Below are 72,089 nucleotides of genomic sequence, written 5' to 3'. Positions count from 1 at the left end.
TCGTTACTGTACTTAAGTAGAAATTTGGGGTATCTATACTTTACTTGAGTAATTATTTTTCAGCCGACTTTTTACTTCTACTCCTTACATTTTCACGCAAGTATCTGTACTTTCTACTCCTTACATTTAAAAAAAATAGCTTCGTTACTGCTATTTCATTCCGGATTGTTGTTGTTCAGAGAGAGAGAAAGAAAAAAAACCTATCCAGATAAATCGCGCCATCAGGATTGAGTGAATTTGATTGTGGTTGGATGAGAAGTATAAACATATACCATTCCGACACCCTATTGGTCCATACGCGATCCATCACACCTGCACATGACACAAATCACATCACACTGCATAGACAGTTTTGGGTTCGTTTATCAAAAAATTTATTTCTTAAAAGTAGGTTGGAACCAGTAGTATCAGATCGCCTCAGAGTCAGTCCGCTTAAATTTCAAATGAAACCGGCGTCAGTCCGGTCTCCTCCCGTCTTTCAGCGCGCTCTTCAATCCGCGGACCGCGGTGGAGCAGCGCGAGCTCAAACAGAGACAGAGGACACAAGGTGTGTGTTTACCGATAGATTGTTAGAATATCTGTATCTGTGAAGTTCTTTGTCATAAATACAGTTTACAAAAGGTCACGATCAGTCGGTTTCTCATCTAGTGTAAAGTTTTCGCTTGTCACCGCTAATCACGAAACAGCTGTTTCCTTACACTTATTTAAATATACTTCATTTAATCATACGTACATACACTGCTGTGCAAAAGTCTTAGGCAGTATTTTCACTTAAAAGAATGGTGTTCGGCCAGTTATTTATATATTTTGCTGTAGAGTGTCAGTATAAAATATCAGTTTACATTTCCAAACATTCATTTTGCCATCGTCAAACTGCTTGTGCATTCAAAATCGCACTAGATTATTATTAAAATTAATGGCAAACTACTGTCCTACTGACACATTGCAGCAAAAGATATAAATAACTGGCTTAAAACCCTTTTTTGGGGTGAAAACACTATTCTTTCTTTTCCATAAGACTTTTGCACAGTACTGTATTTTAAAAACGAGATTGTTGCTACTTTATAAAGAATGAGCATACAGTCATTCACAGAACTGATTTAACACAGTGACAGACAGCACTCATCTTAACTAAATATCAGAGTGAGTGAAAGAGATACAGTAGAAACATTATGTGTACTTTTGTATTAAATAATGACCCAGATTGTGAAATACATTTATTAGCCTTAGATTAAGGGAAGCACAACTTGGGAAGTGAGAGCATCCAAGGTGAAAGCTATGGATTTATTTTAAATATTTGTAATGTTCTTTAATGTTATCCATAGTTTTTTTTGTAGTTCTTGTTTTTTTTTTAAGTATCGGTTCAAGCACGTTGAGGCGCCAGTACCATTTTAAAAGTATCGAAAAGGCACTGGACCCTACTTAAAAGTTATTATTTATTTCTCACTACTGGCTCATTTGCCAAATGGGTGCTTTCTCTTCGTCCTCCACAAATTAAGCTACTGTAGGTAGTTGGGTAGTGAGACGTTTTAATAAATTATCGTTTGCGATTAATGACGCAAATGACAATGTTGTGATATCTAGGCTATAGAGCATCACAGTCCCACCCACAGCTGGTGCCGGAACTAAAAATTCAATGCAATTTCTGCATTGACATTTGGGGTATAAGCCATTAAAACGTAACCATACATGGTAGACTTAAAACCAGCTACGGCTGTACTCAGCGACAGTATATGCTCATATAAACGTAAAAAGATCATGGGGCACTAACCTTGTTTTGATCTAAATGCCTTTTATTCGCGATGTCTTGGTTACTTACTTCATTACCCACAATCCTGAACAATTCCACAATCCCACAGTGATGCATCTGATTGGTGGAGCTCGTATAACCGTCTGGTTAAACCCCTCGAAGGTCCGTGAAGACTGAAGATCATTAATAAAAAAATAAAATAAAATAAAAACCTGTATTGCGTTTTTGCACGGTAGACTTATCAGTGCAATCATGATCTCCTTGGCTGCCATTGAGAGTTTTGCAGGGAGGTTGGTAACTTTAGTTAGCATTATCGTCCACTTTAGCTAGGCTACTGTAGCCTCCATATGAAATGAGTCATATCAAGCATTTTATAATGCCACTGTCAAAACAATATTTAACCTAGACATACCTTTTTGTGCATTTACTGAACATTTGTGTAATGGCAACGACATGTGTTGACAACTGAGCAGTGATTGCAGTCAGATACAAAGCACTGCACCATTGCTGACGTTATCGTTAACCACTTTCACACACGCACACAATATAAAATACACAATGATAAAATAAAAATCAATACACAATACATATATAAAACACTATTTATTTACACGATTAATACTGAAAGAACTGCTATTACTGCACATTCACTATATAAAATAAAATTCACTGGAGGAAAAAGTTCGCGCGAGCGGCCGTCATCAGATTTGGATGTCGCTCAAAAGGCTCGTTGCCTCGTTCGCAGTTGTGGCTTCAGTCGAATTCAATGGGGCGCGGTGGTTTATGGGATGAGTAGTTCCTGCGCTCGAAATGAAAATATGTACACAGTCTTGTACCTTTGACTTTTTTTTGGATTTTGTCTTAATTTTTTCACTTGAAATTATATGTTATATGCAGCCGTGGCTGGTTATCCTCACACATGCTCTAAAACTCTTCAGATACGGATTTTTCCAAAAGTGAATGGGAGAAATGAATGGGAAATTTACTTCCGGCACCAGAGCTCTCTCAAGCTGTGGGTGGGACTGTGAAGCTCTATATCAACTTTGTAACTCGTTACCCTCCGAACACTGGACATAGCAGACGTATGTACCGAATACAAGAAGCTATCAATCAAGAAGGTATCAGGATTATGAGTTATTTTTAATTTTTAGTTTTTGAATAATCACTTAGATTAATCATTCATTTTGACAGCACTATAATGTTTATTGTAAATAGTCAACCACACAAGAGTAATTGTTTCTTAGCCTGCAGCAATGTTCTTGTCCATTCCCCTCACAGATTTCTGCAGCTAAGCTTGGATGTACATTTACATTCCATTCAAGGTTATTGATGACATGCCTCTGAAGTTTGACTTTTTGCACCATAACAATACTTATTGGCAACTAGTCATCATATCTCTAGCTCTTTAATGTATTTGCATTGTACTAAAATGAGTTCATTTTCAATGGGCATATATGTGGCTGAAACAGGTAGCCTAGTGCATCCCAAATATTTCATATTCATATTTAATATAACATTATAGTCATTATGGCCTTTAGAAAAAAGTTTTTTTGAGGAGGTGGGGTAGTGCACAATAGGCCCTTGTGGCACGGCCCAAGCTTTTGTTCTTAATGGCATTTTTTTCCATAAATTACTTTTACTTTTATACTTTAAGTAGTTTTTTAAACCAGTACTTTTACACTTTTACTTGAGTAAAAAGCTTGAGTTGATACTTCAACTTCTACAAAAGTCTTTTTAAACCCTAATATCTATACTTCTACTTGAGTAATGAATGCCAATACTTTTGACACCACTGCCTTTGTGTGGGCAGTTTTCAGGAGTGGAATCTGGGTTGTTCATACCATATAGAGTTGACATTTAGTCTCAGGAGATGTTAAAGGTTACAGGTACTCTGCAATACCAGAAAAACAGGATAGACATGAAATTCTGAACTGAGCCAGTGTGTTGGATATTTGTGCTCTAATACCTGAGAGCACAGGGCCAGCAGACCCATGGATGATGTGCTTCATAAGAAAAATAGTGTCTATTACAAACCAAAATATAAACAGCAGTCATAACCAACAAACATCTACAGCCTTTGGCTGGAATGTCATTTCCAACAATGATTACAGGAAATGATTCTCTTAACAACATATCCGTGTGCAAAAGTTAAAGTACACGGATAATAGGGGGGACCAACAATGCTACAGACGGATCAAATAGACAACTTTTTATAAAAACTGCAATAAAAAACTATAGATGCACATTCTGAGCCTAAAGATACTTGGTTCTCAGGTGAGTTCTGCATATGTGAACTTCATCATTACTGATGATGTCTGCAATTGGGTCACAGCTCTCCTCACCTGAGGTCCGATCTCATGCATATGCATAAGACCCATTTTCCCATAGTCAAGAGCGGGCTGGGACTCTGCCATGATCACTAGCGTTTACTGCTCCACTATTCACCTTCTTTGAGGGTCAACAGATTCAACTTCAGTCACATCGAACAGTTTTTTTGACTTCAAAATAATATCCAATGGCTAATTTGGACATTAATTGTTTCTTATGGGGATGTAAGGTAAGTTCAACATTTACAGGGGTAAGTCTCTGCTGCCTGAATCCAGGGCTAGTCACTGAGAAAAACCAAGGCTATGTGGTAATTGAATTGCTGCCTGAATCCACATCTCTCTTAACAAAAAGGAATCAATTCAAATGTTGTTTTGTAAGTCCGTTTTGTCCACTGCAAGCACTGTATGTGCATGCATTTAAAATATGGAAATTTACTGAAATGGTGAAAATTGTTTACAATATTACATCACCATTCCACTACAGCAAGTAGAAGCTGTTAAGATGAAATAAAAGAGAGAATAAAATAATGTAAACTTTAGAAATGGACCATTACATTTCTATAATATTAAAAATATTATAATATTGCGTGTAAATAAAAAGAAATGTAATTGCCAATGTTGGCGATTCTATTACCAAGGTGTGCATAGACAGTTGACACGAAAACTGAGCAAACCTGAATGGGTGAATAATATTATTTTCATATTTCTGAATTAAATATTAATTTTTAACATGACCGAACATGTGAGAGATGCATTTCCTAGCATCGCATCCTAGGATCACATAGCTCACCACTTCACTGTGAATAAAACCTAACACTTCTTATCACTGTAAATGTATTTTAACAGACCCTATGCATTGCTGGTTGCTGTTTTGGGTGTTTGCCAAGCCGTTGCTATGCAGTTGCTAAGCTGTGCTGAGTAGTTTTTAGTGTCACTGTTTAGTTGCTTGGTTGTTCTGGAGTTTTTTTATTTGGTTGCCACAAGTGTCTGTGATATTCTGATAAGCAAGCAATTCTAGGAGACTTTCTGTCATCTGTTTCTCTCGCCCAGCATGTCTGAGCAATTAGAAGACTAATACAGTCATCTTATCAACAGGCCACAAGATTTATGGCATAGTTCATACATGTTCAGGACGAGATGTGAGCCAAAATGAAGACAAACAGTACTTGTGATTGTTGCCTTGCCAAGCAGCAGTAATCATGTCCTGCAACATCCTGTTACAGACACACTGCATTGAAGACAGGCTCAAGTTTTATTTCCACGTTCAAAATTGCTTCTTTCGCTTTGACTTGAGCTTATTAGCATCTATTGAGAGGAGGTTTCCATAACAACACCGAGACCCTCTTTTCAAAGAAAGTCATTAATTTCTCCAGCAGAGTATGGATCCTTTGTCTCGTAAAACATTCTATCTGCAGCCACTAACAAGGATAATGCTGGCAGTCTCTGTGTTCCTTTCATTCTTGCTTTCCTGGCAGCAGTTTAAATGAAACGCATAAAAGCATTCTTTATATTTAAGGCCTTGTTTTATTTCAAGTCGTATCAGCCTTTTACACAGCTCTGTCTCTCACTGGCCAGCATCTCTTTACAAACTCCCAAAAATAATGAAACGGATGGATTTTGCGATGAAAGAACTCTCTAACCTTGTAAGATGACAAAAATACTGCACTTATTATTGCCTGAGTTCACTGCTCCCTAATGTTAGTTTCTCACTCTGGCAAAACAGCAGTTCAAAAATCAACATTCAGCCCTGGGAGGCTGCCAAGTTTAACACTGTCAATATGCAGTTAATTCTCTGTTCCTGGAGTCTGTGTGGCCATTTTACCTCAACGGTCCAATTACTCCATCCAGGCATGGACATGCAGGGGGGACGGTCCTTATCGGCAGAACCTGTGGAGGCACCGAGCAGTGGCGTAATGAGACACACTCAATACCTCATGACTGAGCAATGCTCTCTGTGTCATTTTTGCTCTACCTGACTGGACTAATGCTCGGACATATACCTACTGGTGCATAGGCTGAGGGACTGATGGGAAAATAAGATGTTGTGAGATTGTATTGGTGTAAGATTTGACTGAGCACAATGAAACTGGTATTTACTGACTGGGCATCAGCCATTAGGCTCAGCTAGTCATGCTTAAGCTTGAGTTCTTCGTTTAGCTCTGTAGTTCACATATATGATCAAACAATGGTAAATATCACAGATATTTAATCAGCGCTAGGCACACATAGCAGAGTCCATGCATAGCGGAGATGGGAATCCATACCTCGCAGATGCTGAGAGAAAGAAGATCACAAGGAAAGCAATATTGATTTTTTGCAGGCTGTGAGACTCCCACAGGTCGCTCCATTTCCGCACTTCATCTTCCATCTCCAGCCTGATGTAATCACATATGCTCATCAACAGACCTCTGACTCCTCGACTGAAACGAAGAGAGGAAATCAACCTCAACCACTGACCTTGCAAAACGTATCATCATACTGTATAGAGAGATGCAGTGTCTTGAAATTTTCCTGAACCTAGGTAGAGTATTTATGTGAGAAATCATGTTTATGCATGCAGATGATGAGTCTACAGTTTATATAGTACATAAAAGAGCCTTTGTAGATTGCAAAAAGGCACATTTGATTTTACAATCTTTTTATCATAAGTTAATATTCTCTAAATGTTTAGGGTCTTGGAACTGGTTAAGCTGAGGGATGAGAATAAGCTGTTTTCATATTAAGAAAGTGAGGTTCAGAAGTACAATGCAGTGATTCTTAAAACGCTTCTGCAGCGATGAATATTCCGTGGCAGCACCATGGCAAAATAAATCAGATTTGACCTGAGGAGAGAATGTGAGTTCTTATTAACTCTGATGCACTAAAATACAGTGAACCGCAAAATAATTCAAGGAAATGTTTTTATACAGAGCTAAACTCACAGAGTGCATGCAACCACAACAAAATCCAATGCAAGTGTAGACCAATTCACATGAATCATGTTGTTTTATTTAATCACACGTATATCTTACACATTTCAATAAATAGTTCAAAAAGACGAGCTACCAGTTTCAATCAGTTTGAAGAACCCTTCAGTGAACTGCTTCATTACTGAATTATTATAGTGAACTTAAAGATTTCAGTGAGGGTAGCATTGAAAGGAAGTGTAATTTCTATCTGACTTTTCATATTAGAACAAACATTGTTGAGGTGGTTGATCATTTTAAATATCTTGGCACATATGTAGATAATAAATTGAGTTTTGTGGATAACACTAATAATAATTTGAAAAAATGCATGCAACTTCTATTCCTAATACAGAGAATCAGTGGGTTTGGAGTAAGTCAAAACATATTGGAGATTGCCTACAAATCGTTGGTGGAGAGTGTGCTGACCTATCATTTAGCGTCATGGTATGGGCATCTAAATTGTAAGCAGAAAGATAATCTGGCAAGAGTCACTTATACAGCTAGTCAAGTCATTGGGAGACCACAGAGTCAGTTGGGTGAGGTTTACACCTTAAGATGTGTATCTTCTGTGATCGGATTTATTAATCAAAAAGGTATATGATTCAGTATAATGGTATTTATGTGTTTTGTAGTATGTGTTTGTAACTGCTTTTTTGCTGGTGTGGTCAAAGACAAATTTCAATCATGGTTGACAATAAAGATGTATTGTATTGTATTGTATTATAATGTTATATCCCAAGTGTATAGGCTAATAAATTAATATAGGCTATATGCCAAAATGGTAAAATATTAAGTAAATTACACTTCAGACACAAAGTGACCAGTTGTCTTTGATCCACCAGCAAAAATGGTTGAGAGATAATTCATGTGAGACATTCATATAAACTATGAACTTTTTAGTTCCTGAGTGAATCAAATTCCTTAACGTACTCTTTTTTTTTTGTCCTACTATATAGTAGGTAAGTACGCATATTAGAACGCAAAGTAAGTATATGTTCGTCTGAATCTCGCGAATTAGTTAGAATTAGAGAATTAGTGCACTCGCATACTAATTGTTGCCTATTCTATTATGAATACTGAAGATTCGAATGCAGCCTGTCAGCTGTTTAGTTCCTGAATTAATAAACTTTTTGAACGAATTGGTTGAGTAAAAGATTTCAGTGATTCATTTACGAAGGCAGTTACTTGTCAACCATCTAATTACGTAATCATGTAACCTGCAAAAAGAGAAAAAAAACACAAAGAAAAGCGAAGTATCATGAAATAATACCAACACTGTGTCTGTTAGATCAGTTATGTATTTTTAAGATGAAAAAACTTAATATATATAGTTAAGAAAGTAGATGAAGTACACATATAAACAGAAGGCTTACACTTCTAAAAGCATTCCCGTTATGTCCATTTGAAAGATTGTCCATATCATCTGTGACACCGTTCATAGTAGCATATGTGAGTCACTGATGCCCACTTGCTCTCAAACTCGATGAAGAAAATGTCATAGTATCAAGGTAGTAGGATACTAATAAAATGTCAAAAAAAGACACACGCTCAAGGCTTTCTTCTATTCTCTTTTTGATCCTGTTGAATCTCTCATCTCAGAGATATGTCCTGAGAGTGCTTTTACTAAAGTAGCATTAAATATTATTGCCCATTAGTGACAATGAGTCTTATCAGACACACAGCACTTGTGTATGTGTGTATTGGAGAATGACTGTATTTGCATGCATGGAAGTAAAATTCTGCGTAGGTGTGTCTGTGGGCACACAAGTATGTTGTAGTGTTTTTGGCACTCTGTTCTCATCATTTTGAGCCCCGGGGTCCACTTCACTCAAGAGCAGGATTCCACAAAAACAACCTTGCTTAAGAGCAAAGTACATCTTGCATAAAAACATGGACCTCCAAATAAAGACACTTGAGAACAGCAAAACATTACAACACATTATGCACACATTATAATAAATTAAACAGGACCAGAAAAATCTACATTTACATTTTAGATGGTTATATTATTTCAAGCTGTTATACACTGAATTTTCTGTACACTCCAGTGAGCAGAGCTCAAGAACCTTTGCAGTGAGTTAGTGAAGTAAACTCGATTTTAAACTCGATACAGAATTTGATTAAAAAAAATTCTTTACAGTAAACTCGATTTTTTTCGAAAATACTTTTTTCTACATTTAAAAAAAAAAATTGAATTTCAGCAGCTATTACTTCATTCTTCAGTGTATGCTGACTTGCTGGTCAAGAAACATTTCTTATTATTATCAATGTTAGTGTTGCCTAATACATGTTGTGAAATACTGAGGATTATTTTTAAAGGCCAGACTATGTACAAAAGAACAGCATTTATTCAAAATATATATTATACCTTTTTTTAAACTGTAGGTCCTATTTCAACGATCTAAGTGTAAAGTGTAAAGCGCACCGGCGCAGGTGCACTCAGGGCGTGTCCAAATCCACAAATAAACTTGAATTGAATTTTGCTATTTTACTGATGGAAAAACGGTTGGCACGCCCAGCCGCAAGGTCTAAACTGGTTGTCCCTATTCTCTTATTGAGTAATTGGTGTTTTTGGGCGTAACGTGCAATAAACCAATCAGAGTCTCATCTTCCATTCCCTTTTAAAAAGCAGTTGAGATCGTGGCATGACGGATTTGCTATTTACTCAGCGTAATTTGGCAAGCGCAAAGACAGAACGCGTCTCAGAGATGAAACGGAGCTGTTCGTGTGCGAGCAAATAGATAGCCTAATTCTGATACCTGCGATGACTATCCATTATATCATGTAGGCATATATATATATATATATATATATATATATATATATATATATATATATATATATATATATATATATATATATATATATATATGTATATATATATATGTATATATATATATGTATATATATATGTATGTATATATATATATATATATATATATATATATATATGTATATATATATATATGTATATATATATGTATATATATATATATATATATATATATATATATATATATATATATATATATTAGCCTACAAAAAATGTATGCATTGCAATTCTTAAATTTTTTATATTTTGCATGTTTGTGTGCTGCTGTACGTCCCTCTGTTTAATAAGCAGCGTGTGCCTTGCATCGCATTGCGCCTGGTGTATGATAGGGCCCTATACCTTTTATTTATTTTCCCTTTATTATGTCACCTTCTTATGTGATAAATGAAATAGAAGACGATTACAAACACAGAACAAAGACCTTGATGTTTTGGAGACTTAATAGGAAGAGACAGAAATTGTAGAGCAGAAACTGTCCCTTCCAACCAGTGTTCACACAAACAGTCTCCAGGCTTATGTTGTTTGCAGTAATCAAAGGAGAGCGAGTTCATGGCAGCCCAGATAACAGGTTCTAAACATCCTTCTCATCTGATACTCCGATAGAAACAAGCTCAGAGCCCGCTGGCTACATTTCATCTCTCACACAAGAGCCATCATCGAATAAGATATGCTGTGTCCAGTCATGCAAAATGCATAGTGAGTGCACCATAATACTCTCTGTTCTCCTGCGCCGCCGAGTCAGCCTGAAGAGCTTTGAACCCTGAATGAAGACTGACTGAATTAATACTGAAATCTTAAAGCCAAATGGGTCCAAGAAGCATATGGATATGAACTCTGTTTATGGCTGCGGATGAAGAGGTGGGATGGTCTTAAACCATATGGAGCCACTGAGGAGTTTTATGATATTTGAGCACCCATAACTTTTGATTTGAATACAGTTTTTCCTCACTTTCCATTAAAGATGAACAGTTGTGTGTGTGTGTGTGTGTGTGTGTGTGCGTGTGTCTACTTTCTCCTATAACAAAGAGGTTGGTAAGGGGGAAACATATAAAATATATACACATATAGTTGATGTGTGTGTGTGTGTGTGTGGTACACATTATATATATATATATATATATATATATATATATATATATATATATATATATATATATATATACACACACACACACACACACACACACACACACACACACACACACACACACATTGACTTTATTTTTTTTCTGAATTAGGCTATATGTGGGGGGAGGGCTGTATATATACACATATGATAATATAATATCTGCAATATATAATAATATTAAAATATACTGTTTGAAAAAAGTATAATATATCCATTATATAAATGTAGAGATAATCCACTTGGCTCAAAAATCATACTCGGTTAGATTGGGCATGAAGCCTAATAGTGGTGCAGAAATTACACTCTTCACCTTTAAGGAAGGTCAGAGAAAATACTGCATTATTATTCTATGATGAAAACTTGAAGGAGGAATGGAGTCTGAAACTCCCAACTAGATAGCTCTTTGGCCATTATGTTAGCCCTCATGGACAGGAAAAACCTCATGACCTTCCTTGTCTTTGCAAGTCATAAATATCCAGCTGAAATATGAGTCAATGAATTGTTCATAACCAATGAAGGCCATAAAAACACAACTGAAATATTCATCACTGAAGTAGAACTGGTATAGATGTGTTCTTTCTGAAATTTCAACATTTCTCTGCACATTAACCATCACACCTGAACTTCTGTAAAATCAGTAATACAAGATGTGTTTTAATCATGTTTTGTTTAAGATTCAAGTGAACATTAGAATATCAGTAAACAAAGCACATGTGACATCTTTTGTTATGAGGCAAACGAAGCCCATTCCCTTCCTCTCAGTGCCTCTGTTTAAGGTGCCAATTTCATTCAGAGGGTCTTGTTTTGTGACATTTACAAATCTATTCCAAAAAGGTCACCTTCTTATTAGAGCCTTTTATTAACACTGGAGAAGAATGGCACGGGAAATGTCACACCTTTTATCTATAATTTTATCTTTTATTCCAAGCTGCTTTTTGCTTCTGGCACTCAAGGGTCGTGTGGATGTGTGTGTAGGTTTGAGTTTATTTGCACTGGCTATTCTTTGAGGATATTTTGCCGCCAGTAGTAAGCTGAATCTGATAAAAGCCTCCTTATTTTAAAAGCCTCCTTATTTGGGGAAACACACACACACACACACACACACAAATTCTTAATAAAAATCGAAAAATTGCAAAAATCTGAGTGTAAGGTTTAGGAGCAGGAGACAGAAAGTAGCATTTTGTTATTTAATAATTTATATTACACAGAGCTCTGAAATACAAATGTCTGGTCAGTCATATAGTGGACTGATGTTTATTAATATTATATAACATTTTTGTTATCTTTTTACTCACAATTGTGAATTCACTATATTTTTTCCCCCAAGTGTATATATTTTTTTAAATTCTTCTTCTTCTTCTTGCAGTTCAGAGCTTTCATTATATCTTTACCGGCAAGTTACAGTATAAGCTTGTTATCATAAATTTACATTTCACAATTTCAAAATCACTTTTTTCAATTTATTTTTATTTTTTCTTTCTTTCTTTTTTCTCTTTTATTTGAGAAATAGAATTTATCTCCCCTTAAAAATCTCAGTTTACATCTCACAATTATAACATATTTTCTTGCAGTGAATTTAAAAAATTTGACATTTTTGTTTTCCTCAGAAATCTCTCTGGCTCGAACAGAGTACCGCCGGCTGGCTGGGAGGTCAGAGGGTCACAATAAGAGCATTTCTCCAGGCCAGCCCCCATGGCCCTCTTACTCCTCACGCAGCGATTGTCTTATTTTGCTGGTCCGTCTCATGAGGCTGCCAGCATTTCGTTTGGTGCGCCGCAAGAAGATCAGATGTTGATCACATCATCAAGGGATGGGCTATCATCCTCAGAGGATAATGTTTCGATGGGGCAGCCCCCCTCGGGGTGCTGTGGCAGCTGCCGAATCGGACCTGAAGAGTACCAAGATGGGCATGGCACCACGAGACATATCGGTTGACCATTACACTGATGTGTCACCGCTCATTCAGCCCCTGGTCAGACCTTGCTTTTCTATAGGTCAGGATGCCCTTAGAACAAGTGTCACAGCATGTTGTTGTCACATATGCCTCCAGTGTGGGCCGGGGCACTACATGCAATGGGCAGGTAGCTTCGGGGTCCTAGACAGCTACAAGGCAAGCATGTGTTTGTCCACACAGACAACACTGCAAATGTGTCAGACATCTACCGTCAGGGAGGTCTACTTTCATGTCGCATTTCACTACTCACCAGCCATCTCCTCCTCTGGAGTTAAATGCTGCTCAAGTTGCTGCGTGCCGTTCACATCCCAGGGGAGCTCAGATGTGCAGCCGATGCGCTTTCACGACAGCTCAAGTTTCCGGGGAATAGCGACTCCATCCTGAGACAGTCCGGCTGATCTGGAGTCGATTCAGGGAAGCCAAGGTAAAACTGTTAGCTTCCTACTAGTCCTCCCACTGCCAGCTGTCTTACTTCCTAACCGAGGCCCCTCTCGGCACAGATGCACTGGCAAACAGCTGGCCTCGGGTTCTACACAAATATGTGTTTCCCCCCAGTGAGCCTCCTCGCACAGAAACTGTGCAAGGTCAGGGAGGACGAGGAACAGGTTCTGCTGGTTGCACCATACTAACCCACCCAGACCTGTGTCAGTCCATATCAGTATCTCCACGAAACCTCCCTACGGGTAGTGGACTCCTTAGCGCCCAGAAGGCTTGCTTTCCTGTCGTTACTGTCAAGCTCTAATAACAAATAGGAAAGACTTGAAGCAGGTTTTCTTGAAGACTGAAATCCCTTCTCTTACAAAATTTCTGTGGTGAAAGGAAAAGCGGCTTGGCTATCACCAGCAGCAGTAGACTCTCCTCTAGGTCCCTGCAGGTACCAAGGACAGCGAATTTGCGCTGGGGCGGTGGGAAGGTTACAACCTTTGTGTAGCATTTGTCTGATACGCGGCTGCTTGTCAACGCAATAGGGTTGTGATGGGGTTCAGGTTGTGGCGCTTTCCGTGAACCCCTAATGGCATCACAACATAACTCGTTGTGACCAACAGATAGGGAACGTCTCAGTTACATATTTAACCCTCGTTATGTCCTCATACCGCAATCTCAAACCATTGCTGGTTGCCAGGGACAAGTTCTCAGCTCCAGAGCGTAAAACCTGATGAGTGGATGCACCTGTTGCCTATTTATAACCGTATGCACAGGGAGTGGGTCATGTATGCAAAATCCACAAGCCAAAATTCATTGAAACGAATGGGGCTCCTAAGTAAATTCCTAATGTCATCACAGCATAACGTCTCTGTTCCCTACATTGAGGTGAGAGGGTTACATACGTAACCGAGATATAAATGGCCCAAAATTTGGATTCATGTGTTTTTTTTTTTTTTTTTGTCTTTTTGTTTTCCGTAACAACGTACTATGTAATAATTTAAACTCAAATCAATATATTAATTACGTATTTTTATTATTTTGTTCAGATGATCTAAGTTGGTAAAAACACGTTATTAATTTTCTAATGAATTATAATAAACATTCAATTATAAATGAACAGATGTCAATGGAAAGTCACCACCATGATGGTAAAGAAAAATATATAGGCAATTGACAACCATAAAAAAAATTATTTGTCTGGATTTGTCTGTTTGGTCTATACATGCTTCCTGTCATGGTTTTAAAAACTTCACAAAGAACAATTAAAGTGCATAGTGGATTGTCTGATCTAGGCTTGTAGAAGCGTTGACACATTCTGTAATGTCCCTAATTGCTTGCTGTCGCTGCCATTGGGTGTTGGGGAATGTGCTGGGAGGGTGTTAGCAGTTTTAAGCAAAACTCTCCACTACTGTGTCTCAACATGCAGCTTTCCCATTAACATTTCATCTGCATGCATTAAGCAATCAGTTACAGGTCCCCTGCCATGACTGTCAGCCTCATTATGTCGAAATCTTCCCAAGAAGTTCTTCATCCCTGCTCCCAAGAGAGCCTCCAACACTGGAGCAGTAATAATGATTAAACTGCCATCAAATGCCTGGCTGGACTCTCAAGCCCTACACCAGTAAAGCTCATCGAGTGTTCAGTGTTGAGCACTTTTTAGGTGTACTCATGGAAACAAGAAGAGATAGAGAGAGTATAAGCAGTGAGGAAATATGAATTTAATTTATGTTTCTGTAATAAATGGGTATTTCATGGTTCAAGGAAGGGCTGCTAATGCTGGGATGGGGTCTACTTGAAGAGTGACATTATTTTAATTGCAGAAAAAAAATCCTCTCCAGGACACATTCGAGAGTGTGCTGCAGACAGAAAACCATACAAATAAGGGGGTGAGCAAAAAGGGTGCTTGGGCTCAGTCATGAATGCTTTATGTAGAAGAACTAATGTTCACTTTGCAAGAAATTTCTAGCTGCTGGGTTTGGAGGGATAATCCTGACAGAAATGAACTTTCCTTTGAAGCTCTTTCTGCCGGAGACAAATACTATATCAATAAAGACCTTTCGGGTCATTCTCAAAGAATGTTGACTTTTTGACTCAATAAATGTTTATTGAGTTCATTTTCATTCTTTATTTTATTTCACAAATTAAACAATGTTTCTAACATCAAAAACACCAGGAAATTCATACTGTGTACAATACCTGTATATTAAAAAATACACACACACACACACATAGTACATTTTTATTAAAAAAAGTATATATTTAGTATAAAAAAGAGAAATATATTTTTGACCGGGTTGTGGTTTTCCACTCAAAATGAACACTGCTCCTCCATGTAGGAGAGTAGACCATACATGGCAGCATTAAAGTACATTGTATATACTTATAGATTAAAACAAAATACTGAAAAATATTCACTTTCAATTAATGTTCTGTAACAGGGTTGAATTGTTAATCTTGACAGTACCTTCACTGATTATAATACACCTATGACGCAACTAGCCATTTTCTGCACCACTATTAAAGGGATCTGAATGATGTCACTTCTGGTAAATGATGTCACATACCTTTATGAGCGGAGTCTAAATTATTATGAGCGTAGAATGGAAAGTGTGACAGAGTTGAGTTCAGACTGAGGAACATAACTTTAAAGTTTGTTAATATATATATAAAATCTAAAAAAAAAATTTAGAAAAACATTTTTCACAAGAAAGGAACACAAATAAATGCTTACATTATTGCCAAAAATAACGGACACTATGCACTAATTTATAAATATACATACAAGAGTTCAGTTATTTTATGTCAAATTAAGAGTCAGCATAGATGTAATCTCATGGATTTGTTGGTGAGGATTGGGGTATTGTTGAATATGATTTGTACTTGAAAACCAAAACACTTGTTCTTCTGCATTCATAAAGCTTTAGTTCACGTACAGTAAATGTAGTGTACCTTTGACCTCTTTTGTCCAACGAAGAGCCGAGAGATATACATATACATTTACATATACAGAAGGAGATACGGAGAAAAGAACATAATCATTGTCATTTTTCCAATAGCATGGCAGCATTATCTCTTGCAGACAAACCCTTGGTGTAATCCAGTTTATCCAGCAGAGCAGTTATGCTGGAATGGTTTTCCAGCCGTGGACATGGACATCAGCAGGCTGGATTCATTGTTTGTGTAAGGTTTTGTTATGATTGCCTCTGGGCTGACACTGGTGAGGTCCAGATCCAGGCACCTGTCAAAGCATGTCTCAACTGAACTAACTGTTTGGAGGAAGTGGCCTGTCAAAAAACCAAGACGAAACTGCCCTGAAAATGCACTATGAATTTCTCTGTTGTCATCATTATTGCACAGAGTCAGTTATGACCTTAATCTTGAGCTCAATTTATAATCAATAATTTTTCTTATTAACAATTCATATTTGTCATTTTTTGTTGTTTTAGCGCATATTTCTATTTTATTTCAGCTTCATTCAGTTAACTAAAACAATTTTCAATAGTTTTATTGAAAATTATAAAAACAACATTATTTTAATTTTCAAAAAGTTTTTATTTAGTTTTTGTTGTTTAATATTTATATATTATTTTAACTTTATTTCAATAATAATACAAAAATAAATTTGTATTATTTTTATTTAACTATAATAACACTATTTGGAATCTTTTTGGAGATATTGTTTTTGGGATGATTGATCAGAATGGCATTTAGCCAATTTTATCCAATTCAGAAAAAGTAAATGAAATATAATGAAAGCAAATTATGTAAATAAAATATTTTTGACGGGTCTCTCACAATTTGAGAACAAAATGTTTTGATCTTGGTATTGTCAAAAGGGTGTGACATTTTTAGAATAAACTGCAGCCCCTTGACAACGTTGAGATAATAAAGTCTTGTTTTGATGGCTCAGATACATCTCAAAAGCAGACAACACAACACTGGGAATTAGGAAGAAGAGCTGCTTCCCTGCATAACATGTCAATCTGTATAACCGGAGGACAGGAAGCCACGCTGGGCGCTCAGAGGAGGGTAGAACGAGTGATGTTTAGGATTCATTAGCCACAGCTTCAGTAATAATCACACTAGAATTCTGTCAATTGCGCGCATCGTCCAGACCCGGTGTCATCGGCCCCATCACACGGGCTATTTTCAGCTCTGGGGTTCACAGTAAGGAGGACGTCTCTCTCTCTCTCTCTCTCTCTCTCTGTAGTCTAGCTTTTTCTGTTCCAAAGCATAGGTAGCCAATCTGAGATTCACAACCACAAATAGGCCATTAGGTTGCTTGAATCTTCAGTAAACAGTACATACTGCAACATTGTCTCAATCAATGTTTTGAATGGAACTGCTTTTCTAATAAATAACAGGAAGTGTTCAGGAACTGGTTGATAACACATTTTCATATAATAGCAACTGACATGTACAGTACTAATAAATTGACAGCATCTACAATGTAAACATTTATGAACTTCAGAGACATAAATGAATTGGGTAAAAACATTATATGAAATTAAAGGAACGAATATGTTGATTTAATTGTATGTAATCTAAATGTCATGAACTTTGTATACTTTTCCCTAATTTAACATTAATGGTTTCATTTTATTCTGGGTGATTTCTGCCATATTAATCATCAGCATATATTTTACTTTCTACTTTCAAGTAGTTGAGTTTAGGACAAGGATTTGTGTTATGAGCTCAAAAATATCTATAGATTTTATATGCTTTATCATATGAATTCAGTATTTATGGGACCACTTATGAATTATATTCGACCCATATCAGCCTTTCTTTAAGTGCTAACATTCAGCAGAAAGACAATGCACATTATTTCTTAATACCAGGGGACAATCATCTGTAATTCTGCAATTGCTCCTATGAAGTTCAAAGCTATTCTGACATCACTTGAAGAATAAAGAGAGAAAAGATGTCCATGCAGATGATACAGGCAACAGAACGCGTTCATGTTTTCTGACACCTCCCACTTCTGATCCGCAGCTGTCAGTCTCGAGCCTAGCTCTCTTATCCTATATCTGCTGATGTGTGTTTGATGTTTGTGCGTAAAGGAGTGGGTGTGTTCCTCCATCTTTATTGTAGCGGAAAACATAGCTCTTTGTACATCAAAAGCCCTGTTCCACTGTTAGCCCACACTCTGTTGACACCGAAAAGCACACAGGAGGAGATGAGAGGAAGAGAAGGAGGAGAGGGGGAAGAACAGGGCCATCAGAACGGATGTGAGGAGCGAGACTGGAGAAGCACCTGAGGGAGGGTGTGCATCATTAGAACAATTTACAGTCAGCGTCTGATTTCAAAGGGGACACTCAAATAAGAGGCGTGCTAAAGCCGGATATACACTTCACCGCTGCAAGAACTACACTGGAAGAGAATTTGCATAAGAAGTAAATATATAAATAAAACAATATATAAATAACTGAAAATGTCAAGTAAATAGAATTAAATATAATATCATTTCATGAGTAAAACAGCTATATATATGCATATGTTTGTATCTATACATACATAATAAATATACACAGTACACACTCATACTGTGTATATATATATATATATATATATATATAGGAAAGGAAAACATATGCTATGTTTATATATAAAATATATAATATATTTATATATAACATTAAATATAATTATATATATAAAAATATACAGTCATGGCCAAAAATAACAGCACCCTTGCTAAATATGATCAAAGACGGCTGTGAAAATCAATCTGCATTGTTAATCCTTTTGATCTTTTATTTAAAAAATTCACAAAAATGTATCCTTTCATTAGATAATAAGAATTTAAAATGGGGAGAAATATCATAATGGAATAAAGTTTTTTCTCAAATACTCGTTGGACACAATTATTGGCCCCCCTAGAAATTCTTATGAGTAAAATATCTCGGAAGTATTCACAATTTTGAGCACTCCAGCATGATTATAAACATGAAATTATCCAGCCATGGCTACCTGTTTCACAGAAATATAAAGAGGAGGGAAAACAAAGCCCAAATTCCCTTAATCATCCATCAAAATGAGAAAAACCAAAGATTATATTTCTGATGTGCAGAAAAAGATAATTGAGCTTCACAAATTAGTGAAGTGGCTTTAAGAAAAAAGCTAGAGCAGTAAAATTTCCCATTTTCACCATCAGGGCAATAATTAAGAACTTCCAATCAACATAAAATGTTACGAATCTGCCTGGAAGAGGATGTGTGTCTATATCTTACTAATGTGCAGTGAGGAGGTAAGTTTGAGTGGTTAAAGACTCTCCAAGGATCACAGCTGGAGAATCACAGAAAACAGTTATGTCTCAGGTTCAGAAAACCTTAAAAAAAATAGTCAAACAGCACCTACATCACCACATGTTGTTTGGGAGGCTTTCAAGAAAAATTCCTCATCCAAAAACAAACAAAGCATATTCATTTATCAGACATGACTGGAACTTCAAATGGGACTGGCTTCTATGGTGAGATGAAACAAAAAATATGAGCTTTTTAGCAGCAAACACTCAAGATGGGTTTGGTGAACACAGAGATAAAACGTAGCTGTATTTTTGATGTATTGGGCCTATATTTCTGCTGGAGGTCCTGGACATCTTGTTTAGACACATGGCATCATGGATTCTATCAAATACCAACCGATAAAAAAATCAGTAATTGACTGACTCTGTTAGAAATCTTATAATAGGCCATATTTGGATCTTCCAACTGTACAATAACGCAAACACAAACCTCAAAAACAACACAGAAATGGGTCACTGAGCAATGACCATTCCAGTCCTCTGACCTGAACCCTATAGAAAATGAGAGGAGTGAACTGAAGAGGAGAAGAGGAGAGATTCTGTATGAAGGAATGATCTCTGATCACTGATCTCTTATCAGGTGCTCTCTAATCTCATCAGGCATTATAGGAGAAAACTCAGAGCTGTTAAACTGGCAAATGGAGGTTTCAAAAAGCATTGAATAAAATGGTGCTGTTAATTGTGGCCAGTGTGTATTAGAGAAAAACATTTATTTCACAATTATATTTCCCCCATTTTAAATTCTTATTATCCAATGAAAGGTTAGATTTCTGTTATTAAAAAAAAAAAAAATGCTCAAAAAGATTAACTGTAGATGAATTTTCACAGCATTCTTTGATCATATTTACCAAGGGTGCCGACATTTTTGGCCATGACTGTACGTGTGTGTAATTATGTATGCATAATAAATAAAAACCGTTTATTTTGGATGCAAAATGATAATTTGACAACACTTATATAATATATATTTTTAATATTTTTATTTATTTATTACTTTTTATGTTTATTCATATATGTTTCCTAAATATTGCCGGTCCCAATTTCACATTTGTTTATATATCACTATGTATCACACAATAAATAAAGACTTAAATTTAATAAGCAGAAAATTAACTGTCTCAATGTTTTAAAATGAATCAATTATGAAACAATTTAAACTTTAGCTGTAAACCAGCTCTACAGAAAGCAATTTTGCTATTAGTCATCGTGATAAATTTAAATGGTGATTCAGTTTAGTTCAAAATTTTTTTATGTTGCAATGTTGGGGCCATTATCCAACTGAGTTTAGTTAAAATTTATTTTGTTTTCATCTGACATCAGTTAAATTAATAATATTACTGAATATTAATTGTCTTTTGAAGCAACTTTCCTTTTTTGCTGATGTCATCAGAGTCATCTGATCAACTGACATTGTATATTTTTCCCATGCTGAACATCCCATTTCAAATATATCAGATTCCAAAAAAAAGAGCTTCGAGTTGACGTTAAAAAACTGAGTCTCAATCATGTTCGTGCGGAATATTATAAATTACCTGAACCACTCAAAGCCACAAGATTGCGACAAACATCTAGTCATACAAATCATCCATCACTCTTCCATGATGTGTCACACAAGGTGGCAGATCAATATAGACAGACTTCCTCTTCTCATCACTCCTGTCACACATCAGTCAAAGCACCTGTGTGAATAACCCACCAAGCAAAAGCTATTAAAATATGACACCCTCCCTCTCAAAGCCACAGGGTGGGAATTTCATTTATGATGGGGTCCTGACACTTAAAGAGCGAAGGACAATTGACTCTAGGCTTTGTCCCACCTAATCCCTGATTAATTGCACTCTAAGGCTGTGTGAGGTTTTGATGAATACATGTATCATATCTATGGCAGCTTGGTTTCATCTCCCTTGTGTGTGCATTTTTTTTCTTATGGAATACATCATAGCTGCTCATTGAAACAGCTTTGCTGAAATCATGCCGATTGGATTGAAATATTTCTGAAAAGGCTTGGGTCTGTGGTTTGGACTGTGCTCTTTCTTTGCCTCCCAGGGCTATTGTGATTGGAAGGTGTTGAAGGGAGATAGGGGATCACTGACTGACAGAAGCAGGGTCCCAAAGACTGGCCATGTGGATGCATGGCAAACCCAGATGCAATTGAGCATTGCCGCTCTCTTTCAGTCATACATCATACAGCTCTATCAAAAGTCTATTTCTCTCAGCTCAGAAAAAACATGTCACTGGTCTGCACAGTACAAAAGAGTCCTCCAAAAAAAATAAGAAAGTCTGTGAATGATCTTGCACTCTCAACAAGAAATATATTTTTAAGTGTTGAATCTAACCGAAATATCAAACTGCTTTGATATGTGATATTTGGTCTGAAGTATTTTTTTGTAGCACACTCTTAAAAATAAAATAAAATCCTGCACCACCAAAGCCATTCTTGTTTTGTATTCAAATTGAATTCAGACACAGATTGCTGTACTCTTTACCATTAAAATGTATATATTATTTAAAACTTACTCACCCTTTTTCAACTCAAAATCCTTACTGTTAGTTCGGATCATCTGACTGGAATGGCTGAGTGGTGTTTCGGAGTGACGAGTGATGAGTGACAAAAGACAGGATGGTACCTTTCACTGTTTGTATCACTCTGCTTATATGGCATTATACTTCTTTTCACTGATCCTCTCTATTTTTCCCTGTAGAATCAGCTCGCAAATGTGCCTTGTATGTTTTGCAATAATCAGTTGGTCCACAAGGCTGGTCCACATGTTGGTGCCAACATTGGGCTAAGCGTGAAAGAAACAGAAGAGAAAGAAAATAACACATCAAACTTATACGAAGGGGTAGATACTCACAAGTCTCTTTTTTTGACCATGACTTATGTAGAGAAATAGTGCAGACACTGAACAAAGATGAAACTTTCTAGTAGGCATGCCTGTTATTTAGTGGGGATACACTCACTATTTCTGCAAATTACATTGGTACGCTAGCAGACTGTCTTTATGACACAGTGAATAACAAAGTCAAATCTTCCAAAAAACTGATTATTCCATGAAAAAATAAGTGTCTGGCTTTATGAATGAGTCATTGAATTATTCACCGTTTTATTATTACCATTTTTGCTTTAAATATCCTAAAAAAAAAAAAATTCACTTTAAGATTTTTAACAAATTTCTTTAAAAAGCCCCACCAAGAAAAGTTAAAACAGTAATATTTTTTTTTACAAATTTTTACAGTTTTAAATTTATTTATATATTTATAAAAACAATAAAAAAAAATCAGCATTTATTTGAAATAGAAATCTTTTGCAACATTATAAATGTTAATTTTGAACAATAGTGTATTTAGACTTTACCACTGCAGCTGAGCATTTCATTTTCCTATTAGTGTTTGAGATTTTAAAGTCATTAGCATTATTAAAAAGTAACTTATTATGAAAAAAGTTAATATATGCAAAAAGGACAGTATTTTGAAAGTATAAAAACCAAAAAAATCCCCAATTCTTTATCTCTATATAATGCAGAACTTACTGTGCCCTGAGATAGGCTATACTGTAAGAGATCAGGCCTAGGGAACTACAGTAATAAGTTCAGATTCTGCTGCATCACTGTGTAGCATCACGTCAAGTAAAACAAACAGAAATGACAGATATTAATACTAGCCTTATAAAATTAAAAAAATTGTGAATACATGCATTTCTGTTCGAATCCTGTTCATGCTGAAATAGAGGGAAATTAAGCAAGCCAACTAGCAAAAACAGCACTAGAAATAGAAGACAGTATATATTTAAAATCCCATATATCAGAAATGAAGGGAAATCTATAATTTCAATATTATTTTATTAGTGAATAAAACATAAGCTGCTATCAACAAATCATGACAAGATAGATAGGGATGGGCAATAACGCAAGAGAGCATTACAATGTTCAGAATTCAGTTAAAATGATGGAATTCAATAAATTCAGAAGAGAAGTTATATATTCTAGGACTGGGACACAGGATTAAATAATACATTATTTTTCATGAACAGAATATGAACAGATAAATGAGAACATGTATTAATAATGATATGCAATAAAAAATATATAGAATGAGTAAAACATAACCTATAAGCAATATCTAAAACAGGCAGAGAATGAGATTATAGGGCCTTTCGCACCGCTGGAACCTTTTCATAGTACCAGAACTAATTGTGGAACTACCCACTTTTGGGCATTTTCGCACTGCGGAACTAGGTATGATTTTAGGACCGGACTGCCTTTTTTCGAGAACCAAATTAGCTCCTACTCCAGAGCAGGGTCTAACCAGCACAACTGGTACTATCCGTGACATAAGTAGACTTTGAGTGACCAGACGCGTTCAAAACGCCCTCACCGGCCATGATTTAAAACTCTGTGTAAACATACTGTAAACATTGTGTCTATTTATTTCGCAAGTAAGATGAACAGCGATAAATGGTCGGACACTGAAGTGCAGGCACTTCAATGCATATGTAGCACTGTCAGTTGTGGCTGGAGATTCCTTCTTTCCGTTCTTTCAATCGCTTTATGTACTGTATACATCGACATTCCATTGTAAAACCTGCGATATAAAACAAAAACACAGCTCCGATCACAGCATCACCCATCCTCCTGTGGTTAACATTGTACTTTGTTAATGTTGTTGAATGCTGTGCACAAATGACATTGCTGTCGACCGGCTTACGTCCTAGTACACACTGTCCATGCGAATGAAACCCTTTAAATGGTACTGGGAAATAATTTGCGCAAAATTGTCCCAGTACTTTAGTACTGTACATTTAGTTTTGGAACTAAAGTGGTGCAAAAGGCCCTTATATTGCCTGTAATGGTGTCTACCCAGTTTCATATGGAATGTGTACAGGCCATCAGAAAATTTACTTACAAAACCTTGGTGGATGGAGTTGTTGTTTGACGAGAATTTTATGAAAATGAAGCTGTGTATTAGGGAGACTGTGTCTGTGCCAGTAATCATGTTTCACTCTCCTTTCAGTTCAGCTGGAACTGAGGGAAATGGCAGAACTAAATGGATTTGCAAAGACCTTGATAATCAGAAGGCTGTGTTAATGTTTGGCTTGGATTTGCACATGGACAAAGTCCCTTTTGTTCTGATGTGAACCAATAGAAGAGGCCAAAGAAAGCACAATACATGTGGAAAAAATGATAGAGACGTTTGTCTGTCACAGAAACATCTCTTTAATGATTAATTACCTAAAACTCACCTTGTGAACTTCATTCACACTTTATTACAAAAGTGACTAACAATGAGGTTTATAAAGTCCATTAAGTTCAGTTATCAGTACTTTATTCTCCTGTGTGGCTATTATCCAAATTGCCTCTTTTGATAAAAATATCAAAAATCATGTTATCTTTCAGTGGGGGTTAGCATTCTAATTAATATTAATCCATTCAAAGCTTTCCCCTCTCATATAATGCACTATTTCACGAGGAACCTGCAAAACATAAAAGCCTATCCCTCGAGTATCGTAGCATACAATAGCGATGAACAATTCTTTCCTTACACAGTGAAACAGTGATGATGTGCTCAACAAAAGGGTTGAGAGAAGCATCATGGGTATGAAGTGATTTATGGCAATGCTTATCTTGACTTAATAAAAATGTAAATGATAGCACAAACAGGCCTCTGAATGCTAATACACTTATTGTTTGGTGTGAAACAGACTTTTATATTTGAAGCAGGGACCATTTGTCTTAAAAATAATTATGAAAAATTTAATTAGCACCAATGAATGTACCAGTGCTCTAACCCCACTTTGGTAGGAGAATACGTATAGAGGCTCTCTCCAATTATCCCTGCAAATATAATAATATAATTGTGGTCTAGTTATTGTACATCTGTCATATATATATGCTCATGTGTAATTTACATGAATTGAGTCTATGCAAATGGAGGTGGTAATGACTTCAGAGACATTCTTATGCCGTAATGTTGGTTTTACAAACCTATTTAGCAATCAAGTGGCCACAATGCACTTTACCTATCTGGTGTTAGAAAAAGTCTACTCAACATCGTTTGGCAACCTATTCCACTTTCCATGCATTAGACTGCATTCATCAGTGTCACGATCGATTTGCATACAATTTATCTTCCCACGCCCAGTCAAGCACTGTCGCAACTCAGAAGACAAACAGGAAAAGCAAACCTATGCAACACTTTGATTCTCATTTCAGGGGGCTTTAATTCAAGACCCCTAAATTGCTTTGTATGTGTGCTGGGGGACAAAGTAGGCTGCCAGTGTATATAACATTAGTCATCTGGCCAGGCATCGGATCTTGTTTTCTATCTAAATGCTGTAGAGGGAGGTTTCAGCATATGCTAAATGTTTATGTTAAAGGAATATTTCATTCAAAATGAAACTGTACTGTTTACTCACCCTCAGGCCGGCCAAGATGTAGATGAGTTTGTTTCTTCACTGGAACATACTTTATTAGAGTAATTTAGCATTATATCACTTGCTCACCAATGTTTCCTCTGCAGTAAATGGGTGGCGTTAGAAAGAGAGTCCAAATAGCTGATGAAAACAACAACAGTAATCCACAAGTACACACAACTCCAATCAATCACAATAACCTTATGAACTGTAAATATTTGGTTTGTAAGAAACTAATCCATCCAAGCAGTCCATAATCCATAAAAATGCTTCCTCCAGCATGTCTCCTCATGGTGTGTGATCTGTGCATATTTTTCTCCTGATTCAGATGACTTTTTCAATGAATAAATCAATATTATGCATAGAGGAATCATATTTTAGCCCATAAGCACTGGTTTGAAGTTAAAAACTCTTGAATTTTGATGATTTATTTATTACACAGTTTGTGGGTTACTTACTACTTGTGGGTTTTTGTGATGTAATTATCAGGTGTTAAAAGTCATATTCTGATGGTACCCATTCATTGCAGAGGAGCCACTGGTGAGCAAGTGATATAATGATACATTTCTCCAAACCTATTCTGATGAAAACATACCCTACATCTTGAATGGCCTTATGGTGAGTAAATTGTTTAGCAAAAAAAAAAAATTCTCAAATCTCCAAAGTAAAATAAAAAGCGATCATGCAATATATTAACAGCGGCTCCCTGATGCCCCCATTTTATATACAGTATAATTACCCAATTATATAACTGCATGAGAGAGTATTGACATTTATATTTTCCTTGTGTTTCCTTCATACTGAGCTACTGAAATGAGCCGCACTGTCAACAGCCAATCAGAGCAGAGCTGAACATTAATATTCATGAACCTTCCACATAAGTTCAAAACAGGCCATTTAATTCCAGGGACAAATCCTAGGGTTGTAAATCATGTAAAACTGTTTCTGGAGATTTTTTTGGCGTTACCCAAGTCACATACCTTCTATGTAGATATCAGAGAACAATTACAATACAAAAAATACAAAAAATATTGTATCAATGCATTCTATGGCACCTTTAAGTTACACCAACAGTGCTTTTCCTTCTATACTGCTATTTTGGCTGCCATTTATTTATTTATTTAATATTTTTCATTATATATTTGGAAATGTATGTTTTATGCATTTTATGCACATTTTTGTGTGAGTTACAGACACACGATTTACATAATCATCAATTTACAACCTCAGATTTATTTCTTTTCTCGCTTCTCTCAGCCACTGTTTATTTATTGGTTCATTATTGTGGGTTGAATGTGTGTGTGTGTGTGTGTGGGGAGGGGGATTTGTTTACACAAATGTTTTGTTTGTGCGTATTACAGAGGCACTACACGGGCCTTATAACAAATATGTTGGTACTTTCTTCAGAAGCATTCGGTGACTTACATTTCCAAACTACAGACCATAAATCTGATGAAAGGGCTTATTGCCCTATCAACACTTATGTTAACGATTATAAATCGAGCACAGCCTAAACTTCATCTGATATGAAGTGATATGATATGATAATCAACTTGAAAAGGAAAGAATGGAATCTAAAAGAGTGATTTCTTCTCATTATATAGTATATCTATATCAGTGCATCACATTTCAAGCCTCATTAACTGTGAAGGGGAAAAAATACTCTGTTAGACAAGGGTATAATGAAATGTTCCAGATTGAGGGCAAACTTTCCTCTTAAATGTTTATGTTTGCTATGGCTCTGCTTTGTTATTTCAAGCTGATGTATGATATAGAGATATAAGTTTATGTGCAAGATGATGTTGCATGTGTTTATAATAATTATTTGTGTATAGATAGATAGATAGATAGATAATATACCTTGCATTAAGGTATATGAACATATAAATATTTAATTAGTCATATCTCTATTAAAGATTTGCCATAGCCTAATAGCAACATTATGCATTTAAATTGAATGATTTTACCTAAATAGCCTGCAACTTTAAATAAATAATAAAGATGTATGAAATGTAGCAACTCATGGAATTACTGAAGAATAACCCAATGAATTACAATTAATATTCAATTATATTAAATAATAACACTATGAAAAAATGTCACCCAGAGCCTTCAATCTTTCAATAATAAACACACACACACACACACTTTTGTTTTTGTGAAAAGTGGGGACATCCCATTTTTATACTGTACAAATTGTATATTCTATGGCCATATACCAACCTTACACCTATGTCCTCATAAGTCACCCTCTCCTTGTAATACCTGTGTCATACCCATTTCGTTACACAAAGTTGTGTCCTGATATGTCACAAAAACATGCACACACACACACACACACACACACACATATAGATCGCTAATTTCCAGATAAACAACATTCTAAATTAACCCTCGTCTGACTAAATCTCACAAACTTTTTTATGTCCTGTAAATGTTTTATTTTATTATTATTATTTTTAAATAGGCTAGATACTGTCACCTCATGTATGATAGTGATGTCACCCTGTAGCTAATTTTTAATTGTTTAGGCCGGTTTTGTTACAACTCACCCCGTGTTACACACTCTTCGGTCTCCCATACAGGTAGTTTTTTTTTTTTTTTTTTCAACGGTTTCCTTGAAAGTGCTACTGATGCTCCGGTCCTAAACTCTCACCTCCCGGTGTGGTCTGGTCCCTCTCTCTCTTTCGGCGCATGCGCACACGGGCAGCGTTGTCCGACTTAAAAACAGCTGGGCTTTTACGTGCGTTCACAGAGAAACGTGGGGCTGCAGAGCAAATGGAACACGGCAACGGATTTAGATAAGGATTATCGCTGTTTTAGTGGTTTCACAGCTATGCAAAATAAGAAAATGCAAGAGGATTAGTGACACACATCAAGTGAAGCAAAATAGCAAAACAGAGTGTGAAAGCCAGACGCGACTCGACTCGAAAAAGATGCTCATGTTCATGAACAAGACATCCAACACAAGGAAATCTCCAGCTCTGAAATACATTTAATATGCTACAAGATTGTTATTCTTCACTGCCGTCGGGTAGTAGCGAAAGGTAAGATGGATTTTACAAATTATAAATGCATAAAAAGCTTTTCCCACCTAACAAAAGTATTGTTTTAATGTTTAGTCTAGTATGTTTTATTGCTGCAGTCTAAATACACTGGAAAGTTTACGTGAATTATATAATACGTAATTTTTATGCACCAGTATATCAGTTCGAGTCAAGGGGAGTTTTGTCAAAAAATAATGCAAACAAGTGTTGATGACAGATGTCCAAGTGACTGAACCTGCTGTTTCTGCTTTGAGGATTTTCCTTTGTGCTTAAAACATGAACATTTTGCTTAAGTCCATGTAGACTGTATTGTTTTAGTACAAAGTACAAATAATGTTTTAGAATCATATAAATGGCTTTTTGGTTAAAACCAAGCTTTCAGAAGTTAAATAGAGAAAAACAGAGCCAGTGAAGGTACTCTGAGAGCTCCACGGATAAAAAGTAAATGAAAAAATAAAATGCATATATATAAAATTATTTTTTTTACAATCCATTATGCATTTTAAAAAAGTAATAATGTTTGTTACAGTTATTATTAATGAATTAATGTAAATTTGAGAATCTAAATGGGGGATTCATGAATCGATAGATGAATAAACCTTTTTTTTTTACAATATGCAATCATTATACAACATTGATTTCCTTGTATATGTCTTTGTGATAGGACAAAACATAACTGTAAAATAAAAAATAAAAAATGTCTTTCTTAAGTTGTGCATATTAATGTTCCCAGTGGTAGGATTTGTCCACAAGAGCTGCGGTTATCTGATGAACTGCACTAACATGTGTCTTTTGAGTGCGCCCAGATGCCATAGATTTCAAGATTTTTCTAACTCATCCTTAATCATTATATCAGTACTCTATGGTCATGAAACAGAAATATATCTAGACTGCCTGTACTGTAAATGAGTCCGTCTTCAGCTTTCATGTCTCACAGGGTTAATCAAGATCATTTTGTCATGGTTGACCTTTCAGCAGCATACATTTACCGCCTATGGGGCAAACTGCCTCATCTCCAAGAGAGGTATCTGTGCATAGAGTTGTGTATGAATACATAATCTTTCATGATTGCATTGCATCGGTGTGCTTTGTACTGTATTTCCTAGTGTCCCATTTGTTAGTTTTTATCCCTATAAAAAAAAAGAAAAGAAAAAAAATGATGGTAACTTGAAATAATTTTAAAATATTTTGCTGTCAAAATATTATGCTATCAAAATAGCATGAAAATATTATGCTATCAAAAATAATGGCACACTTTTACATGTTGGACAAGAAAGCGCTCATAGATTCTTTTCAGCATATGATTACATTTATGGCTAAAAGAGGTCAAGTATCTGAACAATATTTATAGAAAGACGAAGAAAAGCAGTCAGACAAAAAGTTATTATTAAGCCTTGAAGCAGGTCTCAGTTGATGCAAATATCTTCCAATATAATATTATTTTTGATTGGTACAGACCATCCTTTCCCTTTAGATTTCCATTGGATTGACCAACCACTGGTGACTGCAGTGTTTCTCCAGCCTCACTAATACCGATTCTAAATAATGAATGCATGGAGGGTGGTTGATTGTGCTTCTGGAATTTTTTTCTGGCCTTAGCACAGTTTGCCAGGGACAGTCTTATTTCCCTTCCGTCTCCTGTGGTCCCACAAGCCTGACGGAAACATTCTGAATAGACTGAATGGACTGTTTTTGCCATGGCTGTTAACATTTATTTGCATATTTTGAAAAGTCACTGAACCTTGTTGTAATTTCAGTCTTGGGCAGTCAACTAACTTGTAGGGGGTTTGGAATCCAGTTGAACCCTGATATTATAAGGCTCTTCTTCATTGTCTGATCATCATTTGATAAATTAACGAATCCATGATCAATAAAAGTGTATTTAATGCCTTTTTGAAACAATAATTTCACTGGATGTAAAGCACCGAGTATTGTGAACAATAAACAATTGATAATAAACCCAGTTTACATAGAAAAGATCGACAGTAATTCAAGTTGAACTGGACTAAGGGTGTTTAGTGATTAAGACGCAGGCTATTGCTCTTAAAATGGACAATTTATGCCCAAAATAATAAAATTGTATCACTATTTACTCAACAGTATATCATTCTAGAGTTTTCATTTTTCTGCATAACAGAAAGAATATATTTTGAAGAATGCTGACTACATCAATCAGTTTTGGTTACCATTGATTTCCAAAGTATGGACTACAAAAAAACAAAACAAAAAAAAACCCTGACATCTCTCAAAATATCTTCTTTTGTGTTCCTGCAATCTAGGGATGCACGATAATATCGGCACAACATCGGTATCGGCCGATAAAAGCTTAAAATGACCATTATCGGTATCGGCCGATATGAATATTTCTGCCGATGAGCCAAACCGATATTCTCCAAGTGAAATAATTGACCTGTTTTTCAGATGTGAATGTCTGTCTACATTTGTAAAATAATAAATTTATGGTAGAATCAGTACAGAAGAGATACATGGATTTCTCTTCAGTAAAATTAAAGTTTAAATATATCAGTATATATTTGTAAATATATCAGTATATATTTGTATATATATCGATATCGGTATCGGCATCGGCCAAAATTATTTAGAAAATATCGGCATATCGAATATCGGCCAAAATCCAATATCGTGCATCCCTACTGCAATCCCTTTAAGGGCATATACTACCTTTACGGTTGGATAAGGACCTAACAAAAGCAGGAGAAAGGATAGTAATAATGCGGCTTGTTAAATTTCATTGTACAGAACCAGACAGCTGAGTCTGCACAGATGAAAGACTTCACAGTCGATTCGTGATGAGAAACCACTACATTTACTTACTGCAGCAGTTGAAAAAAAAATGAAGACATTACACTGAAGAAAGAAAGGGCTACATTTCTTGGAGTGTCATCCTCTGCAGCTGATGGTGATGAGTTCCTGCAAAATACATGGAAATAATGCTGCAGTCTTGTCAGTTTGTGTCAGCGAGCACTACTGTGTATGCATTTGTGTGACTTTGCCAGGGCTTGCTTCAGTCTCCCAGAAGAGGCCACAGAATGATCACACGTACTTGTCTGTGGTCTGTGGGTGTTAAAGCGCTCTGGTGTCAGTACTTCGGCTACACCACTTCATGCACGCACCCTTTGTAGTTTAGCGGTCAATAAATCGGTGCCCGAGGGCCAGCAGTCGCCATCTTTTCAGCCAGCATTTATTGAGCGAATTTTAGTTATAGTGCCTTGTTTATGTCTGGGCTTTAAATCTGCAAATGTAAATGTGCCTCAAGCAACACAAAGCATAAATAATCAAAGACAGACTATTCCTAACAACATTTTAGTGCATCGTCTAATTCATCTCCTTTCCTGTCTCGCCGCTGTAAGTGTCTAGTAAATACTGGATGTGAACCAGCGAAATGGATAATGTTTGAAATGTATCTGCAAAAAAAAAAAAACGAGCATACGGACTGCGCAGTACACTTACAGTAAACGTCTGTGTGTGTGTGTCATTGCAAAAGGCTTTATGCATTTTAACCAAAAGCTCAGTTGGCTCAAAAACAAAAATCGGACCAAATTAAGAACAAATAAACAGTTCAGTTTATATGGAGCTTTTGGATACTGCAGTGAAATCAATCCCTGCAGTGGATGATCAATAGTCTGAGTAGGATGTGAATACGGTGATTGACAATCACCTGCGGTTCAGTTCACAGCTGGAGGTTCATCTTTTTTTCAGAGGATTTGGATTAAGCATTAAGCTTGATTTTTCAATAATTTGAGCGTTCCAAATCATATGGACACATCTTCCCCAAAACGTAGGCAGAATTATTTATTTGATTTGAAATGAACTCTACTAAATAACATGTTGCATATTTTTGGTTTACTTTCCTTTCCTTTCAGCTAATATTATGCAAACTAAGATGCAATTTTGATAAGTGAACTCTTAATTAGTTTTCACGACCGCTCTTGGAACCTTTGCATACACTATTTTGAATTCGCTGACAGGCTGCCAATCAGCGAACTGCTGGAAATGTCTCTTTAAATCTCTTTGATTAGATTACTCAACCCTGGGCTGGGGTGTGATGCTAAGTAAGATTATTATCACAACCATATGACAGAATATATGAAACATATACTGCTATTAATGAATCTAAATTCTAAATAACATCTAAATTAAATGAATCATTCATATTATTTAACATCACTGAATCAACCTTAATACATTAGGTTACACTAGCAAAATGAAATGTAATTGTTCGAAACAGCTACTCATGGTAGCTTGTGAGCACTTTTTACAGTGCATTAAGAATGAGAAGAAATGAGCTTAATATAAAATGCTTTCCCTTCCTCATTTCTTGGATTTGGCCTTGAAAATATATATTAAAGGAGGACAGATTGGGGTCACTGTGGGCCAGGGGAACAGCGGGCCAACTGTCATGTGCCTGCCGCCCCACCGTGACACTCTTTAGAAGCAAGATTATGACTGTGGAAACCTTCTTCGCTTAAACATTTCTTACTGAAATGCTTCATTCAGAGATACTTAAGAGGAGCACATAACAGTCAGATGGTCAGAGATGGTGGCAAGATGCGTAGATGAGAGAAAAGAGAGCTATCCAGGCAGCATCTGAGCTCCAGGGTCAGTCTCATCAGCCTCTGAGATGGAAGTGTGGTCGCCCTGCTGTAAGCGAGATGATAACACGCTGGGAAAGCAGATGAAGACAAATGAGTGCTCCAGTCTGGACCTACAGCACCCATTCGCTGCTGTCCAGTGACAACCATGGAGACTCAGCGTCAATGCTATTACAACTCAAGGGTTTTGCAGCATATGCCATGAGAGCAACGGCAAAATAGACTAATAAATAATACATCAAATAAAGGCGAATAACATTTGCTTTCAAACTTAATGCCCTTTGAAATGCACCGTGGAGTCGTCAGACGTCCCTGAATGGAAAATGGAAATGACCTTGGCTCTGCATTATTATTCATAAATGCATTTGTTTCTGTGTGAAATGCAATACCATTTACCAGCAAGCACACAACAGAGCGAAAGGGAAGACAAAATAAGATGAATTATGTGTCCCACGCATCTCACTGCTATAACATTCATTTACGGACCATCCTTATAATTAATCGAGCCGCCTCCCTTTGGCTCCATTAATTACAGTTATTTAAAGTGAATAAAATTCTTGAAAAAAAAAAATGAAGCTCAGGACTACTGCCAAATTCTCCGGTTTACCAATATGACAAGAACATCATCTCTCATTAATACACCGTGGCCTTATTTCTGGTTCATTTTTCAAAAGTGATGTTCAACTGAATAAATCTTAGTTGAGTGTTCAAAGCAGTGAAGGCATAGCGCCTCTACAAGATGATTTCATAGAACAGCTATTCATTTTAAAGTGAGTAAAAAAATAAAATAATTCAGAAACTCAAGCATAGCAGCAAAAACAAATGAAATGTGTATTTAAACATATGTATGTAAATGTAAAATAACTAATCTAACTAGAGTGTGTATATTGATATTTTGGTTGTCAATCAGTTACATTTTTTAATGGAAACTATAGCATCATTTTAAATAATTTGCATCCATATCAGTATTTGATGCGAGGAAATTTAATAGATGTTTTTAAAAAAGGATTATTTAAGAGACATTATCAAAATACAAAAGTTAAGAAGTTTTTTAGCATCTCACGGCATGAGCGTCACATTTTTAGGATGGCGTGCTTTGACAAAAACAGTTTAGTTTAGCTCAGTTTTGTCTATGTTGAACACAATACCATGTCTTGTGTGAGCGGTTCCTTAATCTATGCTGTCAGCTCCCTGTAAATCTGCTTCGTATACATGTAAGCAGCTTTTCATATTTGTATATATTATTCAAAAGCTATGAATTATGTATAAATGGGGAAAAAACGGTTTATGAGAACATGATGTTGCAAATGATTAAAATGAAAAACTGATGAATATAACATGTTAAATCATCAGATTAAAAAAAAACAAAAAAACAAAACCTTGCAGTACCAGAACTTTGTAAAACTGATTTTGAAAATAAGAAGGTGTAGAATGGCAGATGCAGTAGGTGTTATTTGATTTCTGTCAGCTATGCGTGCATCCTCTGTCTTGTAAAGGATAGATTTGTCAGAAGCTGCTCCATGTACTGGCAGAGGGGGAAAAACTACCAGACGCCAGTCACTCACTGTTCATAGTTAGAAGAATAATGAGCCCTCAGGCTGATTGACATTCTCAGCCGCCTCGTAGTTATGGTTTCCTCTGGTGCTGGCGAGGACAGCCGCCCCTGCATCTCAAGCGTTTATGCAAATCTAGGCCTTTTGCCAGCACTAGGCCTAAAAAGATGGAGTTTGGGGGTCTCAGAAGGGGTTCAGTGAGCAAAGCTGTGCTTGTATGGAAAGCTGCAACTGGCCCAAATATCTCTAATAAAAATCGGATTCTTAATCATAATAAAGACATTTTTACTCGAAGTCTGAAGCTGTAAAACAAGATTGAAAATGAATAATTGAAAACAGAATCTATCATTGTGAATCACAACAAAAAGTATATTTAATAAGAGAAAAATTTAGAGGGATACTTTTATCCATCTGGAATTTTTTACATCATAAACTGGGCATTCTGTAATATGAGTTTGGTAAAACAATGCTATAGTTATTTGATTACTGGGTCATATCTAATAACCTGTTCAGTGGAAAAACAAAATATATTTTCATTACAAAATGATTTCCCCCTTTAGATTATTGTGTAAAAACAGTAAATAGGATCAATTTGACTTTAAAACCAGCTTGATTAAGATTGATCAGATCTGTTTTTTATTCTTCACGTCTTACACATGAAACCAAATCCACATTCATATTAATGTGTGGTGGTGTGATTATGTGTTTTACGCATAATCGATGTTGGGCCCAGCCCTGTGTTTTCATCTTCCTTGGGCCCAGATATATTCTAGATGAAATAGACTGGGAGAATATATGGGGCACACAGTGGACTCTGTAGAGCTAGACTTGTTTGATTGGCTAGAATGAATGGAAGCAAGGGACAGCCCACCCCTGAGTTAGTTAGACTTGTTACAAGGTTTGTTTTTGCCACACAAAAGGATTTTCATTGGAGCTGAAATAATGGGCTGAAAGATTCAAGAATGTCTGAAGTGAATGGAACAAAAAGGTGCTGCAAGTTATACAGTAGAAACTATTTGGCTTAGATTAGCAGTACTAAACCAGACTTTATTTCAGTCAGCCAGTCAGCTAACAAACATCTTACATGATTTAAAAAGAATGAAAGATGAAGCATTAGAAACATGAATGTGCATTTGAGAATGTTGAAATGAAAATCAGTTAGGGTTAATTTATTACATGTTTTATCACTATTGGCCGACAAACATTTGTAGTTGAAAATAACTAGGATATGTTGTACATAATTATAATAGTTTTTTTTTAAGTGGTTGTACACAATTTATTTTAGCTACATTTAAATTAATTTAGATTAAAGTAAGTCAACCATTTTTATTTTATTTTAATAAAGCTAAAATAAATTGATTGCAACCACTTACCTTAATTTGTTTTTATTTTGTAAATTCAATGATTTTATATATATATATATATATATATATATATATATATATATATAGTGTACAAGGGACAGCATGCAAATGATTCTTAATGAATTACTTAATTATTAATTAGTTTCTGTCAGTAAGAAATCTCATGATATGTAGGTTCAAAGTTTTTGGGTCTGTAAATATTTGATTTTATTATCACTAAGGCTGCATTTATTTGATTTAAAAAAGGTAAAAACTATATTTATTTTATAAAAATATATTGACTGTTTACATTGTAACTGTTTTAATTTGTCTTTTTTTTTCAATGTATTTTTTTATGTATTTTTTCAATTGTAGCCAAAATCTTGCTCCTCTGAAACTATTTTCCCACAGACCTCAAGCACACAAAATCACTACTGGTTTCCACTTTCTTTTTGGAATGTCAGACCCCTACACCGAGCCCATAACTTGCACCTCGATTAGGAGACTGTAGTGTTTCCTCTTAGACTTTTCACATCTGCCGTGTACTCATAAGGACAGACAGGAGCACAAACAGGTAATGCTTCTCCAGCCAGCAAGGCCCGCTCTCTCCTCTTAATGGAGACATACTACCAGAATAACTGCCACACACTCTCTCTATATTTCTTTCTTGTCTCTAGCACTCTGGTCTATCCCTGAGAATAAAAAAAGTGAATGATGTGCTTCGACTCGCGTCTAACTGCTTTCTATTTTCCCACCAGGTTCCCTGAAGTCTTTGAGCCGTAAGAGCTCAGAGTACATTCTGCCACAAGTACTTCTGTCATCAAGGGGATGTAACGGCACAGTCAAGTTTTCCCTTAATCGGCGGGACATTTTGCCAGAGGAATTTTGCGCTCAAAGAGTTTTTAAACAGAATGTGAATAAGGTATCACTGTTAGAGCTGGCCATAGAATGGAGCACCTGGAATAGTCTCTGCCTTTTTTTAGTTGGAACAATGGCAGAATGAAATCATAGACTCAAGGTTTTTTCACTTACGTGGAAGGAGGGCAACATGGCAAAGCCCTTCTACAGGCTTCAGCGCTTCTTGCGACGGACTCAGCTGCTCTTCTTGTTCCTCGGTGTGGCATACATTATGGCTGGAAGTGTTCTTCTTCTGCAGAGACATGGATTGGTGGTGTCACAGCGTGGGACGAGCAGTTACTTTCCTTTGCCGTCTTTGCCATCTCCCCCCAGAGCCCTGGAGGCACCTGCCCTCCGAACAAGTTATGGAATAATGGGAGCTCGGCTATCCGGAAAGGGGGTTTTATCCGAAGACAACGCTGGATCACAATGGCTGATCTCTAGAAACCAGGAGATCCGATATCTGAGACGTCGCTGGTTCCACAGCCTCATGTCCGAACAGGAAGCATCCAGAGTGGAGAAAGTTCTCCCGAAAAGAAAAATCCGACACAAAGGTGAAACTCGGTGCTAGACGAACTGTGTGCTTTCCAGAATGACAAACTGGTTGTTTATGATAATTGGTTTATTTTCTCAATTATCTGGATTCCAAGCTGCGCTGCGGAATCTTCCCATCTGTTTGTGCAGAAAAAGGTCACACTCTGAATTGTTGATGCGATTGTTATTCTCCGCTCAGGCACATACATCGGCTGCTTTCTGGATGACGCTAAAGACCGGGCGCTCAAAGGGATGGTGTTTTACGACTTCCGGAAAATGACCAGCACCTTGTGTCAGGACACCTGCACGGAAAGGTATGTGATTAATACACAGTACACTCAAATACTCACGGCTTTTGTTTTAATCACAGAGCCACCAAAAGCAGATGGACATCTGTTGCCTGGAGGCTCCTCTGTGCTCATCTTAAATCAAGAAATAATGAAACAGTGTTTAGGGAAAAGAACATGCAGTGTGCATCCCTGTGCCAGCTGGCCGAGCTCATGCTGGGAATTGGATCAGGCCCAATTAATGGAGCGCAGCTCTGGACCTGGACTCCGCTAATGCTGGAGGAGGAACATCTATCTGCCATGATGGAGTATACACTTTTTCAAGTTCTTAGGCCGGCGGATAATTGACCACCAGAGAACAAGTGTGAGGCAGATTGACCTCCTGTAATTACTCCCAACGTTTCAGAGCTTATTTAATTACTTGGGTGACATTTGCAATGTTCAGGGGGAATCTAAATAGTCCATTAGAAAACATGAAACCTAACATGTGCTAAAGATGATCTTTTGTTCATGCTGACATAGTGGATACTTCCTATGAAGAAGAAAATCATAATTAACAGTGTTGACACCTTTAAGGCAATATTATGTTCTTGCTTTACGGCTAGATAGATTTTTTTGTATAAACTGTACAAAGATCAAACAAACAAACTTGAAAATACATTTTTCAGTTATTTCAAATGACCAGTGCAAGCAGGTAAAGACAATGTTCTGAAAATATTGATCATCAGCCGCGAATCAGTATATCATTTCATATTTAAAATGTCATTTTGCTATTCAGACTTTTGCCATTCTGTACAATTTAAATAAATATTTATTTACAAAATGATGTAATTTTATAATTTAGAAATCACTTAAAATAATAAAATTCAACAGAAAAGGAAAAAGAAAATTATTCAGAGCGCCTAACAGACTTGCAAAGCCTGAATAAATCTCAAGACCAAAGACCAGAAATACCATTTTAAGTGGCATATACACATTTGACAAGCTGCTTTTCATGCAAAGTTAATTTTATATTAGATATTATTTCAAACTTCAGGGTTTTGTCAGTAAGATTTAAAAAAAACAAAAAAAAAAACAAAACTCTTATACTTACTAAGACTGCATTTATTAGAATAAAAATACAATAAAATCAGTAGTATTATCAAATTTTATTACAGTTGTAAACATCTGTTTTCTATTTGAATATATTTTGAAATGTTATTTATTTTTGTGATGGCAAAGCTAAATTTTCAGCAGCCATTTCTCCAATCTTCAATATCACACAATCTTTCAGAAGCCATTCGAATGTGAAGATCTGCTGCTCTAGAAACATTGATCATTATGGTCATTGCTAAAAACAGTAATGCTTGTGATATAAATAATATATTTGTGATAAACAGAAAGTTTTGAAGTTTTTTGACATAGAAGTCTTTACTGACAGTTTTTAATTAAAAAAAAAAACTTTTAGGATTAGTATATAGTTTATCAAACATATAGCTGATCAGTCATTTATCAAACATCTAAAAGTAAACACCTCAAAAACATGGGATCAGCCTCTAATGTTGATAAAACCCACATTTGTGGAACATATTTATATCTAAGAAATAGTTTTCGTTAATACTCTGTGACTGCTCAAACTGAAAAGGATCTGACATCCCAGCCCAGTGTTATCATCTACAGAGAGGAAATCTTCTCCTGTTCTGTGTCTGCAGATACATCTGCTCAGACTGAGCGATTAATTCAGAGCGCAGATTACCAGTGGGAATGTCCCTGACTGGGTTGCCATGGCAGTGCCAATGCCACATTTCGAGCAGCGGATCAGAGAAACAATTTGCAGAGGGGCTCAAGCTAATACCTGTTGAGCCCTACACCAACATGCTTGAATGGAATCGTGCTGCTTCATTCTGCAATCTCCAAAAAAAGTCAAGAGGGCCAGAGGACAAAAGCTTCGAGATGGAGAAAGACTGTTGTGATTAACTATTAAACAACTTGCTGTCAATGTCAAAAAAACTAGAAGTCATTTATAGGTCCCAATTTATTGGAAAAGTTGAGATGGAGGTGAATGCAGGAGCTTCCTGGACAGGCTCGTTACTGTGAGATAGCTGGCCAGGTGGTTCGCAATGGCACCCTGAGAACGGCTGCCACTACAAAGTGGCTTAGGCTAGCACCGCAGGGTGTGAAATGGGGAGACAGATGTTTGGCTCAGCAAGCTGGCTAATCACCAGCTGTTAACCCCATGAGCTCACAAACAGATATGAACGGGGAGATGCTGGTGGACTTTAAAAGACAGACCCAATAGGGATACTGCTAAAGAGTGTAAAAATTATAAGAGCTTTTCTGGGAGAACCAAAGAATGCATTGACGTACAGTTTACCCAAAACTGAAAATCTGCGGAAAATGTACTCACCCTTCAGTTGTTTTTTCATTGGAACAGATTTGGAGAAACGTAGCATTACTTGCTCACCAATAGACCCTCTGCAGTGAATAGGTGCCGTCAGAATGAGACTTCAAATATCTGATTAAACATCAGTAATCCACAGGACTCGAGTCCATCAGTTAGCATCTTGTGAAATGATAATTTTATAAACTAATTCATCAAGAATTTTTTTTTTTCTCAAATTGTTGCCAAGCCTTCTATCCATAATATTGCTTTCTCCAGTGAATAAGTTGTCTCATCTTATTTAGGAGATAAATATGCATAGATGAAGCACCTTTTAAAAGTGACAATTAAAAATATTTGTTTAAAACTATGTCTTTGGATTTTGATGCGAAAGGACAACAGGGGACAGAATTAATTTTCATAGTCTGGCCATGGAGCTTTGATGTTGCCAAAAAATCGACTGTTTTCGAAATCGTTTCCCAAGCACTTACCCTGTTTACCATTGGCTGTCCAAACAGACAGCCCCGCCCAAAGCTGATGCTATTGGTTGAGCCAGTGTTGCTGAGTCAAAGTGGTTGGGATGCTGAAACAAGGAGAATAAATAAACCTATGAATGGCTTATAGTTATTATATTATTATTATATTACACCTATTAAGTTGTTAGAATACTATAAAAAGAAGCCATTACATCATTTGAAAACATTAGTTAACATTTGTATAAATATTTCTTTTATAATGACAAATGCAATATTATTTTGTGTTAAGAAAAGAGTTTTTGCTATAAATATTTAGTGTAGTTTAGTATGAGTATAATTAGATTTTGAATGTTTTGTTTCACACAGTGGCTACCAGTTCGCTGGCCTTGAATATGGGTCTGAGTGTTACTGTGGAAACCGCATCACAAGCACTCGGATGAAAGAGGAGGAGTGTAACTTGGACTGCAAAGGTGAGAAAGGGCGCCATCTGTGGAGGTGTGTCCCGTCTGTCCATTTACAAGGTGGAGGAGGATCTTCCTGGCCAGCGGAGATGTGAGTGCTTGAAAAAAGTTTACCTTTTTGCAGGGCACAACTTCTCACCCATTCATAATAATAAAACAACAACAACAACAACATTTGTTTGTAATACTTGTATACTGGATGAAAGCAGCGCTGCTTCTGCAGGTAATCCACTGTCTGGCAGTGGAGCTTTGATGTGGCCATATGTTTAAAACAGGTTTCCTCATCAGTCTCTTCCACATGCTGTTGGACCTTTGTGTTCTGACTCAATGTCCCTCTGCAGTATCAGGCCAACTGGATTCGGCCCAGCACAACACTCACATACACAGCTATTAAGCACTGACCATATGTTTTGTGGCCTAAATTGAAAATGCTATCCATTGTACCATATAATAATGTCTTGTTAAGAGGGATTTTTGCATTGTTTGGGCTGTTGCTTTTAAGATGTTCATGTAATGCAACAGAAAAGCCATAAAGAGGTCTCTAAATGATTGTTTTAATTGCTATGCTAACATATGCTAAAAATTGTAAATGTGAAGGGGACACCAAGAGCAACTGTAATGCTTTACATTTTTTCTGTGACACTCTTTAATGAGTTGTGACACAGTAAAGTTCCCTCTCACCCTGAGGAAAAAAGGAGTCTTGAATAATTAAGTTTTTCTTAAATTAAAATTGTATGGCTGAATTGGGAAAACAGAATTTTTTAAATACATACTGGGCTTTATTTCATTAAAGTCTCTACTCAGACTCATCCATATATTTTAATGAAAACGGATTGATTGTACATTACTGTTCAAAGGTTTGGGGTAGGAAAATATATTTTGAAAAATCTAATCTAAGAGAGGTCTACAGCCTATAATGCATTGCTTATTTTTGTGTGAAAATGTTCTGTGCACAGTATCCTGCAAGACTCTTTTTATTTTCCACACCTGTGTCGGTGAGCGTGGTCAGACTTGTTTTGTTATAGTTGAACAGTCTACCTCCGGTCTTAGTAAGAAGTTCAGAGGCTCACCCGAAGCCAGTGGTGCTCCTCTGCACTCTGTTTTAATAGTGCTTTATTTGATGTTTTCATGCAGCTGTGTCTCATTTATGGCCCTCACAGAGAATCATGTGATCGCTTCAAAAGCAAACGGCGGTCTGCAGGGCCTCTTCATTTATTTGGAGAGGCAAACAAAAGCCCCGGGGTTTCAGTTATAGAGTGCTTGTTTACCCTGCAGAGGTGACAAAGTGTCATGAAGGCCCTGAGCACACTCTCTAATGCAGATACAAACTTCTTAAATCACAGTATCAACTCACATCCGGTGTTTGTCCACGAGGTGAATCTGTTTCTTGGCTTGTTCGCTGTAGGCTCTGTTATGTCGAGTCAATTCTAGTTGGATATTAGCTGTGGAAACATTTGTATATACCAAATACACATTTATTATAGTTAATGATGAAGGAATGTATTGTCTGATTTAGGCAGGGTTCTTCTAGTTAACTAAAACTGTAACTAAAATCATAAAAAATTGTAAAATAAAATAAATGTTAACTGAAACAAAACTTGATGTACTAAAATTAAAACTGAAATAAAAACAATATAGACATAAACTTTAACTGGAATAAAAAATAGGAAAATCTAAAGATAAAATGTAAAAAAAACTTTGTTTTTAGCAGAGAATAAAAAAAAAAGTATCACGATTTCCTCAAAAATATTAAGCAGCACATCTGTTTTCAACATTGATTATGAGAAATGTTCCTTGAAAAGTAAACTGGAAGGATTTCTGAATGGCAGGTGAAAATTTTCAGCTTTGCCATCACAGGAATAAACTGCATTTTAAAATATATTCAAATAAAAATGTATTATCATTTATTTTGAAAAAAAGTAAAAAAACTTATTTTAAAAACATCCAAAAAATCTTTTGAATGGTAGTGTACAGTATATCAACTAAACATATTATTATTAATATTAACATGTACATCTGCTATGGGAAGCTCAAAGTCAAAATTTCAGTTTAAAGCATAGCGACGAGTTTCTTCAAATGCATTCCTTCATTCAAAAGCACCTGCTACAAGAAACTTGCAGCTGTGCCTGAAAAGGGTTTGTGAAAAGCTGAAGCAACTCAAAAAAAATTAAAAAAAAGCGCAGTTTCCTATTCCTGTGAAATGTGGCTTCTTTGCAGTTCACTCATTACCCATACAGCCTGATTCCTTGAACTGTTTGATATTTCTTTGAAGGTCTGTGAGTTTTTTTTTCTTAATTACACATTCACTGCAGCATTCCAAACCTTAGAGCAATGAACTGAGTGTTGGCACGAAATCTTGTTCCTACACCATTTACCTCCTGTCAATGAGCAATGTTCTCCATTCTCCTCTGCCTTCAGACAGGAACGTGCGCTACCGGGGCTGCTTCAGAAAACCTGACAACACTTCAGCAGCTTCTCTGGCTCATGCCGTCCAGCCCAACCTCACCTCTCAGTGGTGCATCCAGACCTGCATGGATCAGGTCTGACTTTCCTGACTGTATCAACACTAGATTCATGTGGATTGGATATGGTCTGCTGTAGTTCTGATATATTCTCTCACTCTTCTAAACACAGTCTTCTTGTTTAAACTTGAATGTGTCCCCATAGTGCACAAATTTGCTCTTCTTCGCAGCATCTATCAGATGGTCATGCATTGTTGGCAGCATGCTCAATTGATTCATCCTCATTTTTAGCTGAGGATCTAATTGCACTGCTTGAGAACATTTTCAGATAATGATATCTCAGAATAGTTGTAAACTGTCGTATGGATTGAGAGACGTAGAGATCGGCTCTTGGTGTCATTCATATACATATGTATTCCCTCTTATCAGGAGTTTCCTCTGGCCCTGGTCAGAAAGCCTGACTGTTTCTGTGGCTACGCTACTCCACGCTTCACTCTTCACGAACCGGTAAAAGAGGAGCTCTGTGCTGTGGAAAACAGCAGTCTGCCTGCCCAGGGTTCCCGTCAGCTCTTCCTCCAGGTTTATCAGACACCTGTTCAAGGTAAGACTCTTTGGAAACCTCACTGATCTTAATAATTACCTCTGTGCTCACATTTCCCCACACCGGCAGTTTATTCTTCTCACATAGAGCTCAGCCTCGAGATGTATGCTAGAATTAAATAGGGTGCCTGCTCATTCAATTCCAAGATATTTTTTTCTCTGAAATTATATAAGAATGTAAAAGTGAATAATACCTTTTTAGGTATGCATGGCAATGCTAAATTTTCCAACAACACATAATAGCCTAAGGGTACCTGCATATCTATAAAGTACCCATATATCTGAGACTGCTTGAAAAATAATAAGCAAGCCTGAAAGTAAATATCTCCAACAGCTTGAGTCTTTGTGGGTGGATTTGGTAGCTAACTAGTTATTTTTTGTCACATAATTTGTGAGGGGAATGAATAAATAAATGAGTGAATAAATATATTACAGTAAACAGAGTAATATTGTGAAATATTATTAGTTTAAAATAACTAGTAATAGATTTTAAAATGTAATTTATTCATATGGCAAAGATACATTTTTAGTCTTCAATATCACATGATCCTTCAGAAAAAATCCTAATATGCTGATTTGGTGCTCAGGAAATATGCCTTATTATTATAAATATTGAAAACAGTTGTGATGCTTAATATATTTTGTAATTTATAAATAAATATACACGGTACATATTAAATATTTATATTTTTCAAAAGTATTTGATAAATAGTATCGAAGTATAGAACGAGCATCTATTCAAAATACTAATCTTTTTGTAACATTGTAAATGTCTTTACTGTCCTTTTTGATCAATAAATGCATCCTTGATGAACAGAAGTGTTCATTTATTGTGTTCCAAAAATTGTATCTGACTTCAAACTTTTAAACAGTTGTATATGTTTTGTAATTGAACAAACAGTTATCCTGTTTAAGAACCAACCTTAATACACATAAAAAGTCATAATTTAATGAACCAAATTAATCATAGGCTTTCTCTCTCAAATACCATCTGCCATAAACTAGCATGGTTTTATGCTAATTGGAATTATAAAGCTGTTATCCCCCCGACTTCCTGTTGCAATAGGAGACATGTTAACACAACAAAAGAAAATTAACATTTGATGTTTAAAATAAACTTCAGCCATTCTCATCTAACATTGGGATGCTACGAAAAGCTATGCAGAGCAGTAGGTGCTACACACGAGCAAAAATCAGTCAGTCAATAAAAAAATCACAGCACTTTTACAAAAAATGTATAAATAAAATAAATAAAATTAAGTTTATGTAGCTCTTAAAAATCATTTTATTTCTAATGAACTATTTCACTATTTCAGACTATTCAAACAGGACCACTTTGGCAAGTTACTTGAGTTTATTGAACACAATTTATCTTTGGCAGTATGGTTCCTTAGGGGGGTTCTTGCTCCCAAATTAATTGAAGATACAAGAGCTTAAACATTAACCCCCGAGGAACCATCAGCTTGGAAATACATGACAATTAAGACACAAAGCAAACAGTGGTAATCGTGTAGATGTGGCAGTGGGACGTCTATCTTGTAGCTTGGTTATGAGGATGAGTGTCTCTCAGCAGTGAGGTCCATGCCAACCGGGACTTGAAAGCCTTAGTGATCTGAAACAAAGAAGACGACAACCAGAAGGTGCACGGTAATATGCTCATGCTTATAATGGGAAGGGAGGGAGGGTTGCGGGCCATTTGAGCATACTTACCGAGCAGTAGTGCCACGTATATATGTCCCGTGTCTAATAGGAGAGTGGTAGTGATTGGAGCTATTTGACAGCTGACCGCATCAGCTTCCGCATCAGCTATGCCTCCGTGGCCTGAATGAACTAACGCTGCGCTCGATTTCTATATCTTTAATAGATAACACCTTGTAGCATTATTTTATGTGATTTTTTATTTTATTTTTATAAACAGATGCAGTATACTGTAACTGCCTAGCTGATAATAACAGGTTGTTATATGTTATCTTACCTTCTGTAAAATATCTGGAAATTTCTTATTGTCCAGATTCCAGATGCACAGAGAAGAAGTTTCTACCTGAGAAGTCCAGCTCACTGGTGGCTCTGTCCAGTTTTCCTGGGGCGGGGAACACCTGGGTGAGGCACCTGATCGAGCTCGCCACAGGCTACTACACAGGCAGTTACTACTTTGATGGCACCCTCTACAATAGAGGTAAAAGTAGCATCACTCTACCAGTGATCATAAATCTTACCATTTTAAAAGCTTGCTTGTCTTTGATAGACACAAATCAAACCACTCTGAGAGATATTATTGCCCAGACGAATGAATTTAGGGATAAATTTATCATCATTGCTATATTTTTGCCCATAAACAGGCTGATGTCTCTAATGAAAATGGGAATCCAACCAAAGTTTAATCTGCCACTACAACATCATGGCAATAAATACACATACTGTATACAGTATATAACTTTTTTTTCAAGAAGTTTGGAATGATTTATTAAAAAACAGCAGAGGCACTTTTTTCTTCTTCTTCTTCTTCTTTTTCTTCAGCTCCTACCATGCAGCTTTTTGAGATCGCTTGATAATGTGCATTTGGGCACAGCTGACCTTCTCTTTTCTTTCAAATGCCAAACTTTATTGAGGATTTTTTTTCTATCATTAAAGAACTTGACATGCCTTGAAAGTCAGAGTGCCTTTTCAAATCCATCACAGAACCTGACACATTTGCCTGAGGTGGGCCATGGAGCCCATGCCTGGACTAACACCACTTCTGATGCAGTTTTTGGAACGTATGTGTTTGGATTCAGAGGCGGCACTGAGCGGTCGCCACATGCAGTTGGCTGTTTATTCTAATCCTTTTCTCCTCCCAACTGTGCAGGCTTCAAGGGTGAGAAAGATTACTGGAAGAGTGGAAGAACCATCTGTGTGAAGACACATGAGAGCGGCCAGCGGGATATAGAGATGTATGACTCAGCAATACTGTTGATAAGAAACCCCTACCGCTCACTCATGGCTGAGTTCAACCGCAAGTGCGCTGGGCATCTTGGTTACGCTTCTGAACAGCACTGGAAGAGCAAAGGTATTATGAGTACAGTATATGTTAAGCTCTTCTCGGAAACTTTACGTTAGTGTTATTTTAGTATTCTTTTATATACTACTGTATTATAGATTTTGTTAAAATTATTAATTTCAATTTAATAACGTTTTTAATTTTGTAAAATTTGTTAATTTTGTAATTATTTTTTAATCTTTTTAAATACTACTATTTCTGGGTTTTTTTTATTTATTTTTTTATTAGGTTTAGTTAGTATTTATTTCCAATTAATTAACATTTAAAAGCTTGTCCAATAAATTTTGTAATCTCAGAGAAATTACCAGTGTTGGTAAAAAAAGTAATGCATTACAGTATTGCGTTACTTCCTAAAAAAGTAACTAATTACGTTACTTAGTTACTTTTTATTTAAAGTAATGCGTTACATTGAAGTCCTCCAACTAGGCTCTTAATGCATTTGTTGTCTAAAATATTTTTATACCTCTCATCCTTTTAGAGTGGCCTGAATTTGTGGGTAGTTATGCTTCCTGGTGGGCTTCTCATGTTTTGGACTGGCTGCGTTATGGAAAGAAACTTCTGGTAGTGCACTATGAGGAGTTGCAGGAGTCACTGGTGCCCACATTGCGATCCATCACTTCCTTCCTCAATACCAGTGTCAGTGAAGAGCGGCTCCTCTGTGCTGAGTGTAACAAGGATGGCCACTTCAAGCGCTCAGGTGTGCGACGGCCCACCTTTGACCCCTTCACCCCAGATATGAAACAACTGATTGATGGATACATCAGCACTGTGGACCAGGCCCTCAGAGCCAGCAACCATTCTGGGTTGCCAAAGGAGTATCTACCAAGATGATAAGTCCAGAACTAGAGTACAGGACTGTCTGTCTCGCTCAAGCTCCAGTGCTACAGACTGTGATGCCCAGGAGATATTTTGATACATTTTTTTCCTCACATATTGAGGTCAGATATAATGCCATATGAAGCTGGTGTGCTTTGAGATCATCATGTTTTAACGGCGGTATGGGATCAGTTTGTAAAAGGAAGCAATTTGCAGACTTTGAAGTTGAGACTCAGAAACATCTCTAGTCGGAGGCTAGTCTCAGCCTCAAACGTCACCCCCACGGACCATTGGCTAAATGCATACGTCTGATGCATATGGGACACAAAAGTGGAAACACTTCTAGAGTGTCAAAGTCGTTATTGGATTGGTTGAATGTTACAGGATTTTGGGGAGACGTGTGTAGCGCTCTTTAACGTTCCACCTGGAAACAAAGGTGGCGCCAAACCCCCTCACAAAAAAAGAAGGCAGTAGTGTTTACAACTGTGATGACAAGTGCTTATCAGGATCAACTAAACACTGGAGTTTCAAAAGAATGTGAAATATTTAACGTTTGCGGCATCTTTAAAATACCTCCGAGAGTTTTACACACCGGTCTGTTATTGTGGTGACATTTCCACCCCTCGAAACATGACGCTGAATGAAATGAACTGTGATTGGTTGTTTCACATGTCAGTCAAATGGCCTCATGGCCCCTTGGCCAATGAAAGCTGCCATGAATCCCAGACCTTCAGCCATCAGTCTGAAGGTCTGGCTACGCGAGACTAGTTATAGGCAAAATAAGTCAACAAGAGGCCTAATAAACAACTGATGTAATTGCTTATGAACTAATCCGACATGTACCGTAGATTATAATGACGTCAACCACAATAACAACATAATTTTATGACTACACAATGACTTTTTTTTTTTTTTTTGTAGGGAAAATGAAGCCCATTTACAAAGCTGATATCATAAATGCTAGGCTAAATGTTACCTATTAGTGGTCTGTAACCACAGACACTGCAAAAATGATTTTTTGTCTTTTTTGGTAAAACATCTTAACATTCTTAAAACAAGATACATTTACTTTGACAAGCAAACTGACATAAATATAAAGACTTATGTAAAGAAAAGTATAAAAATGTAAAAATAAAACAAAAAAATGGGGTAACCTTATCTATTTGCAGATTTTTTTTTTCTTGTTTTAAGTATCAACTCTTTTTTTTTCCCCAGAAAACAAGGCATAAGTTATTTTGCTTCTCAAGTAAATTTATCTTGATTTAACATCATTAAAAAAAATTTGTAGTGTATTGGGGATAAGGTTGAGGACAATGTTATTATTCGAGAATCAAGTATTGAAAAAGTCATATTTATAGGCCACAAAACTACATTTTAAGTTCAACGTATCTATGCTATAACGGCCCTGATAGAAGCAGAATGTAATAGGATGTTGTGGAGTAGTAGAAAAAATAACACATTTTCTTTCAAACCTTTAAGTTCAACAAAATATGACATGGCAAACAGACTTAGCATACATCAAAGTCAAACGAATAGTGACAGTCCCCATCCCGCTAGATTCCTTCAGAATGGAACGAAAGCTTTCAGCTGGACTAGACAAGACTTGCCTTGCGGAATGACGCTAGCCTGATGCTAATCCTCCCAGAGCTGATTAGCATGCTGCCAGCATGCTCCAGACGTGTCTGGATTAAGCGCTGGTGTAATATTATTTTGCACATTGCCAAACTTCTACAAATTCAGACAATGTCACTGTAATGCTAGTGGCAGGAATCCCACCAGGGGGCTGTTACTGCTGAGTTATTAAACGAGACGCAAAGGATCAATCAGTTAGCATCATTCAGCGTCAAATTTCTCACTGTTTTGAGTTTGGTCCATAATTTAATACCAGTGAGTAGGTTCACACGAGCTGAGCTGAGTGTTAACTTTAAACAAACACTCCCCCATCTGTCATTGGTCTGAAAAAAATGATAGTAACACCCCCAAAATTACATCACTGGTTCAGCCAGTGTTGCTATGCTGGAGTGATTGGGGTGTTCAAAGAAAAAAAGGGCCATTTTTAATAGTGCCATAGCCATACTGTTTACAATTGTTGGATGAATCAACCAGGCTGGGATGGAAGAAAGTTTTTAATGCTGGAAGAAAACACACACACACACTTAAAGAGATAGTTCATCTAAAATTTTTAAATGCAGTCATCATTTATAGAGTTATTTTAGTAGGATTTATTTACTCTTGCCAGGATTTCTATATTGCTGTTTGCACTGTGCAGATCGATCGTTGTGTGACATTCATGAGAGCTATAGAGTGTGGAGCAGATGGCTCCTCATGCTTTCAGATCGCTCTCATGGTACTTTGATGTCATGATCCTTGTGCAGTGATGCTTCAAGTCCAACGAACAAACAAACACATGTGCATATTTGCATCTCTTTGATCGTTCTCTGTAGATCTCACCTTCTCACGTGCCACGATTGGTCGATTACATACAATACCAGCATGTTATTGGTCAAACTTCTGTACTTTGGATGTTTTAGGCAATATAAAAATCCTGGCCAGGACGTGTCTTGTATGAATGGCAAATATGGCCATACTATTTCTGTGTGAACTATTCCTTTAAGCCTTTATTAACTATAAACTGTCAAATTTCTTTGGTACCCATGACATTTTAGGCCCCTAATGATTCCCGAAAAGAGATGTAAATCAGTGAGCTTAACAGAAGGATAATTAATGAGCCATATATAAGGTTTAATGAAATATATCAGATTTGGCTTTAGGTTGGTTCTATAAGTCTCTGCTGTGGAGAATAAAATGCTGTGCGCCCAGTATGAATTATAAATGAAATCCATTGCGCCCCCACTGTGATTTCCTGCAGGCTTGGTGCTGAGGTCATTGTGTCTTGTCTGGAGAACTGTGTTGGGACAGATTAATGTCTAAATGAAACAGAATTTATTTTCCGTGCATATCTTGTAGATCGCTGCAGTATAAGGTGCACACATGCAGTAAATCGATATGTGTAGTGTGTGGTTGCGTATGTCTTGTGTGTGTGTGTGTGGGTGTGTGTGTGTTTGCACGCACAATTGTGTTCATGTGCCTCATTCCATGGACAAAAAATGTAATTTTTTCATGAGTCATGTGTGCTGAACTATCCACAGCAGCAAATAGGTTCTTTTACTGCCCTCCTAGGGCAAAGGAAAAAGAGGCATAATGAGCTTGTCTTCTTTTTTTATTTTCGTAAACTCTCTTGACATCGGTCAGACCCTGCGACTGCTATTCACTTGTGCAGATGCTATTGAGAGGGGCCGGCCCCCCAGGTTTTACTGCTGTTGTGAAAACACAATGAATAAAATTCATGATGCAAGCTGGTGTCTTTTATTCATTTTCTCAGAAGTGGTGACAAAAGATGTTTGAAAGCATTAAGTCACTTAAATGTTTCAAAGACTTGCTACTAAGATATTCAGAGAAAAATAGAATCCAGCAGATGAGTGGGAGACTGAAATATCCTGAATTACTACTACATCATTTACTGAGCAATGCGAGCGTCACATGCTCACCAATGGATTCTCTGCAGTGAATGGGTGCCGTCAGGATGAGAGTCCAAACAGCTGATAAAAACATCACAATAATCCACAAGTGATCCACTTATCTCTAGTCTAATGATTAACATCTTGAGAAATGAAAAGCTGTGTGTTTTAATCACAGATCATTCAAGACATTTTTAATACCTATCCATAATACTGGTTTCTCCAGTGAAAAGTCATATCAGGACAGAAATATATACAGATCAAGCACTGTATACAAGCAAATACAAATTTTTTGGTGGATTTTCACAAGATGCTAATCAGTGGACTGGACTCATGTGAATTACTTGTGGATTATTGTGATGTTTTTATTAGCTGTTCTGATGGCACCCATTCACTGCAGAGGACCAATGGTGAGCAGGTGAAGAAATGCTAAATTCCTCCAAAATCTGTTCCGATGAAGAAACAAATTTGGATGGCCTGAGGGTGTCAATTTTCAGATTTTTATTTATTTTATTTTTGGTTGAACTTGTCTTTAACTAGCATAATATATATTATATCCAAACTTTAGGATTAACTTGGCAAAAATGGTTCTTATAATACGGACTTAGAGCTTTCTGTCCTATGTTTTGTCGCCTTTTTTAGAAGACAGGGTGCCTGCATCTGTCTTGCATCAGTCTTTAATCACATTTTTGTTCCCTCTCCTTGATCATTGCTTTGAGCCCCCTCGGAGCGCAGCAAACAGTTAAAGGCCTTGCTGTTCATTCCCCTGTGTCATTTGAAGCTGCAGGCAATCTGTCTTTTAAATGTGGCTACGTGCCTCTCTCATGGTAGCTGAAGTTCAGTGCGGCTGACTCTTGCCCTAACGAATGCGTATGTACAGTACAAACATATCTGAGATGAGAAGAAATGTGGCAGAATGTATTTATCAAAGCATGAGAATACAGAAGGGTCATCTGAAAAGGTTGATAGTGGTACAAAATACATTTTGTATATCCAATTTGTATAACCTCAAATTGCCTGACATTTAGGGATGCACAATATTTGAATCATATTGACAATTGACAAGGATTTTGTAACTACGGTAACACTTTAGAATAATGGTCCATTAGTTAGTTAATTCATTAATTAACATGAACAAACAATGAACAATACATTTATTACTGTATTTATTAATCTTTGTTAATGTTAATGAAAATACAGTTATTCATTGTTAGTTCATGCTAATTCACAATGCATTAACTAATGTTAACAAGCACAGCTTTTGTTTTGAATAATGTATTAGTAAATGTTGAAATTAATACTGGTTTCTCCAGTGAAATATTACCCTGATATGTATATTAGCGTATGGAGTTTGAAAATGGCAAAATTTTAGTTTGTGTTTCACAAGCAGTTTAGGATTGTTTGCCATAGCAAAAAGTATGATTGGCTTATCAATATCAGCTTGAATCGCAATATAGGTGTCGTATATATAGTTATATATATATATGCATCTCAAGAAATTAAAATGTCATGGAAAGCTTTATTTATTTCAGGAATTCAACTCAAATATTGAAACTTGTGTATTAAATAAATTCAGTGCACACTGACTGAAGTAGTTTAAGTCTTTGGTTCTTTTTTCATTGTGATGATTTTGGCTCACATTTAACAAAAAAAAAAACACCAATTCAACAAATCAGAGTACTGTCTCAACAAATTAGAATACTTCAAAAGACCAATAAAAAATGAGAATTTTTGGCCTTCTGGAAAGTATGTTAATTTACTGTACATGTACTCAATACTTGGTAGGGGCTCCTTTTGCTTTAACCACTGTCTCAATTCGGTGTGGCATGGAGGTGATCAGTTTGTGGCACTGCTGAGGTGGTGTGGAAGCCCAGGTTTCTTTGACAGTGGCCTTGAGCTCATCTGCATTTTTTGATCTCTTCTTTCTCATTTTCCTCTTGGTAATACCCCAAAGATTCTCTGTGGGGCTCAGGTCTGGTGAGTTTGCTGGCCAGTCAAGCACACCAACACCATGGTCATTTAACCAACTTATGGTGTTTTTTGGCAATGTGGGCAGGTAGAAAATGCTAGAAAATGAAATCGGCATCTTCAAAAAGCTGGTCAGCAGAAGGAAACATGAAGTGCTCCAAAATTTCTTGGTATTAACCAGGTGCAATGACTTTGGTTTTCGAAAAACACAATGGACCAACACCAGCAGATGACATTGAACCCCAAATCGTCACAGACTGTGGAAACTTAACACTGGACTTCAAGCAACTTGGGCTATGAGCTTCTCCACCCTTCCTCCAGACTCTAAGACCTTGGTTTCCAAATTACCAAACTTGCAGTTATAATATACATTTTCCCTTTGACATTCATTTACTGTGAAAATTATTCTTAAATGCATTATGCATCAGCTACCTAGTGATGCAGTCAATGAAGTGAATAAGCATGTAAACAGACTTTTTTAAACCCACATACAAACAAACAGAGAGATAGCTGCATCTCCTCACTTATGCTCTTCAGGGCTAATGTATGAAGCTTCTGTCTTTCTCTGTGTGTATCTCGCTGCTACATCAACCTTCCCGACCTCCCGGATCTAATCAGCCCAGGTCAAACTCAGCCAGGTGACGTCAGTTTAGATAAACTAATTGCTCTGACTGAACAGATGGACCCTCGATATAAGAATGTTCGTCCTTTCATCAAGGCTGAAACGAAGAGGCACATTGATGCAGCCATACAGATGGCATTTCACCCTCAGCACCAGATTTTGCATCACATTAGCATTGAAATGGCTTTCATTTCCAACATGCCTTATGCATCTTAAACTGAACAGGCTCATATAGCACATACACAGAATTCATATGCTTTTCTATCATTATGCTAATGGAATATTTAAAGCTCTCACCCGCATCTGTTTTTAATAACATTTACAGCTGATTTCCTGCATAAGCACAAGGACATTTCCCTGAAAAAGGAAAATAATCTCTGTGGAGTGGAAAAGACTTAGGAAAAGGATTTGGTCCTGCTACAGTACATGCCCTTGGTGCTATAACAGTAGACCATGACTAACTTGTAATCTTCTCAGAACTGTAATGGGCACAAAGCATCAATCACACACAGCCAAAACCCACACTTGTGTGCAGACATACTGTAGCCTTGAAATGATTGCACAATGAAGTGATATTTTTACATTACAGCCATTTTGAAGGGCATGGAGGGACAAAGCTTATCCTTATAAATTGGCTGACAAAAGAAAAACTTCAATGTCACTAGTGCAACACGTAACCCAAATTTGACATGCAATGCTATTTTATAGAAGTGTCATTAAAAATGTGTCAGTACGGAAACTAGGAGTTTATGATTCCAGTCATTTTTCATGCAAATGATTGTTCTCCAAATGGAAAATATAGTACTAATTTAAATAGAATTATAATATTAACATGATGTCTCAGGACTTACTGACTTGCAAGATACATTTCTTCATGCTGATCATTCAAAGACAGAAACCCTTTCATCATCTGTATCCATCTGTAATGTAATTGAAAATATCAGACAAATTGTCAAAATCCATTGGCTGGCATTGGCTTTTTACTTTTAAATGATTAAATATAGGAGCAATAGAGCCATATGACTATATATATGTATATATATAGAGACAGAGAGAAAGAACATATATATTCTCTAAATCCCTATATAATTAAAAGCTATATTGTTCCCCTGTTAAGCAATTTAAAAGTAATAAGGCTTTACCACAGTTGTTGTTAAAAATGGCCAGGACTGCATTGCAGAGATTTATTATGATACTATGGTTTGTTAAGCAATGCTTTCATTCCCTCATTTCAGAACAAAACACACCCGTAACGTACATCAAGTCTGAGAGAGATGAACAAATGAACTGATTTCTCAGGAGGAATGTTTTTATGTGTCATTGTTATGGAAATAGCAGCACGCTATCATCGCGCATTGTTCACAGTGCTCCGACGCGTCTAACCACAATACCTGCAACAATTGCCAAATCAGCTCCATAATCTGTAAAATAACACAGCTTCCACGCTCTCCCTTAAGTCTGATTTTATGCACATTCTAATAAGGTGTTTAAATGTCCTGCAATCCAATGAATAATAATTGCCTAGAAACTTCATTTAAATTCAGAGAGTGCTTGAGAGGTAGCGGTAACATAATGCATAGGATAGGTTTGAATTGATAATCTCGTGAAGAGGCTTTGCCCTTCACCAACTTTACTGCAAGTTTCGAGGCATCCGAGGGAAAACGTGCCAAACGAGTGGCAGGGGAACAAAGTACAGTCATAACAAGTTCTCAGTGAACCACTGAAAATCAGGCACAGGTGCCCAAAGGCACCTAAGCAAAGCATACAACCACAACCATCTCAAAAGGGAGCGAGGGTTGCGTGTTTCAGTTCCGCAGTAGATAACAGATCAAATCCAGTGGGTATGTGTCTTTTTACTGTGTGGTAGGCTGTTTACGCTTAAGGGGTCAAAGCAATCCTGGGTGATCTTACAGATATGAATCATACTAAAAAATGCAGGATAAGATTACAGTTACAAAGACTTTATATAATATATCATTTAATAGGCAGAAGGCCTCTGGCTTTTTTCATGGCAGAATGTCAGAAATACATTTCCATCTTCTTAAAGGGATACTCCACCCCAAAATGAAAATTTTGTCAATCACTTACTGCTATGTCATTCCAAACCCGTAAAAGCTTTCTTCAGAACACAATTTAAGATATTTTGGATGAAAACAGGGAGGCTTCTGACTGTCCCATAGACTGCCAAGTAAAATACACTGTCAAGGTCCAGAAAAGTATGAAAACATCATCAGAATGGTCCATCTGCCATCAGTGGCTCAATACTTTTTGTACGCGAATAAACAAAAATAATTACTTTATTCAACAATTTGTCTCTTCTCTGTTACTCCACACCAGCGTAGTGCCATTTTGGTGAATCTGAGCTGTACAAAGACAGCGTACACTCTTCTGAAGTGAAGTGAAGTGGCATTCAGCCAAGTATGGTGACCCATACTCAGAATTTGTGCTTTGCATTTAACCCATCCAAAGTGCACACACACAGAGCACTGAACACACACACAGAGCAGTGAACACACACACACACACCGTGAACACACACCCGGAGCAAAGGGCTGCCATTTCTGCTGTGTTAGGAGACAAACTCACTAACCACAAAATAAAGAGAGGTCTCTAGTCAGCGAGAGTGAAGGAAGCACCGGCATTTTAGCGATGACTCATCTGAACGCCTCTGATTGGCCATTGCATTCAAAAGCTCAACAGAATCTTGTGTGATTGGTTATAATGCGCAACGCTGTATAAACGCATCTATCTCTGGCTCAGTGCCAGCCAGCAAACACAGATCTGAATTTAGCAGCTGATCATATGACTTGCTGAACGTTCTTGCACCGATGTGATTGTATTAAAATTAATAAAAATCTTAATCGGCTATTTTTTGTCTTTTGGAAGCTGCATTCAACTTGACTCCCCTCTGTTACAAGCCACACTTACAACAAACTAATGTCACAGTGGTATCGTGTACTGTAATCGAAAAACATTACAACTCTGAGTGTACCACTTCAGACGCTCAGCGCGTGCAGCAGGGAACTGAACGTATCATTCAAACTGATTCATGAACCAATTCACTCGTTTACCAATGGGTTTGATCAAGCCTTTGAACAGAATTGACTCAAAAGGATCAATCATTCGCGAATGGGCATCGCTCATTGTCCAGAGTAAAGTAGATGGCGCGTTTGGAATAAACTGAAATAGTTATAACATTTATTGCATTAAGATAAAGTAACGAGAGGAGCGTCGCCCACAGTAACGAAGTACAGATTTTCCCCAAAACATTTACTCAAGTAAGAGTAAAAGTACCCATCTTTAAATATACTCCAAAAAGTATTAGTTACCCCAAAAAAATACTCAAGTAAATGTAACGAAGTAAATGTAACTCGTTACTACCCACCTCTGTCTGAAGACGAACAAAGGTTTTATGGGTTTGAAACGACATTGGGGTAAGTGATTAATGATTAATTCTAGGTTGGAACCAGGATTATTGGAACATACTATTACAGTCTTTCTAATTTAAAATGTTATTTTGCAATGTGTCCCCTGCTGTTTCTTCATAATTTCTTGTGATTTCTGTACAATACACCACTTTGTCTGTGTGTGTTTGAGTGTGTATAGACCCTACAAACAGATTAAAAATAGACTTGTCTGAAATTTCACCTAAATTTGTACCTGTCTGTCTGTCTGTCTGTAGTATCAACACACAGACAGATAACGATTGCTTTATTACTTATACTTAGAACACTGCAGTCATCTAAAGTGTATCAAATGTTAAATGGTGTTATGAGAAGTTGTGTATTACCTTACACTCAAGTTCAGTTTAGTTCAATCAAGTTCAGTTTATTCAGTTTCATACTAATGAAACATGTTCAGCGAAGAATTAAAATATTAGTCAAAGCCCAGGTTTAGTTGACATACTTGTTTTGTTGGTGCCCTTTAGTGTTGACAGTGACTTTACAGCTGCCTCAGTAAACTTTATTATTAAAAGTGCCTGAGTGCTTCTTTGAAACACTACCGCAATTTTAATTAAAAACAATATTACACAGCTGAAATCAAATTATGTGGTATTAAACTACCATTCGCTTTTTCAAGTAAACAAAACGAAGAAGTAAGATAATTACATATAACAACTAATATGCAGAGGCGGTATGTACAAAAAACCCTGATGAGATGAATTGCTGCCTTAGACAACAAACGTATTAAATCTAAACATCCTACACATTGTATTAATATAATTATGTGGTGAAAAATATGCATATTTACAAACAACTACAGAATAAGTGTACAAGGCACATCTGTTGTAATGCAAACAACACAGTGTCGCATTACAGAAGGCGTATAGAAGGTTGCAGAGCGCGCACAGACACTGAGAGACAGAGAGAGAGAGAGTGGAGAAGCATCATTTAGCTTTGTCACAGAAAACCATTAAATCTCTTGGTGGGGCCAATGGAATCATCCCATTTTGCTCATTCAGACAGTGCCATTTTTCACAGTGTGGACACAACTGCAGACACAGCTTTGAAAGCAAGGGAAAGACCGTTCAAAAGTTGATTTAAAATGTCTCTCTACTTGCATTTACTCCATGGGTAATGTATGCAGTAGACAAAGTTAAAGATTTATGGCTGAATGAACTCACTATAAAAAATATTTTGAAACTACACAAGATAATCAAGGAAGCCCATTTTTGGTAAATCGTAAAAAGTCATAATTAATAAATACTAAGTCATAATAATTTTTTTTTAAACAATGAAATTGTGACACAAGTCCCAAATTATGAGAGGACAAAGCTAAATAGTTATAAAAATAAATTGTAACATACAAAGTCACAATTATATATATATATATATATATATATATATATATATATATATATATATATATATATATATATAAATCAGGGTCACATATGTAATGTGTTAATTTCAACCTTTTATGTCATAATTATGAATTTCTTATATTTAATTATGAATCTCATAGTTTCAGCTTTCTGTCATATATATATATATATATATATGTGTGTGTGTGTGTGTGTGTGTGTGTGTGTGTGTGTAAACCAACATTAAACAATATTCCCCTCAAATTTTTATTATCAGTATCATCACAGACATATATCCATCATGTTACACTTTCAGAAATAAAGGTACAAAAGCTCTCACTGGGGCTGTACCTTTTTTAAAGGTTTAATATGTACACTTTAGGTACTAATGTACTTGTGTACTTGTACAATGTACTTGTACCTTCAAGTTACTAATTTGCACCCTTTTGGGGTAAAATGGCCAAAGGTCTATCTTTTGAAAATGTACTTTTTCGTACAGCTTTTGTACCTTTTTTCTAAAAGTGTACCTTGATGTTTTAACCTTTTTAACCTATTTATCATAAATTACGAACAGCTCTTAAACTCAATCAGTGAGACCCATTCTGGTTAGATGGCAAGATTAACTGTCATAAGCCATTGATATTATGATGCCCCTCTCTTCATACATAGAGGGCACCTGCTGTTACTCATTAGGAAGAATCATCCAGCTGTTGACATACAGTACACTTGGCTCTCTCAAATGCACTCAGCTGCACAAGAGCCATTTGCAGCAAGCAGATCCATACACAAAGATTGCGAGCTTAGCGTATGACTGATAAACACTGAATTATTGATATACATTCATAGACTATTGGCTTTATTGACATTAGTTTTTGGGTTGTGATTTATTCCTGAGTGAAAACAGGTTTTTAAACTAAATAAACAGCACCACTGCTTAATAAATAGGTGACTGTTCAATAACAGTATGAAATACTGTCAAAGAAATAAAAAATCTGGTTTTAAAGGATTGATTATATTAATTTTAAACTTATGTTGTGTCTATAATTTTATTTTAGATATTTATAATTACAAATTTACAAATTTTAAATTGTACATTTTAAATTGTACGGGATCCAGTATCAGGATCAGATGGTTGATAAATTATTCTGACTTGTGCATCCTTGATTGTGTAGACGAAACAAAGGTGAAGTAGTTAAAAGTGCCCTTAATTGAAGAATCACTCAAACATATCTGATTCAGTGCAGCAGTAGCAGAAAGGCTAATGCCCCCTTCAAAATAGTTTGACATGAACTAGTGAGCAGGAAGTGATGCGATGAGCATGCATGCCACTCAGTGGACCTCAATGGAGAGCTGTGCCCTGAAAAGTGTGTCATACTAAGGACACTCTGTTTCATTTCCACACTCACACAAATACAAACTCAATGCTCAGAGAATGGCACTGTATCTTAAAGTCAAACCATGACTTGAGAAAATTCTAACACTTCCTTTACAGTTTAGCTTTGTTGATATTACTACAAACGAATGAACAATGCATTTCTATGAACTCCCTACATTTTAGGCCTGTTTCACACCGCATATATGAAGTGCATAAACTGCAGTGCAATTAAACAATGCATTAAAGAAATAGTTCACCCAAAAATAATAAATGAAAATTTACCTTCAGACCATTCCAATGTGTAGATGAGTTTTGGAGAAATTTAGCATTGCATCACTTGCTCACCAATGGACCCTCTGCAGTGAATGGGTGCCGTCAGAAGGAGAGTCTGATAAAAACATACAAATAATCCACAAGTAATCCACATGGCTCCAGTCCATCAATTAATGTCTTGTGAAACATAAAGCTGCGTGTTTGCGTGTTTTTTTTTTTTTCAGTGAAAAAGTCATCTTGTCAAAATCAGTGGAGAAATATACACTGACCAAGCACCATTTAAAAGCAAAAACACTTATTTCAGTTTCAGTGGTTATGTAAGAGGACAAAAGGGGATGGAGTTTTTAATTGGAAGAAACATTGTTATGAATTATGAACTGATATTTTGGCCAGAAGTGATGGTATACAGTTAAAATGCCATTACAAGATGTTAATAGATGGACTGGAGTTTGAATACTTGTGGATGATTGTGATGTTTGGGCTCTCATTCTGACACCACCCATTCACTGCAGAAGATGCATTTTCAGCAAATTTTCCATTCCTTTAAAATTACATCATCTCCTTTATCACAATAGAAAACTGAACTGAGAATGATTTCAAACGAAACGCCTAAAAATCATCAAGATTCAGTCACATTTACTGAATATTGAACATTCTGCGTTTAACTTCAGTGGCGAAAGCCTGCGATCCAGCACAGTTTTGCTGCAGCACAGTGTGAATGTTGTGACCTGTTAATGACCAGCAAAATAAAAACGCATGCAGTGTGAAACAGGCTTTAAAGTAAAATTTACTTCACCATCTGTGGATAGAGACAACCGTGATCTTTAAATCTATCATTGCATAAATAAAAACAACATGTTTAAATCCCCACAGTTGTTCAGTTGCAGATGACCTAATATTTAGCAGGCTGTTTCACACCAAACAGATGCCAGTTTTATCATTTCGAAAATAACGGCAGCAATATCCACAGAATCAAATTGGCCAGATCTCTTTTACTGTCAGCAGCATTTTGTTTTCACTTATTTATTTATTTTTGCCATTTAGCAGAAAGACCTCGTGGCCATTATTTAAAAAACGCAGCTGGCCCCTTCAACCCTACAGTTACATTTCTGTCATTCTTTAATGTGTTTTGGCCATAACACAATTCAGCCCGAATCTCTCAAAGTCACTTAATTGATGCTGCGAGGGATGAGGAACAAAACTTCTAATGTGATTCACCGCCAGGAAGCTCAGATTGGAGGCATATTACAAGCAATTTTCTATTCTGTCAGAGTGAGTCAGAGCCCCCATGCTGAGCCCTTTTCTTTTCATCAGCTAGCTTTCCACGATGCTGTGTATTATTTGACCTTGGTTTCTGTTTCTCCTGCCAACTTGGAGGGGTTTGTGGGTGGCACGTTGAGGCAGGTGGGTGTAATTATGCCAGACGTCTCCCTGGTGAGATCTGCAAAGGTGGCCGGCCATCCACTCTCTTCTAACAGGCCAGACGACCTTCTTTATTTCCAGAAATGTCCAGTTAACTTTGAATATATTACCTATAGCTGAATACAGAAGGATGTAAAAGTACTGCTGTGATTTTATACAGATTTATTAGACTGTATCTTTTCTAGAAAAATAAAATAAAAATGGTTAGAAACAACAAGCAATAAATATATACCAACATATTTGGAACGGTCGATATTATTTCTTAATTACCTGCATAGTATGCCACTGACAACTCCCACATGAGAGGAACAGCTGCCAAGAAGTACTGCAGAACTATTCACAGCTCGTTTGCACTCCTGACAGAATCGGACTGAACAGAGCCATATGGGACTGACAAAGCTGTCGCTCACCTGAGAAACACTTAAGCATATCAACCAGCTGGCAACAACCCAGAAGAGTTTCTCTTACGCATACTCTCTCTCACAGACAAACACATAAAATTAAAAAACACATGCACTGCCATTCAAAGGTCTGGGGTAAGATTTATTATTTATGTGTCTGAAAAAAGTATCTTATTCAAACCAAGGCAGCAAATAAAGTAAAATTGTAATATAATAACAATTTAAAATAACTGTTCTGTATTTAAATATACAAAATACATGTGTTATTAATATATAAAGCTGAATTTTCAGCAGTCATTACTCCAATATTTGGTACAGATTTTTTATTATCAATGTAAAAAATATTTTGCTGAACATTTAAAAGTTTAGAAAATTATGATACACTAGGTTGTACTTGAATGTCAGAAATAGCTTTCAGCATTCATACAATTAGCCCACACTCCTTCACAATAGCAAAAAGCCTAACAGGTTGCCACCAACTAAGTTCAACAATAACTGGACATCAATAAAAGGTGTTCTATAATGCGTCTCCTTATTTTTCAAAGCATGTAACAAAAAGATAGGCTATGCCATTTACCCAAACAGCACAAACAAGCAGCGGTTATCCATGTTGCTGCACAGGGGGAGGTAAATCCAGCGTGTGATCAGAATCCAAATGACTTCGGTCCCAGCTGCCCCCTCCGCACAAGCACCTCGGTCACTGATCCTGCTTAAAACTGCCAAGGAGGAATTATTAGAAGTTGGATTCGGAGGCTCCCCGTCGGATTGCGCTGGCAGGTCATGAGGATGGGAGAGGAGCCAATAACCTTTCACTGACAAAGTGCTTGTGTCAGTTAGGAAAACACAACCACTCTTTAATTTAGCCCTCCTCCGTTCGGGTGAGAGAAACAGCTAATCAATTAAGAAGCAGTGAATATCTGTCAGGGGACTTCAAGATTTGTTTGTCATTGAAAAAGCTTGGAAGTGGGTGGCTGTAAACAATGTTTTAAATGTACCCCATCCATCATGTTGGTCCTTGACCTGGTTCCTTTATGTACAGGCTGTAGGTTGTAATCTATGTTTCTGCTGAAGAGAACAGCAGGAATGTGATGAATCGGCCACACTGATCAAGTCTGTGCTGGAATTCTTCCCAGCGCGCAACGACATACTGCCGACTTGGAAAATGATTCAGTAATGCCGCATTCAGCTTGCACCAAAGAAATTGCGGATGTCACTTCCAAACCAGGAAGCGTGGGTTCGAATCGAGAATCAGGGCAGCGCCACCACAATGAGCTTCTTTATTGCTGGAACAGACACACAAGCTCTGTGTAATTTTCTATTTTGGTGCTGCAATGACAAAATGCATTGCAATGGGCCACCTGAAATATTTACGCAATTAACCTCAATCATCGTAATGGCTCTGCAGTGGACAGAAATGACTGAGTGAGTCGGCTTAAGAGCTGAGACTCAGACCACTTTTTGTAATGAAAAGACTTGGCTGTGTTTCAGACCGGGAGAAGCCGACCCTCCCCTCCACCTCTCGCGATCGGCAGACGAGTGGAGGTATATCTGGGGTTCTCGATCGCGCCACAAGAGCTCCGCGACTCATTAGCCAAGAGACTGATTTGTGCGCGGGTGTGGAGAGCGGGAACATGCTCTGAATCTTAGTGGAGTCCTGGACGAGCGTGACTGCAGGAGTGGAGTAAAAGCCTCTTGTTCTAAGGAGAGTTATGGTAGTTTTGGTGTCAGTAGGCCTGTTCTGGTGTGATTGAGTGCTCCGCTGGGTGCAAATACTTTCTCATAGCTGAATGAGGATGTGATGTGCCCTATTGGTCTATGTCAGTATGAGGCCGGACAGGTATAGATGACGATATGCTAAGACACTCACAGTTCTGGAAATTGTTATTGCATGCTGGCAGCTCTCACAAACTCACAGTATTCTTTCAGCCAGTTTCAGTCAGAGACAAGACAGTCAAAGACGTTTGGCATTAAATCTGGTGCATATTCTGGCCAAGGACTGTCTATTCAGATACAGTGTGAGGGGGCGTGTGAGTGACATATAAAACAGCCGAAACACAGTCTGCTCATTTTTATGTGACATTTAGGTGCAGGTAAATATGACATTAATGATACTACAAAATTGACTGGCATGCATAACAGAGGCTGTCCTGCAGGCATTCATCAACAAACAAAGCGAGTCACAATGTCTGATATGCCAATCAAGTAAAAAAAAAAAATTATAATAATAATACAGTTGAAATGTCTGGCATTGGAGATTTTTTTTTAATGTTTTTAAATGAAAGCTGCATTTATTTAATCAAAGATAGATTAAATAATAGATGAAAGACAGTAATACTGTGAAATATTATTACAATATAAAAATGACAGTTTTCTATTTTAATATGTTAAAAATGCAGTTTATTCCTGTGATAGCAATGCTGAATTTTCAGCAGTCATTACTCCAGTGGAGGAGGTGAGCTGGGTAGTGTGATTTGAGTTAAAAAGAAAAGCAGTTGGGCAGTCTGGCAGAGTGGGATCTAATGCTCTGGTACCGTCTTCCTGGTGGTAGGAGCTGGAAGAAACTATGGGAGGGATGGGTGGGGTCCTTCATGATACTGTTGGCTTTGGTGGAGCACTGTGTAAGGAAAATGTCCAGGATGGAGGGAACAGGGGCACAGATGATCTCTGCAGCTGTGTTCACTGTCCACTGGAGGGTCTTGCGGTCTGCTGCACTACAGTTCCTGTACCAGACAGTGATGTAGCTGGTCAGCACACTCTCTATGGTGCCCCTGTAGAAAGTAGTGATGATGGGTGGAGGGAGACTTGCTCTTTACAGCCGGTGTAGAAAATGTATTCTTGGAGAGTAACATGGTGTTAGTGGTCCAGGTGAGATCCTCTGTGATATGCACCCCTAGGAATTTAGTGCTGCTGACTCTCTTTACAGTCAAGCTGTCGATGGTCAATGGGTGGGGTGTCATCCGCGAACCTGATGATGTGGTTGGAGCTGAACTTGTCTGTGCAGTCGTGGGTCAGCAGCGTGAAGAGCAGCGGGCTGAGCACACAGCCTTGTGGAGCACCTGTGCTCGGTGTGATGGTGCTCAAGAGTGTTGTGGCCAACACGGACTGACTGAGGTCTTCCAGTTAGAAAGTCCAGGATCCAATTACAGAGGGAGGTATTTAGGCCCAGCAGGTTTAGTTCATTACTGAGCTGTTGTGGGATTATTGTGTTGAATGCTGAGCTGAAGTCAATGAACAGCATTCTAACATAGGAGTCTTTTTTCTCTTGGTGGGTAAGAGCCAGATGGAGGGTGGAGGAAATTGCATCGCCTGTAGAGCGGTTTGGACGGTATGCAAACTGGAGCGGGTCGAGTGTGTTAAGGAGGCTGGTTTTGATGTTGTGCATGACTAACCTCTCAAAACACTTCATCATGTGCTATCATCAGCGCTATGGGGCGGCAATCATTTAGACAGGACACAGGTGATTTCTTTAAAAAAAAATTATTACAAATGCATTTTATTGTCAGTTTTGATCAGTTTAATATAACTATCTAAATAAAAGTATTTATTTCTTTTAAATAAATAACAAAAGATCTTAAAAAGATCCCAAACTTTTGAACGTAAAATATTACAATAGAAAATAGTGTTTGCATATATAAAATGGATAGGGTGTGAATAATTGGCCCAAAAAGTATCTGTTCATGTCTCTGATAAAAGATAGTTATCCTATTAACAGTCAACATTGATCACTGTATTGCGATCATCACAGGGGACATTTTAGCATGCAGAATGCGGCTCATCTCTTCTGAAATTTTTGCTAATCTGTTTTGATACAAATATCACCCTGAAATAACCAAACTGTCTCAGCAGGGAGACTACACTGCTCAGATATCAGAAGTGATTCATTGTAATGTGTGGGTTTTATATTCACATTCATCCTTGTCAACAGAGATGTTTGCATTGATCCATCAGTGTGAGCTATTTCATGTGGTTCATCCATCTTCTGACCACAGACTCATACACACTGACATCCTAAATAAATATGAGATGAACAAAAAGGGTGGGAGTTAAGTTTAGTATTTGTTTTAACATTTTATTTCAGTTACTCTTCAAGAAAATGTTTAGGCTTAACTTACGTATCAAGTTTATTTAATCGAATATTTGTAATTTATTTTGTTTCAGTTTTATTTCAATTAACGAAAACAACTGTATTGTTTACGTTTTAGTTTTTTGTTGTTGTTGTTGTTAACAATAACAAAATGCTCTGAAATCATATTTCATATAAAATGTAAATGTATGTCTATATTTACTGACAATCTTTCACAATGCACACAAAAGGGAATTAGGGAAGATGTAAACAATAACTTTTTGGAGCTGTTTATCACACTGCCATCCATATGGCATCAGAAGACCTGGAATATTGTGTTTGAATTTTCATGGAATATTTTCAGTTTCAGAATAAGCTTCAGACCCCATTCATTGTGCCTACATTCAAAAGAACTGTTCCAATTATATTAAAAAATACAGTATTTTGTCATACAGGTTTGAAATGACATGAGGGTGAGTAAATAATGGCAGAACATTATCTTATGGGTAAACTATCCTAATTACTAATATATATATATAAAATCATCATATATGGCAAACTCAAGACCAGCAGCTGTCTAAGTGATGGCATTCTCAGTCTTCATTCAATAGACTACATTCATTGCATTTAAAATTAATTGACTTCAATGGCTTTATTCAAGCATGGAAAAATGGAGATAGCACCATTAATCAGAAAACACTTGAGCTTTTACTTTTTGAATGGAAATGAGATTGCTATTATTATCTACAGTGTATAGTATAATCATCTCTTAAAACTTGATGGTGGCCATCATTTTTACCTCCTTTACAAATAACAGCAATACAGATGTATAAATAACTGAAATGCTATTTCAACATGCTCCGCATAATTATTAGCCCAAAATTGCTTTAGCATCTAAGGTCTTTAAGATAAAAGGCCAGAATAATTGGCTCTCGAAAAGCATATGATTCTGCTCCCAAAGGCAATATTAGCCATTAAAGTTCATTTGAGATCCCATTTTCACTTGACACAATGAGCACTTAACATAAGGCTAGATACATTTTTCAGAGTGATTTGTTATTATTGTTATATAAGAATTATAATAAGCATTATTTAACAGTGAAACACTAATGACATATTTGCTCTTGATGCCTAATTTTGATGTGAACATCTGAATAGCTTTAACGCTGGAAGAGTATGTAGTCTACGTATATATATATAAAAAATAACTCATTTAAAATACAGAACAGGCAGCTTCATGCCACCTGGGTCCTGTGGTGTCAGTGTGAACAACAACAGCCATTTATTAAAGGGCTTTAGGTAGCTTGCTCCTGTCTCCTAACCGCAGAGATCCTTGTATTAAGTCAAAAGAGAGTTTTGCTGCCTGAGTCAGAATGGGAAAAAAAAGAAGGGTTTGAAAAACATTTAAATGCATATCTGATATTCCAAATGTCTTTGGTCAGAGGAAAAGATACAGTCTGTTTATCAAAAGCCGCCTTCATACCTAAGGTCAGAGATATTTCAAACAGTGCAAATGTAAATGGTGGTACAATACTTAAGTTCCCAAAGTTTTTATTTTCAAAGCAACTTCTGCTATACAGACTTAAATTATCTAAAAATCCTATTTTCATTTTTAAATAACAGCAGTCAGAATTGGTGAAATGCGGCCAACAATGCCGTCATTTTAGCTCATTAAACTCATTTTAAAAGGGAAAAAATTGAGGCACAAACTATATTAAACAATATACTGTATAGAATTTCATCTCAGAAAACATTTTCAATCACTCGAGGTACGAGGCTGCTGTGAAATCAGGGTTTTTACTGCTTTGATGGAAGCCCTTTATGGGCTCTTGTGAAATGTTCATGCTTCGAACAATTTCATGCTGAATGCAGTGCATGAAGCCACGACATGTGTAGCTGTTCATTAAATAGCATTTCTTATATAACACTGGGTCATGCTTTAGCATCCATATTACAGCATTAACTACGAATGTTATCAGTTTAAATATGTAATTATGTTGTAGAAATTTATGCGATCACAAGTGTCTCCTGTTGCTATTGTAGCTCATTATATTATGTATCTATTTGTAAAGTGCATGCAACAAGTTAAGTATACTGTAACTAATAAAAAGAAAAAAAAGGAAATTTATGTATTTGAGCATAAAGCTCAAACTTCTAATCAACCCATCTGCAGGCCTGCTCATGATTTATATTCTGTACACGAGTATAACTGAGCCTTCTGGTGCATGAAGTGTTCCCAAAAAGTTTTTGGACTGATAAAAACATTTTGAATATCACTGCATTAGATGCAAAATCAAATCAAACCCTTTTCCATTTTTCACTTTTTATATTAATTTGAGCAGTATATCTATTTTTCATATTTTGAAATGTCATTATCACAAATTGTAAGCTTGAAAAACCTTCTGTGTCACTTGGTTTTGATATTTAAGAAAAGACAATCAGACATATTTAAGTCTGCTCTAAATGATTTGCTGAATTGGCTAGGCATCAGTCGGGAAACCCCTTTTCAATATATCTGCTTTGTACGGCTGTCTTTTGCTGGCTATTCTCCACATTCCCATGTCACTGCCCCCAGCTCTTCAACTTTCTGAATTATTCCAAAAATCACAGAAGTAAACAAAATGATAAACAAGAGGAAGGACCCTGGTTAATGGCAGATCAGACTGGAGGCTGGAGCCGCTGTGTAATTTAAACATGCAGACATAAATATGCACTCATGAATATTAAAGCACATGTATACATCCCCCAGAGACAAAAAGTCCTATCATCTTATTTTAGTGCCACACTTTTCAACTCCAGTTTATAGGGTATATTTGTTTGTTTTCCCTTAGCAATGATGGATAAATGATTGTAGCTCTAGATCTTCATTGGAAAAATGAAATGTGGGTGTGAATACAAAGAAGGCAGACACCACCAAGCACCTCTTTTCCATATAGATGTAATGCAGCTCAGTACCATTTCATTGATAGTCTACGAAAGTGGAACTTTTGTGTTCAACAGAAAAACAGCTATGAAAGGTTAATGATTACACTTTGCATTTGCGTATAATTTCCATTTTTACATTTAGCAGTTGCTTTTATCCATTCAGACTAACAATTTTTTTTTTTTTTTTTTTTTTACCTATAACATGCATTACCCTGGGAATTGAACACACAGACTTTTGCACTGCTAATGCAATGCTCTACCACTGAGCCACAGAAACATGTCTATTATTTTGTGTTTCTTCAGCCATAACACAAATGAAGTACTGTTGAATAATTATGTATAGAACTTTCTTTTTGTATTGTAGCTATATCACTTGGTGTAAATTATAGCTATACAATTTTAGTTAAGTAATTTTATAGATAAAACAAGCCATTTTCAGAAAAATAAGACTGCAGGTTAGACTGAACATTTATGCTCTCAGCTCTTTGTGATGCTTTGCTTTGCAGCTTGCTTCTTTTGTTCTTCACAGGACGAGCTGAAACAGAATGAAAAGGTCAGAGAGGTACTGCAAGTGCTGTTTTTGCATAACATACACAGTCAGTAGCTACTTCTCAGTGCTAATTCAGGACTCACTCTGAAAAGCAATTTCTTGACTGGAGCAGTCTTACAATCTTTTTCCCCTAATTGACCCACTTAAAACTGGCAAATGATTTTCATTTGGAAATTTCCACTTCAAGAGTTCTATAATTAGCATTCCTTATAGGCCTAATAAAAAAAATTTAAGTGCTAATTGCACTCCTGTTTCCCGGCTCTGGCAGTTAGTCTCAGACCATGAACCCTAGATGCAAAAACACCCTCTGGCGTAAGCACATTTGAGAAAAAATTCAAACATTACATTCATGCGTCTCCTTGTCAATAATTTAAATCATACTCAGGGAAAAATATCACTAGCTGAATTCGAAATTCAGGTAAATTATGTATTCTCAGTGGATTTTATTCAACATCAAGGACTATAGTAACAGAACAGCAAGAGACAGAATTCTATTGATACTTATCCTCAACAAGTCAACAAGCCATACTTTTACATTACACATACAAGTGATTTGTTTCTAGCATGACCTTTGACTTTTAGAATATGATGATTCTGCTATTAGTTTTATAATAGTATCATATTCAGTAAACTGGGGTAGTTCTGTCTGATTTCTGAGTGGCTTTTTAAATAAATATTTAATTTTTCCTTACAAACAGGTGCTTTATAATGCCTTAGCTTTTTTGTGGGGGCTTAGTATTTCAGGGATGTCTGCGAATCCATTCTTTAATCTTCAGTTCTTTTACAAATCCAGGGTTTTTTAAATACTCAATCAATGTAGTAAAAAGGCTAGCGTGTGCTAATCTGCAATGCAAGTTTTAAGATTAAAGGCAGTTCTAGTACACTATTCTTAGACACATTTTGAAGGACCTCTTCATTATAATATGCATAAACAACTCAACAGCTTGAGAGAGGCTGAGTGAATACTTCAATTTTAAAAGCACTTTATTATTTAAAGCTGCAGTGTGTAATTTCTGAGACACCAAATTGAAAACTATGTTTTCAAATAGGTTTCCTGAACACTCCTAAAATCTCCCATTATCCCTGTCTGGGATAGGAGACAGCATTTTTAATATTGATGTTGAACTGAATTAAAAATGCCTTTTAAATTCCACTTGAATTCCTGCATTAAGTTAGAAATGAAACTGTATTGAAAATTTAAATGTACGGAAGTAGAATTCAAATGAATTGAAAATCAAAGAACTCATAACTAGAAAGTTTGTCACAATAAACTGAATAGTGACTAGAAAAAAAGCCTATATGGATGGATGGATGGATGGATAAAACGATAGATAGAATGATACACAGACATAAAAAATACATGGATAGAATGATGGACGGATAAAACAATGGACAGAATGATAAATAAAATGATACAAAGATAGAATGGTACCTAGAACAATGGATGGGTAAAAAAACAGAATTATATAGAATGATACACTGATAGAAAATAGATTGATAAAACGATGGATGGATGGATGATGGATTGATAAAACAATGGATAAAATGGTAAATAGAATGATGGATGGATGGATGGATGGATGGATGGATAAAATGATGG

At 36.6% G+C, this 72,089-nt stretch overlaps 1 protein-coding gene across 1 annotated transcript; it reads left to right on the top strand.

Annotated features, from left to right (window-relative positions):
• The first annotated feature begins 28,642 nt into the window (after positions 1-28,642).
• LOC113114804 (WSC domain-containing protein 1-like) lies at positions 28,643-49,694 on the top strand. Its single transcript, XM_026281843.1, is given in 10 exon segments — positions 28,643-29,130; positions 37,398-38,090; positions 38,270-38,384; positions 41,559-41,667; positions 41,669-41,744; positions 44,072-44,193; positions 44,545-44,716; positions 46,727-46,891; positions 47,561-47,761; positions 48,231-49,694. Coding segments are annotated over 9 exon segments (1,716 nt in total). The 5' UTR covers positions 28,643-29,130; positions 37,398-37,687; the 3' UTR covers positions 48,584-49,694.
• Positions 49,695-72,089: the final 22,395 nt, after the last annotated feature.

The sequence above is a fragment of the Carassius auratus genome, chromosome 15 (assembly GCF_003368295.1).
Source record: "Carassius auratus strain Wakin chromosome 15, ASM336829v1, whole genome shotgun sequence".
Classification (NCBI taxonomy): Eukaryota; Metazoa; Chordata; class Actinopteri; order Cypriniformes; family Cyprinidae; genus Carassius; species Carassius auratus.
Note: the sequence above shows the minus strand (reverse complement) of the source record. Positions and strands in the feature narration are given on the sequence as shown.